Source organism: Nicotiana sylvestris, chromosome 1 (genome assembly GCF_000393655.2).
Source record: "Nicotiana sylvestris chromosome 1, ASM39365v2, whole genome shotgun sequence".
In the NCBI taxonomy this organism is placed as follows: domain Eukaryota; kingdom Viridiplantae; phylum Streptophyta; class Magnoliopsida; order Solanales; family Solanaceae; genus Nicotiana; species Nicotiana sylvestris.
The window spans coordinates 4,507,829-4,563,411 of record NC_091057.1 but is presented as its reverse complement, the minus strand read 5'-3'; the positions used below and the strand labels follow the sequence as shown (position 1 = coordinate 4,563,411).

The window sequence follows — 55,583 nt, the reverse complement described above, 5'->3', positions numbered from 1 at the left end:
TTGGTTCCGTTGGAATATCTCTATGACAGGTTTGGGGACGAGAAAGGGTTCGAAAATTTCTCGAGCATAGAATTCGTCAACCAGTTGAGTTACGACGCTTGGAGGGAGTTGAGAATCTTCGCGTTCATGATATCATTTCTAGGGATCATGGTCTTTCCAGAGCGTGGTAGGCGCATCAGAATTCGATTGGTTGCGGTGGTCTCATATTTGCAAAGTAGCGAGGATCATACCATTCTTCCCATGATTTTGGGAGATATTTTTCGAGCTTTGACCCGCTGCCAAGGGATGAAGATTACTTCGAGGGATGCAACATTCTGCTGCAGATGTGGTTCATAGAGTACCTTTATCATCATCCAATAGTAATAAAATTCAATGAAAACTGGTTGAATTACATTGGATGCCACCCAGACAGGGTCGCAAGTTGTAATCTTCCAGAGGGGGTGAGGGCCTGGCATAAATTACTTGGTTCATTAAATGTTGATAGAATCACTTGGAACTATTATTGGATCCCTTCTTCTAGGGTCATGCATATGTCAACGTATCGCCCGTTCTTCGTACTCATGGGTTTCAGAGGTTTCCAAACCTATGCGCCTCTACGCGTCATGCGCCAGTTAGGGAGAGAGAAAAAGAGGCCCCCGATTGAGGACATGCGCCCGTTCGTGTGGGAATTCAAGGGAGAGGAACCTCCAAGGGAGTCATATGCATAAAAGGTTTGGTTTGGTGGTCGATTTTCTGATCTAAACGAGATGGTAGCTGATCGTGAACTTGGGGAGGTAAGCCTCGCATACCTTGAGTGGTTTCACAACCAGGCTATCCCCGAGCAAAGGACAGAAAGATCCATACGACACGCAGTTGATTGGGATAAGGAGATCGAGGTCAGAGTTAGAGAAACCAGAAGGGAAGCGACACAAGAGTTCCAATCTCGTATTGACACTTTACAAGAAGATAAGGGCATTCTGGAGACAGCCATGGACGTACAACAGGTTTATTTTGAGCGGGAAAAGGCTCAATGGGCACGAGAGAAACGAGCACTCAAAGCCCAAATTCGAAAAAAGAACATAGTCACAACCGCTCAGCAACAAGAAGAGAAAGAAGCCCAGTTCAGGGTAGTCCGTGATCAAGAGCGTAGAGGTTTTGCTCCATTAATCCAAGGTCTGAGGGATCAGATAGGGGAAGTTGAGTCAAGCAAGGAGAGCCAGATCGCGGAGTTTGAAATAGAAAGGCACGACTACCAAAAGGTGATCAGTCAGTTAGAAGTAGAGTTGCTAGAAGTTCGGCGCCAGAAAGATATGGCCTTGGACCGCGAGCAGGATACGTTGGATCTAGCTGAGACCCGTGGTCAGCAAAATCAAGAGTTGCATGTGGCTCAGGAATACATTAAGGGAAAGATCCTCGAGGTAGCCACATATACCTCAAGAGCGTGTAGGAGTTGTCAAGGAATGACACCTGAGCGGTTTGCAAAAGTATCATTGAACGTTGCTCGTCATTTATCTGCAGACCTGGAAAGAATATACCGCAATATTGGGGGTCAGCCGCATGAAAAAGCGCCTTGATTACAGCGATGCTGGTGGATTTCTACTGCAAAGATCAAAGTCCTTTTTTATTAGTTATCAGTCCTTTGTTATTCTTGATCCTGTAAGAGTCTTTTGGTATTTTGAGTCTCGTTGTTTTGCCTTTTATCCTAAAAAGTCTGTTTGAGTCAAGTCTGGTCTTGTTTATCTTTATGCAATTGCTTCTTCTTGAGTCTTGTATAAAAATAATATATATATGAAAAAGATTTTATATATATATATATATATATATGAAAAAGATTTTGTTTAGAAAAATTCAAAAATGAACCCAAAAGATGTTTGTTTTGTAAAAAAAAAGGGTCATGTCCCTGAACTACGTAATGATCTGATTCATGCGGCGACATGATACGTAGGGAACCCACAAAAGGTTCGATCAAAATATTTTTCAATGAATCTAAGCTGGGATCAAAATGGGGGGAGTGTAACTTGATAAAAAAAGGGGGAAGGCGCCAATAGGAAGCAACTTGATAAGCCGGAATGAAACATGAAGCCTTCCAAAATGTATTTTAGAAACGGTGATGATGTTAGGAGCATGACATGTTATGTGTAATTCATATCTATAAAATGTCTAACCCTAACACGTTTGTTGTCCCTTATAGAGAGTAAGTTTAAGGTGGTTGGTGTGGTGAATCTGGAAGCACATCATTACTTCACAAGATCTAAGGGACCAGTAGTAATGGATAACAACGATGAAATCGAGTTGGTCAGTGACAATCCGCAGGGTCAGTCAGTTGAGCAAGAGTCGGAAGAAATAAGAAAATTGAGACAACAACTATCAGATGTATATCAAGCTTGGGTTTCCGGTCGACCTCCACCCCAGGATCTTTCAGAGGGAACATCCACTATACCCTAGGCTACTCAAACACCGCTCCATGCGACGAGCGATCCCATTCTACCACCAGGGTATGTGCCAAACTACAGCCTCCATGCTGCCCCTAGTACTTTTAATATGCGACCTCCAGTCGCACCGTTTAGGAATACCCCTCTAGTTGTGTCTGGCGCACCGGTATATACAATACCACCGCTACCACCTGTGACGAGACTCAACAACGAGCCACTACCTCAGGTTTATGATGGCCAATACTACTCCCCAAATATGGCTTTCAAGGCCTCAACTCCCTACAATTAGACTCCTCAATACGAGTCACCAGCGGAAAATGAAAAGCCTGCAAAGACAAGTGAGCTGGATGAGATGGCCAGGAAAGTGAAAAGTCTTGAACAAAACATAAAGAACATACAGGGAATAGGTGGTCACAAAAGTGTCTCGTTCAATGATCTGTGTATGTTCCCTCACATCCATTTGCCACTAGGTTTCAAGACCCCAAAATTCGAGAAGTATGATGGACACGACGACCCTATCGCCCACTTGAAAAGGTACTGCAACCAGCTGAGGGGTGCAGGCGGAAGAGAAGAATTGTTGATGGCATATTTTGGAGAAAGTCTTACAGGGGTAGCCTCTGAGTGGTTCATTGACCAGGACATCTCTCACTGGCATGTCTAGGATGACATGGCCCAGGCCTTCGTCAAGCAATTCCAATACAACATTGATATTGTGCCGGATCGTAGTTATTTGTCCAATATGAAGAAAAAGCCGACCGAAAGTTTTAGGGAATATGCCATCAAGTGGAGGGAGCAAGCGGCTAGAGTTAAGCCACCCATGGATAACCACGAGTTGATCACTGTTTTTCTGGAAGCGCAAGAGCCTGATTACTTTCAGAACATGATGTCCGCGATGGGTATACCTTTTGCAGAAGCAATCAAAATAGGGGAGATGGTCGAAAATGGCCTCAAGACCGGTAGAATTATAAGTCAAGTTGCTATCAAAGCCACCACCCAAGCTATCCAAACTGGGTCGGGAGGTTTGGCAAATAGAAAGAAGAGAGATGAAGGGTCCATGATGGCTTCGGGATCTAGGGAGTTTAAAAGAGGGGCATCGCACCATTATGTGCAAATTCAGCAGGGGCAATCCAGCTACCCTCAACATTATTATCCCCCGCCGATTCCTCAATACTCTGTGGGCCCACCTCAATATACAGTGTTCAATGCTCAATCATATGCTCGGCCTCCCAATCAACAGGTACAGGCACCAGCTCCAAGGGCCCCCCAACCTCAGAACAAAATTTTCGGGCACCCTACAATGCTCGTCCCAGGAAGGATTACGGTCGAGAGCAGAGGCCTGTGGAAAAATTCACCCCATTGGCTGAACCATACTCTAGTCTTTTCCGGACGCTGAAACAGATGGGCGTGATTGGACCCATCGCTCCCCACCATATGCATCCCGATTCACATGGATTTCAAGCAAATGCTAGATGTGAATATCATTCAGGTGCCCCGGGGCATAACACGGATGATTGTTGGACTCTAAAAAGAGCTATAGAAAGACTCATCACTGAAAAGTTGATTGTGGTAACAAATGGCGAAGAACCTCCCAATGTTACAAACAACCCATTTCCAGCACACAACGATGTTCAATTTGTAGGAATGATTGGACGAGATCTGGAATGCAAGCCATTTAATCGGGCAGAGATGACCATGGGAACAATTCAAGAGGGAACCAAATTGGATGTAAGTCCGATCCAAGATGTGCCATTGTTTGTGCAAGGCGCCCCGAGTTCAGAAAATGTAACTTTATTTGTTCCCAAGGTCACGAGATTGGAAGTTCGCTCTAATGTTCCAAGCCCAAGGTTGTATGTACTTGGAGGCCACCCCATCACAAGGCAGAAATAGGGCAGTACAAACGGTATAACAGAGTCGATCATAATCAGACTTGCCATGCAACCCCCTGTGACAAATACAAAAACTATTCCTTGGAACTACAACAAAACTGTGATGACGTACAAAGGCAAGGAAATCATAGAAGAAGTGGGGGAAACTGGAGGTTTGACTCGATCAGGGAGGTGTTACTCTCCAGAGGAGTTGAGGAAGGCCAAGCAAATCAGAGAGGAACAATTGCCAATAAAGAAATCTGTCACGGAAGAAGAGGCAGAAGAGTTTTTGAAAAAGATGAAAGTTCATGACTACTCAATCATTGAACAGCTAAGAAAGACTCCTGCCCAAATCTCTCTACTATCTCTGCTCCTACACTCAAAAGAGCATGCCCGTTTACTAATCAAAACCTTAAATGAGGCACATGTCTCAGAGAAGACCACGGTGAATGAGTTGGAAAAGATGGCCAATAGATTTTTCGAGGTGAACAGAATCTCCTTTACTAATGATGAACTTCCCGAGGAAGGAGCTGGGCACAATAGGGCTTTGCACCTGGTCGTCAAATATGAGGGGCATTATGTAAAGAGAGTCATGGTCGATGGAGGCTCGAGTGTAGATGTATGCTCTCTCTCTCAACTTTGCAAGGCATGAAGATCAACACAGATCGAATCCAACCCAGCAATGTTCGCATACGGGCTTTTGACGATTCAGCGAGAGATACCATTGGGGAGATCAACCTCACTATGACGATTGGGCCGGTTGACTTTGAAATTGTCTTCCAAGTAGTGGACATGGGCACTTCTTATAACTTTCTTCTTGGAAGGCCATGGATCCATATGGCTCGAGCTGTGCCATCCACATTGCATCAGATGGTCAATTTCGAACACAATAGGCAAGAGATTATTGTTCACGGAGAAGACGAGTCATCCATTTATAAAGACCCGTTAATTCCGTGCATTGAGGCCAAGGAAGGGTGTGAGTCCATTGTCTATCAAGCTTTTGAAGTGGTTTATGTGGACCATGTTGAGGAAGGAAAGCCCATTCTGCATCCTCGTCTTTCCACCACATCTATAATGGTGGCTGCGGTTATGATGGGAAAAGGTTTTGAGCCAGGGAAAGGCTTGGGGGAATCATTGCAAGGAATTTCATAGCCTATTTCTCCGTTCGGTAACCGGGGTACTTTTGGTTTAGGATTCAGGCCAACACAAGAAGACAAAAACAAATCCAAGCACCACAAAAAACATGGATAGGTCTTGCAACAACCTATCCCTCACATTTTCTACATTTTTGTCAAGCCACGTCTCCAAGAGGTTCAAAATTCCTCGGCGCATGCAAACATTGATGAAATTTGCCATGACCTCAGCCAGATGTTTTCTGAAGTGAATATGATCCAGGCCAGTGAAGGCACTAGTCGTGTCGATATGCAACTAATTGACCCAGATACCATGCTCACCAACTGGGAAGCAACGCCTCTCCCCACAAGGAATGAGTCTTGGTAGTTTGTTTTTGCAGCTTCTTTTTTGTATTTTTGGGTTATTTTCAAGGTTGTAATCCAAACATCTCAGTGTGATTGTTTTATTTTAATGGTAACCCTTCTATCCTTTCGAATTCAATGAAATGCAGTTCAGTTTCGTATTAAGTTTTGTATCTTTCCCTTTTCCTAATTCCTGTAATTTTATTTCCATTTCAGTTTTGTTAATGCCGGCTTTAATAACATGACATGCATGATAAATTCACGCCCAGATCTTAAAAAGCTGTCTAATATCGAAATAATGCATCAAGAGGTAGAATATGATGAAGATGAGGTTGTTGAGGAAATAAAAAGAGAGTTGGAACAATTTGAAAACAAGCCTGAGCCCAACCTCAATGAGACTGAGCCAATTAATATCGGAAGCCTTGAAGAAATTAGAGAAATGAAGATAAGCATTCACACCGAATAGAAAACCAGAGATGCCTTGATTCAAATTTTATTTGAATACAGAGATGTGTTTGCTTGGTCTTACGATGATATGCCGGGTTTAAGTGTCGATCTAGTGGTTCATGAGCTTCCTACGTATCCTGATTTTCCACCAGTCCAACAAAAGCAACGAAAATTTAAAACAGATGTGAGTGACAAAATCAAAGAGGCAATAATGAAGCAACTGAACGCCAATGTGATCAGAGATGTCCGATACACCACCTGTGTGGCGAATGTTGTGCCTGTGCCGAAGAAGGATGGAAAGACCAGAGTCTGTGTTGACTACAGGGACCTGAACAAAGCAAGTCCAAAGGATAATTTTCCTTTGCCAAATATGCACATTCTTGTAGATAATTGCGCAAAGCATGAGATACAATCATTCGTGGATTGCTATGCTGGGTACCACCAAATTCTAATGGATGAAGATGATGCAGAAAAAACCTCTTTTACCACTCCATGGGGTACTTATTGTTACAGGGTCATGCCATTCAGTTTAAAGAATGCAGGAACAACTTACATGAGGGCCATGACCACCATTTTTCACGATATGATGCATAAAGAGATTGAAGTATATGTCGATGATGTCATCATAAAATCAAAGACACAGGCTGATCACGTGTGCGATTTGAAAAAGTTCTTCGAACGGCTTCGAAGGTATGACCTTAAGCTTAATCCAGCCAAGTGTGCATTTGGGGTTCCATCTGGGAAACTCCTCGATTTTATAGTCAGCCGAAGAGGCATTGAACTGGATCCATCTAAGATAAAATCCATTCGAGATTTGCCACCTCCGAAGAACAAAAAGGAAGTCATGCGTTTACTCCGGAGGTTGAACTACATCAGTAGGTTCATTTCTCAGCTCACAACCACATGCTAGCCCATCTTTAAGTTGCTAAAAAAGGATGCCGCTATCAAGTGGATGGACGATTGCCAAAAAGCCTTTGACAGGATCAAAGATTATCTGTCAAAACCCCCTGTACTGGTCCCACCTAAACTTGGTAGGCCTTTGTTTTTATATCTATCAGTGATGGATAATTCCTTTGGATGTGTTCTCGGGCAACATGATGCAACAGGCAAAAAGGAACAGACAATCTACTATTTGAGCAAGAAGTTCACCAATTATGAGGTTAAGTACACTCTTTTAGAAAGGACATGTTGTGCCTTGACTTGGGTCACTCAGAAGATGAGACATTATCTTTTGGCCTACACTACTTACCTCATTCCAGAATGGATCCTTTGAAGTACATCTTCCAAAAGCCAATGCCCACTGGCAGGCTCGCAAAATGGCAAATCCTGCTCACAGAGTTCGATATCGTCTATGTCACTCGCACCGCGATGAAAGCACAGGCTTTGGAAGATCATTTGGCAGAGAATCCAGTTGATGATGCGTACAAGCCACTTAGCACATACTTCCCAGACGAAGAGGTCAACTCAATAGAGGAAGTGGTTTCAGACGATCACCCTGTATGGAAAATGTATTTTGATGGGGCTGTCAATATCAAAGGAGTTGGGATCGGGGCAATCCTCATCTCACCTATTGGACATCATTACCCTGCAACAGCCCGACTTCGGTTCTTCTGTACCAATAATATGGCAGAATACGAAGCTTGTATCATGGGTTTGAAAATGGCCATCGATCTGGATGTGCATGGACAATTGGTTATGGGAGATTCTGACTTGATTATCCGGCAAGCCCAAGGTGAATGAGAGACTCGAGACATCAAGATTATTCCGTACAGACAATGTGTGCAAGACCTGAGCAAAAGATTCAGATCCATCGAGTTCAGGTACATTCCCAGGTTTCACAACGAGCTAGCCGATGCCTTGGCCACTTTAGCCTCGATGCTCCCTTATCCAGGCAACACTCATGTTGACCCACTAGAAATTCAAGTTCGGAATCAACACGGTTACTGCAATACAATCGAGATGGAACCAGATGGTGAACTATGGTATCATGACATCAAACGATTCCTGAAAACAAGAGAATATCCAGAGCATGCCAAAGGAGATAAAAAAAGAACTATAAGGCGGCTCGCCAATGGTTTCTTCCTGAATGGGGAAATTCTGTACAAGAGGACCCCAGATTTAAACTTGTTGAGATGCATAGGTTCTACAGAAGCAGAGCGGATCATGAGTGAAGTGCATTCAGGGGTATGCAGACCTCACATGAATGGATATGTTTTGGCAAAGAAGATTCTGCGGGCAAGGTATTGTTGGCTTACTATGGAGAGAGATTGCTTCAGATTTGTTCGCAAGTGTCACCAATGCCAGATTCATGGTGATCTGATTCACTCGCCTCCTTTGGAGTTGCATCCCATGTCCTCTCCTTGGTCGTTCGTTGCTTGGGGAATGGATGTCATTGGGCTGATCGAGCCAAAGGCTTCAAATGGGCATAGATTCATTTTGGTTGCACTTGATTACTTCACTAAGTGGGTGGAGGCCGTCACTTTCAAAGCAGTCACCAAGAAAGCAGTGGTAGATTTCGTTCACTCCAACATCATATATCGCTTTGGTATCCCAAAGACCATTATCACTGACAATACAACCAATCTAAATAGTCATTTGATGAAGGAGGTATGCGAACAATTTAAAATCATGCATCGCCATTCTACCCCTTACCGGCCAAAAGCCAATGGAGCCGTTGAAGCGGCAAACAAGAACATCAAGAAGATTTTTCGGAAGATGATCCAAGGTTCCAGGCAATGGCATGAAAAACTTCCTTTTGCTCTTTTGGGATACCGCACGACTGTTCGCACATATGTTGGTGCAACTCCGTATCTGCTTGTATATGGAACTGAAGCTGTAATACCCGCTGAAGGCGAAATTCCCTCTCTCCAAATTATTATGGAATCAGAGATTGAAGACACTGAGTGGGTCAAGACCCGATTAGAACAACTGATGTTGATCGATGAAAAACGACTAGCAACAGTGTGTTTTGGCCAGTTGTACCAGCAAAGAATGGCACGCGCTTACAATAAGAAAGTGCGCCCAAGGCAGTTTGAGGTAGGCCAGCTGGTGTTGAAACGCATCCTTCCACACCAGGTGGAAGCTAAAGGAAAGTTCGCCCCGAACTGGCAAGGACCCCACATCATCAAGAAAGTGTTACCAAAAGGGGCCTTGCACTTGGTAGATGAAGAAGGACGGGTACCAGACATGACTATTAACGCAGATGCAGTCAAAAAATATTATGTCTGATATATACCCACTGTAGAATTTCACGCATTGATTTTCTCAGATTGAAGTGACAAAGGCTATCATTTGCTCGCTACTCCAAATAGGTGTCACCCTTTTGTTAAGCCTTTTGATCCGTATTTGTCTACCTGTGTACTTGAAAAACAAAAAGAAGCAAAAAAGCCAAAAAACAATCCTTGCATTGAACTACGTGAGACCTGATTCCGAAAGGATACGTAGGCAGCCTTACCCTGGGTTCGGTCCCATCAGAACCATATTCCTAGTACTCCAAAACTGGGGCAGAAGTTTGTTTTATTTCACGGTTTTTCTGTAAAAAACTGTTTTCAAAAGTTGTAATTCGTTTCAAGGTTCATTTCGCCTTTTTACCTTTCAAGAGCTTCTGATCGATGTGTTTGAGAATGTCTGAAGTTCACATGCCAAAGGCGTTGGGTAACCTCCCTCATGCAGTATCTTAGTCAAAAAAATAAAATGAGAGAGTCTTATCAGTGAAAACCCGTACGGGCACTATAAGGCAATAGTGAACAAAGAGATGAGAGAGTCTTATTGGTGAAAACCCAAATGGGTACCATAAGGCGATGGTTAGTAGAGAAATGAGAGAGGTTAGTTAGCGAAAACCTGCAAAGGGCGCTACTAGCCGAATAAGGGTCTTCGATTCTCCGGCATGAGCACAACCAAGACAAATTCAAGATGAGCATTTGCAGTAGATTTTGAGAATTAGACAGCTTAGACAGATCAGGCGTCCAGTCCAAAATGCATGTCATCATTCATTGAAGTCGGCACATACCTCCAGATAAGTCTCCATATTCCTTTCCCCGAAAGGGACACCTTTTGTTTAAGCACAATTCCTTTTCGCTTCCAATTATTATTCTATTTTTACCCATAATTTTTCTTTGAGTCCCTTTCGGTCTAATCCTGCATCAAAATTGAAGCAAAGAAAGGGCTGCAAAACTAGATACAGTTTCCCTTTAATGTCAAGCACAATTTGGGGCATATATGGCATTGATGAAGGCACAAATCCATCTGTGATCTCATTCGATAAAGTGAACAAAGTGTCTCAAAGAAACTGAAAAGGTCGCCTAAGTAAAACCTGCTTCATAAGAAAAGTTGATAAGCACTACGGACACAAACTGATACTGGGTGCAAGACAACTGAGCTTGATTTTAAAGAAAAAATAGCCTTGCCTTAGAGACAAGGGTAGTAGTACCATGGACATCTCGGTACCACGCTGACAAAATAGGTTCTTTGACAACAGTGGTCATGAACCAAGCTACTCAGGGCATCAAGGCCACACACCAACCACCATTTTGAAAACTCACTAATTTTTCTTTGTTTGAAGTAGGAACAAAGCATGCAGAATGGTGATTCTAAAAGAACGAATGCCACCAAACGTAAGTTCCTTAAAATCTCCATTTTTCTTTTACTTTTGGCATACGTCACTATTGTTCCCACCTCTTATTTTTACGTAGCTTAACCCAGGTCGAACCTTTTTGCCTAGGGGGATCCAACTCATATTTTCGGGTAGAAGTACTCTTCGCTCAGGTTGTTTTACATTAGCTTAACCCAGGTAGAACCTTTTCGCCTAGGGGGATCCAGCTCATAGTTCCGGGTAGAAGTACTCTTCGCTCAGGTTATTTTTACGTAGCTTAACCCAGGTAGAACCTTTTTGCCTAGGGGGATCCAGCTCATATTTTCGGGTAGAAGTACTCTTCGCTCAAGTTGTTTTACATTAGCTTAACCCAGGTAGAACCTTTTCGCCTAGTGGGGTCCAGCTCATAGTTCCGACTAGAAGTACTCTTCGCTCAGGTTATTTTTATGTAGTTTAACCCAGGTAGAACCTTTTCGTCTAGGGGGATCCAGCTCATATTTTTGGGTCGAAGTACTCTTCGCTCAGGTTGTTTTTACATTAGCTTAACCGAGGTAGAACCTTTTCTCTTAGGGGGATCCAACTTATAGTTCCGGGTAGAAGTACTCTTCGCTCAGGTTGTTTTTACATTAGCTTAACCCAGGTAGAACCTTTTCGCCTAGGGGGATCCAGCTTATAGTTCCGGGTAGAAGTACTCTTCGCTCAGGTTGCTTTACATTAGCTTAACCCAGGTAGAACCTTTTCGCCTAGGGGGATCCAGCTCATAGTTCAGGTTATTTTTATGTAACTTAACTCAGGTAAAACCTTTTTCGCCTAGGGGGATCCAGCTTATAGTTCCGGGTAGAAGTACTCTTCGCTCAGGTTGTTTTTACATTAGCTTAACCCAGGTAGAACCTTTTCACCTAGGGGGATCCAGCTTATAGTTCCGGGTAGAAGTACTCTTCGCTCAGGTTGTTATACATTAGCTTAACCCAGGTAGAACCTTTTCGCCTAGGGGGATCCAGCTCATAGTTCAGGTTATTTTTATGTAGCTTAACCAAGGTAGAACCTTTTTCGCCTAGGGGGATCCAGCTCATAGTTCTGGGTAGAAGTACTCTTCGCTCAGGTTGTTTTACATTAGTTTAACTCATGTAGAACCTTTTTGCCTAGGGAGATCCGGCTCATAGTTTTCGGGTAGAAGTATCGCCCAGATTTGCTTTTGTTAGTTTAACCCAGGTAGAACTTTATCAACCAGGGGGATTCAACATTTGTTTTGGTCAGTAATACAGGGTGCCAACCCCTGGTTACATTTCCTTTTCAATAATACATGGGGTGCCAACCCCTGGTTACATTTCCTTTTCAATAATACATGGAACCAACCCCAAGTTACATTTCCTTTTCAGTAATACAGGGTGCCAACCCCTGGTTACATTTCCTTTTCAGTAATACATGACACCAACCCCGGGTTACATTTCCTTTACCAGTATAGGGTACACTAATCCCTAGCTGAGCTTTCCAACATAGGGTCTCCACTCCCTAGTAGACTTTTAGTATAGATATAGGGTCCACTCCCCAATCCCTTTTTCTCAAGGATACACAATCAAGATTTTATTGCTTTCAATAAAGAAGTAGTTTAGAATTTTGTTACAATAACTCACGAAATTTTCCTAGTGAAAACTGGGGTAGAAAAATTTCGTTCGTTTGTTTGCTTTGATGTCTGAGCAGGTTTTACCTCGAGGCACAGGGTTCGAGATGTCCAAAGAATGAGTCTCAATCCAGAATAAAGAAAAAGGAAAAGAAGTGAATCCAAAGTGCAGAAGCGAAGGAAAGATGTGGATTGCTCAAGACATAGTTGAAGCCACAAGCTCTGCATGTTCCATTTTGATCTGAAAAGCCGAAGAAGAATGAACCAGCGGTTGCAGTTAACGAGCATCAAGATTCAGATCAGAGTCTTCAGGAAGAACCATCCAAGACTCAAGATCAAGTTTTAGAAGACTCATAGATAGGAATCTTGTAACCCATAGCTGATAGACTTGTTCAATTTTTTTTAATGTAATAACAGACTTTCGGACCAGAGCCTCGACGGAAACTCACTCGACTTTTCAACTCATCATTCCACAGTTCTCCTTGAACTACACGCGACCTGATTCCCCTATAACCCGGGATATGTAGGCTGTCCAAAGTCAAGACTCGGTTGCACCTTTTTTCTTTTCTCTTATCCTCATTTCTTCCCTTTTGAATAAAGATATGTTCAAAAATTAGTTACATGGCTCACCTTATCTTTGTTCGAAAACTCTTCATGTTTCCAAGCAAAGAGGGGCAGCTGTGAGCACCTAATTTTTGACAATATTTAATTTTTTGTCACTTCTTCTATGTAAATATTTTAGGGGTTTTAACCTACAATTTTTAGCTTTGTTACACTTTTTATTATAGGGTAAAAATACAAAATTTTAAAAGGTGAATTATTACTATTACTATTATTTTATTTTTTATTTTTATTTTTAAAATAATAAAAAAAAACCGAAAAATATTAAATATTTTTTTTAATTTTCGGGTGAGATATAAAAAATAAGAAAAAGGGAAGTATGGAATAAAAAAAAATAAAAGTAAAAGTAGGTGAAATTCTCTTTTAAAAAGTAAAAGAAAGTGGAAAATTAAAAGTAAAGTTTTGTGAAAATTTTTAAAAATAAAAAGTAAAGAAAGTTGGAATTAAAAAATAAATATAAAGGTAGCCGAAAATTAAAAAAAAATTAAAGTAAAAGAAAGTAGAATTTTTATAAGAAAAGCAAAAGAAAGTGGATTATTTTTTTAAGAAAAGTAAAATAAGTGGAATCCTCTTTTAAAACTAAAAAAAAGAGGTGAGATTTTAAATAAGATAAAAGTAATTAAAGTTGGAGTTTAAAAAATAAAAAGTAAATAAAGGTGGGATTTCTTTTAATTCACAAATAATAAAATATTTTTTAAAAAATAAAAACAAATCTGAAAAATGTCGAAAATTTTGTTATAAATAGAAGAGAAAATCTGAGGAGAAAAGAGAGAAAGGAGAGAAAAGAGAGGGGAGAATTGAGAGAAACAAATTTTTTTCTTCTTCTATGCTTCGACAATTTCTACTCGTGTTATTCTTTATTCCTCTTTCTTTCAAAAATTTCCAGCAATTCAACTCCCCAAAACCCAACAAAAAATACTTTAATACATCCCCTTTTACATGCCAAAGAGTGGTGTTAACAGTCGAGGTCGAGGATTCCGTTGGAGCTATGTTCACCGGCTTTGATGATCATCTTTGCTTATGCTTGTTTGGCGTTCGTTTGAGTTATTGTACATATTCGTGGAGACTCATTTAGTTGGAAATCTTGCATTAAAAGGTTTATTATTCCCTCTCTTTTTTTTTATCTTATTTTATGTGATTTTATTTATTTATCTTTAAACTTTAGAAATAATAATGTAAATCAATCCTTAAATGTTATATGTTTAATCATGTTTCTGAAAATATAGTATTTAAACTTGCTAAAAGTTTGGAAGATTTGGACACTAATAAGTTTAAGCTTCAATTGTTGGGATGTAGGGTATTGGTATATGATAATTTATTTATTAAAATATGTAAAATCATACACTTTTTCCACAAACAATTCCATAACTTTTGGCCTTACAACAACAACAACAACAACGACCCAGTATAATCCCACAAGTGGGGTCTGGGGAGGGTAATATGTACGCAGACCTTACCCCTACCCCGAAGGGTAGAGAGGCTATTTCCAGGAGACCCTCGGCTCAAAAAAAGCAACAGGAGCCAATATATTAGTACCATAAAAATGCATAATAAAATAACAGCAATATAAGAGATATGAAATACAGAATACGAAATACGAAATAGATGGCTGGTATAGTAAAACTAGCAGGTAAAACCCTGCATCAATAGACGACCAATGACATTCTTAGTCTAACTCCTAACTGGCTAGTCTCACTCTATTGTGCTGTAGAAATATTCACAAGTTTCCCCTAACCTACAACCTTAATGCTCGACCTCCATAATTCCCTGTCAAGGGCCATGTCCTCAGTAATCCTAAGTCGCGCCATGTCCTGTCTGATCACCTCTCCCCAATACTTCTTAGGTCGCCCTCTACCTCTCCGCGTGCCCACTACAGCCAGTCGCTCACACCTCCTCACCGGTGCATCAGTGCTCCTCCTCTGAATGTGCCCGAACCATCTGAGTCTTACTTCCCGCATCTTGTCCTCCATGGGGGCCACACCCACCTTCTCTCGAATATCTTCATTCCTAATCTTATCCATCCTTGTATGCCCGCACATCCACCTCAACATCCTCATCTCTGCTACTTTCATCTTCTGGATGTGTGAGTTCTTTACCGGCCAACATTCAGTTCCATATAACATGGCAGGCCTAACCACTGCTCTATAAAACTTACCTTTTAGTAACGGTGGCACTTTCTTGTCACACAAGACTCCCGACGCTAACCTCCACTTCATCCACCCCACCCCTATACGGTGTGTGACATCCTCGTCAATCTCCCCGATCCCCTGAATAACCGATCCAAGGTACTTGAAACTACCCCTCTTGGGAATGACTTGAGAGTCAAGCCTCACTTCAACTCCCGCTTCCGTCGGCTCAACTCCAAATTTGCACTCGAGGTATTCCGTCTTCGTCCTGCTCAACTTGAAACCTTTAGACTCAAGAGCATGTCTCCAAATCTCTAGCCTCTCGTTGACGCCGCCTCGTGTCTCGTCAATTAGAATAATGTCATCAGCAAATAGCATGCACCATGGCACCTCCCCTTGAATATGATGAGTCAGTGCATCCATCACCAGGGCAAATAGGAATGGGCTGAGCGCAGACCCTTGGTGCAACCCCGTAATAACTGGAAAGTGTTCAGAGTCGCCTCCTACTGTCCTAACCCGAGTCTTAGCTCCATCATACATGTCTTTAATCACCCTAATATAGTTACTCGGGACCCCTTTATCCTCTAAGCAGCTCCATAAGACCTTCCTAGGAACCTTATCGTACGCTTTCTCCAGATCAATAAACACCATGTGGAGATCCTTCTTCTTATCCCTGTACTGTTCCACCATCCTCCTAATAAGGTGGATATATTCTGTGGTAGATCGCCCCGGCATGAACCCGAACTGGTTGTCTGAAATAGACACCGTCCTTCGCACTCTCATTTCTACCACTCTCTCCTAAACTTTCATGGTATGACTTAGTAATTTGTTGCCCCTATAGTTGTTACAACTCTGGACATCACCTTTGTTCTTATACAACGAGACCATTGTACTCCACCTCCACTCTTCAGGCATCCTATTAGTCTTGAATATAACACTAAACAATGCAGTAAGCCATTCCAAGCCTGCTCTACCCACACACCTCCACAGTTCAACCGGAATTTCGTCTGGCCCGGTAGCTCTGCCCCTTCTCATCTTACGCATTGCCTCCATGACTTCATCGATCTCAATGTCCCTACAATTACTTACTTCATGGTGACTGTCGGCATTCCTCGATTCCCCAAGTATAATATCCTGATCCCCTTCTTCACTTAGAAGTTTATGAAAGTAGGTCTGCCACCTCCTCTTAATCTGGTCATCTCCCATCAAAACTTTGCCGTCATCATCTTTTATGCACCTCACTTGGTCCAGATCCCGAGTTGTCCTCTCTCTCGCCTTAGCGAGTCGGAATAACTTCTTCTCCCCACCTTTGTTCCTTAGTTCCTCATACAGACGAGCAAAAGCTGTCGTCTTAGCCTCCGTCACTGCCATCTTCGCCTCCTTCCTAGCTACCTTATACCTTTGACTGTTCTCTCTCTTCTCCTCCTCGTCAGTGCTCCCTACTAACCGCAGGTAAGCCGCCTTCTTTGCTTCCACTTTACCTTGGACAACTGCATTCCACCACCAATCTCCTTTGTGGCCACCATTGTGGCCCGTAGATATCCCTAACACCTCTCTCGCCGCCTTTCTTATACAGTCCGCCGTCGTCGACCACATTGTGTTTGCGTCCCCACTACTTCTCCAAGCTCCCATTGCCGATAACCTTCCTTCCAACTCCTTAGCTTTATCCTTAGTTAAGGCGCCCCACCTAATCCTGGGGCGTCCTTGTACTGACCTCTTCTTCCTCCTTATCCTAATACAAATGTCCATCACCAAAAGCCTATGCTGCGTTGAGAGGGTCTCACCTGGGATAACCTTGCAGTCCTCGCACAACCTTCTGTCGCATCTCCTGAGGAGGAGATAGTCAATCTGAGTCTTCGCCACCGAACTTTGGTAAGTAACCAAATGTTCATCCCGCTTCATAAAATTCGAGTTCGTAATGACTAGATCGAAAGCCTTGGCAAAGTCCAACAGCGAAATGCCCCCTCCGTTCCGCTCCCTGAAACCAAAGCCGCCATGCACCTCAGTGTACCCACCTGCAGATGACCCAATATGACCATTGAAATCTCCTCCTATGAATAACCTCTCAGAAGGCGGTATACTACGAACAATCTCATCCAACCCCTCCCAAAAGCGCCTCTTAATATCCTCATCCAAGCCTGCTTGCGGTGCGTACGCGCTAACTTTTGGCCTTATAATAATCTTAAATTAGTTTAGGAAAATACTTCAAGTGCGCTAGTTTATTTAGGTGCGCTTTAAATAATTAAATATCATGGCTATGTGTATGGTCTCCGTGGCATAATTGTGATATGTAACAAAATAAGTATTAGAACGCGTAACTTATTTCAAGATAACTTTTTTTCTTCATAATTTTAATCAAGCAATAAAGCGGACATAGGTAAAAGATGAGAACCAATAAAACACAAGTTATCCAAAAAATAGTATAAGCCAAATATAGTCAATAAAGCGATCGTGCTAGAACCACGGGACTCAGGGAATGCCTTACACCTTCTCCCAGGTTAACAGAATTCCTTACTCGGACTTTATTTTCGCAGATCAATAATAAAAGAGTCAAACTTTCCTTGGAATAGGGATCAAATAAAAGGTGACTTGGAACACCCAAAAATCAATTCCAAGTGGCGACTCTGAATAACAAAATAATCCCTATTTCAAATTTGTCACTTTAATTGGAAAAAACTCTTTAACCCACAATCCATAACACCCATTATCTTTTGGAGGGGTAGAAAAAGGGTGTGACAAGGGCTATGCACGAATCAGATCGGATCGGATTTAGCACATTTCGGATTCGAATTTTGGATTTCGGATTCTAGAAAATGCAATCCGAATCTGATTCGAATTATATCGGATAGGATCGGATTTTAAAGATTGGATCGGATGGGATCGGATTTCGGATAGTATTATTATGCCTCAAAGTTAAACTAATATGTATATTTTCTTTGTAAAAGAGGCAATACATTAAGAAACATTCATGTTTATGCAATTATGAGAGTACTGTGATGTCGATATAGCTAAATCTAGCAATTGTAAAGGTAATAACTTAGAGGTTGATGTAAAAAAAATACAGACTATCCAAAAATAAAGTGTAGTATTTATACATGCCCTAATAATTTCGAATTTCGAATCGGATCGGATTAAAATATACCAATCCGAATCCGATTCAAAATCCGAAATTTTGAAAAACACAATCTGAAATCCGATCCAATCCGAAATCAAAAATCCGAAATTGAATGAATTGGTTCGGATTTCGGATATCCGATCCGAATGAACAACCCTGCTTGACATGTATCTTTGTTTGACATGCTGGTTAGGTTCCTGGTTTTGCTTTAAGAGGTCGAACTAGAACATATTTTTGACAATATTTGAAGAGCCTCTTGTTAAAAAATGTAGTTAAGTAGAACTGAGCTCCTCTTCTAACTTAAAGACTCCACAAAAGTAATGCACTAAGACTATTACTCATTTAGAAATATGATAATTAACGTTATTTATTTTACACTCTTATGTAAATATCTACATTTACGAGGGTACTGATATTGCACAAACAAATCTCCTCTTCTGATCATCATAATTTTCTAATTTTCATTCTCTTTTATTAATGAGATCAATCTATAATAGTGAGGATTACCTGTATAGTCCTGCCTACTTCACGAAAAAGTTTTGAACTCTTACTTTATTTTTTCCTATTCATAATTATAAATAAGAACCATAATTCCGACAATGATTACTAATATTAACAAAATAGAAGTAAGTGGATCGATCAAATATCAAATTCCAAAAAAGGATTATTATCGGTGATCCAATGATATACATATTAATAAAAAAGAAATGCTATTTATTTATCCTTGCTAAATGCAGGTCATTGCTTAATGATTTAGGAGGGCTACATGTGTGCAACACATCTTCAAAAAAGCCAATATTGCGGCTGATAAAAAGACAACTCGGTGCACTAAGCTCCCGTTATGCTCGGGGTCCGAGAAAAGACCGGACCACAAGGGTGTAATGTGATTACGATGCTACTACTTTATTTTCCCACCTTCGTTATGACTATTATGTTAATGACCCTTCAAATCAGGCACTAAGGATGGGATAGCTCGCAAAGGATGGGCTTTGGCTAAGGTTATACCAAATTTCTCCTCCATGTTTAATTCTTGTGCCTCGATGCCAACTTCAAGCTTCCAATTGAAGGAATTCAAGAGTGAACCCAACATTACTTGAACCATTCTTAATGCTAATGGTAAGCCAGGGCATATTCTTCGACCAGCACCAAATGGAATCAATTCAAAATCTTTCCCTCGCATGTCCAAATCCAAGTTCCAAAACCTCTCGGGTCTAAACACTAAAGGGTCCTTCCAAAAAGTAGAATCTCGACCAATGGCCCACGCGTTTACTAGTACCTGTGAGCCCTTCGGGATAATATAGTCACACAGTTCAACGTCTTGCTCCACTTTTCGCGGGACAAGTAACGGAAATGGTGGGTGCATTCTTAAGGTTTCCTTGATAATGCATTGCAAGTAAGGAAGTTGGGAAACATCAGCTTCTTCTACTATTTTTCCTTTTCCAATGACTTCTCCAAGCTCAACTTGTGCTTTTCTCATAATCTCAGGTTGTCTAAGCATTTCTGCCATTGCCCATTCCAATGTGCTTGTTGTTGTATCAGTCCCCGCACCAAATAGGTCCTGTAAATGTACATTTGCATTCCAATATGATTGGTGAATACAAGGCAATGCACACAGAGGAAGTAGCGCAAAACAGAACATATAATAACCAGAGGCGGACCTATGCTATACAGAGAGGGGTCACCATTACCCGTATAATTCAGTAAAATTCTATGTATACATGTATATGTCTTTAGAAATAGTGATATATTAGTAGTGGACACTCTATTTACAAAGCAGATATTGGTTAAATCCAAAAGTGCGCCGACGACCTTCAAATCCTAGTTCGCCTCTGATTTTATAACCTCAGCTACTAAAAGAAACTATCATAAACTATCTTTTACTATATACACATTTATTTTTTATATTAATAGTCCACAGGATAAAAGAGAAGAGCACGTACCAGGAACATGGACTTGATGTGATTCTGACCAATCTCTTCAGGATTTTTTGCACTGATGTCGAGGAGCGCTTCCAAAACATCACTCTTTTCACCGCGATTTCTTCTCTTTTCCTTCAATCGCTCGTTGATCAACTCATCAAAAAGCTTAAACAACTTACCAAAACAAATAGTTGTGCGACGCCTTATCCCTTGAGGATCAATCTTTTCAAATATGGGGAAAAAATCAACTAGGTTAGGCTTCCCAACCTCAGTCGTGATGCTCCAAATCACCTCCTTGAGCTCTACCTTTGTATCCAAAAAAGGGTCATAATTTTTTTTATCAATAGTATAGCAATTAATAGCACATTCAATGAACCGTTTGTTATGCACAAAAAGTCACAAAACAACAATAAACTCGGTGTAATCGCACAAGTAGGATTTGGGGAGGGTAGTGTATACACAACCTTTACCTCTACCATGAGAAGGTACAGATCTCAAGGTAGAGATCGAGGCTGATTCTGATAGACCCTTGTAGCAGCAAGCAAATAACACTAGCAAGATAATAAAAAAATCGAAGCGAAAGAAAAAACAACATGGTAATACAAAAATCGAAGAGAGAGAAACAGCCGAACAAAAAGTTAGGAAGAATTAACCTAAATAGCTACTTACCAACTCGCTTAAACTCAAAAAAGCGGCAAATATACAATATGTATATAGTCGTGTATAATTAGTATAATCTATGTATACTGACTAGGAAAAGTAAACAATTAATACTGATTGAAAAAAGTAAATAGTGAATCATGCCGGCTATTTGTATAAAGATTCCAAAAGTTCAAAATGAAGGATCAGCTCTACCTTTGAATCCGAAAAGGGGTCAGCCAAGTCCTTAGAGAAAAGGGTGTTTGATAACAAATTGAGAGAAGTCTTGAAAGCAACTTGACCTACATCCACAGCTTCACCTTGTTGACAACATTTTGCACAATAAGCAAGCAATTCTTTCACCTTTTGAGATCTTAAATGTTGATTTGCATCAAGCCTATTGTAAGATAGGATATTGGTATTCAAGATTCGCCGAAGCGTTCGCCATTGAGTACAGACAGGAAGCCATGGCACAGAGAATTTGTAATGATTGTGTGCTTGAAGTGCATCAGGAATAAATCTAGTTGAAAAGGCTAAGTCTTGTTTCTGAAGGACTTGTTTTGCCATGGCTGATGAAGAAATGACAATTGTAGTTATTTGGCCAAGTTTTAAACTCATGATTGGACCATAGATTTTTGCAAGATTGGCTAGTGATTTATGAGGTTTTGCACCTAATAAGTGAAGGTTTCCTATGATTGGCCATGGTGTTGGCCCTGGTGGAAGTTTTTTGCTGTGTATTTTTGGTAGAACAAAAAGCAAACTGCAGGTAAAAATTGATCCCAACACATAAAGTATATAGTAATCCATGCTGCGTAAGAATTTTGCAGCTCTACCTGATTAAAAGAAGATGCTACTATTACTAATTGTGCAATATAAAACATACCAGGTGCTCCCAAAAATTCTTTTCTTTTTGGGTCAAAGTTGGCTGTCTGGCTCTCAAGTAACTTAGGTTGGTTAGTCCATTTTCTCTATAGTAAAATAATTGAAACTTTTTTTATAATCGTTGCACGTACTCCAACTAAATCTATGGGATACCTTGGTACCTTCGACCAACACATATATCGAGTAACTCTATCCTTTAAAGCTTGAATAGATGAAAATAAATCATTTAGTGTTTTTGCTTCTGATGAAATTTGGACTTGAGACCTCATGTAAAACAGATAAGTAATGAGGTTTTTTATTTGGTAATAAACTGAAAACGGACAAGCAAATCACCATTTTCGTTGCTTTCTATTATGAAATAATAAAGAAAGCATTTACTCCTTTAAAATATCCCTTTAAACAGCCCAACCATTTGGATGCAGAACTCTTCTCATGCTCCTATTAATCTATTATGACTAGCATAGTGTGAAAGAGACATGAAGAGAGAAAAACTATTTGTCTTTTTGACGAAACTCAATATACAACGAGATACATGTATCATTATAAGTTCTTAGTCAATTTTATAATGTATGCCACACATTTTTTTTACAAGAATACAAAATAATCTTAATAAAACAAAGTACATCAATGAGGCACTAGTTGATAAGCTGGCTAATTCTTTGCTTGGTGTTTTCCATCATTACCTTTTTGCCTAAAAAAACCAATATAAAACAAATTAAACATAAAATACCCGAAAGATGTATAATATATGTATATTCCATGTATAATATGTAAGTATGACCGCATATAATCAGTCTAAAATCTACATATACCGACTAGAAAAAATAAACAGAAATCTGACCAGCTATTTAGGTAAAGATCCCTAAAATTACGACCAGGACCAATTACTAACACTCCCACCATAGTGCGACCAGAATTGCTCGAAAGATTAACATAACTGCTTATCCAACCGCTTCAACTAAAAATAGATGACATAAAACAATGCATAACAACATATAATTGGTACATAATCAGAGGCGAACCCAGGAATTTAATGCGATGGGAGCACAATATTCTGTTCAATTAGTGCACCCTAAAGGCTTTTAACCTTAAGGGTGCCAAATAATTTAAATTAATTATTTTCAAGGTACACACACACACACACACACACACACACACACACACATATATATATATATATATATATATATATATAACCATAGGTCCGCCTCTGTATATAATCTATGTATATCGACTAGGAAAAGTAATCAGCGCGGCTATTTAGGTAAAGACCCTACCAACTTGAGAGGGTGGAGTCAACAACTAAAAGCCCAAACATACAAGGCTCATAGAGACAGAATTGGAGTGAGGCGAGGAATTCAATTTGCAAATGATCATGAGTTTCACAAATTGCAATTATAGGTAACTCAAGGTCACTTTCACAAATTCGCGCTCTATATTCTTGGGGCTTGAAAATTTACAATTGAGTTCAGAATCATTGTTGATTATTTCAATATAAGTCGATGTTTTTTTCCTTCTTTATGAAACCTGCAATTCTCTTAACTGAGCAAGAATTTTCAAGTCAAATCACTATATATATAATGTGATTCTTCCGAAAAAAATTAAAAAGTTCATCCGAACCGACTTCCACCCTTCTAAATCCGCCCGTGGGCGCAAGGCATTATTTAACCAGAAATATTATCTCTGGAAAGATAAAACTATATAATACTATAGTTAGTTGTTTTTAATGATTTTATCCTGTTACCAAAAGGGTGGGGTATTTATTATTGGGCAAAGGGTCAAAATTGCCCCTCTACTATTGTTTATTGGTTACTTGTGCCACCACTTATACTTTTCGTCCATTTTTGTTCCTACCGTTAATGAAGTTTTAAAAATTACCCCTAACCCTAACGTTTTGACACTGTGGCAGCTGACCCCCTCAATTTTTTCTATGTCAGCTGCCATGTCAGCTGCCATGTCAGCTGTCAAGTCATTAATAAACCCCACCAAGTTAAAACCCCACAGACCCCATTTCAGTTGAGCTCAACGAATAACAAGAGCCTTCACCACCGACATCATTGCCGTCATCGCCGCCTCTAACCGAGCAGCCATCACCTCCGATGGAAAAGTCTCAAAATCTTCAGCGGAGAAAGAGTGGTACCAGACTATTCCACCAAATTTCAGGCCATTCCACCATGCCAATCGTCATCCCCAAACCTCTGCAACTCTCCGATGAGCACCAGGTGGCCGGAAATGGAGTTCCGGCCGTCCAAATCGACCAAAACCAATGCGAAATGATTTATGCTGATGAGGAGATTGCTCCTAACACCTCAAACGACAACAACAACGGGCCAATCTTCTCGAATCTGAAGAAAACAAATTCTGCAGAGTCGACCATGCCAAGTGCTCGACAAAATGCCAAAGTCAGGGGAAAACACGCACACATACATAGATCTTACAAACATAAGAAAAAGGGGTAGAAGCAGCTCCACCACCAGTATCTTGTCGGTGATAGAGTAACAACCACAAAAATTATTGTCTATGATTTCAATGTACAGATATGTACTCTGTAAAAATTCTCTTAATACTGCCATGTCCCGCAAGAATTTTCTCTTTGATTCTTTTCTTCAAAATTAAAAATTGCCCTCAAATTTCATACATGTATAATCTATGCGTCTGAAATGGTGTCAATATATAGGATACACATATAACATACTAGCATTTAGTAACCCATTAATTGAAAATATGTGCTGAAATTTTTCACTTTCAGTAGATTCATCTAAATTTCGACCAATGCTAACATATACCAAAGTACGAGATGCACTGTGCATATTTTAAACGGTGAAGATTTTGAGGAGAAACATTTTTGTGTGTGATTTAAACGAATCAAGTTGGGGATTTTTAGGGTGGCTGTGTGGATGAGCAAATGTGGAGATGGTGAAAATGGTAGTGTTACATTGTGACAGTGGTTGAAGAGGGGTAGAAGAAATAGAGGGAAAGGGGTAAATGGGTTGGGTGGTGAGAAGGCGAGGGAGTGTGAGGGAGAAGAAGATGATAATATTTTAATAAGAAAAGGGCTGACATAGAAGCTGACATGGAAAAAATTGAGGAGGTCAGGTGCCACAGTGTCAAAACGTTAGGGTTAGGGGTAATTTTTAAAACTTCATTAACGGTAGGGACAAGAATGGACGAAAAGTGTAACGGGTGACACAAGTAACCAATAAACAATAGTAGAGGGGCAATTTTAACCATTTTCCCTTTATTATTTAATAATACTCCCTCCGTCTCATACTATTTGCTGTGCTTTCTAAAAATAGTTGTCTCAAATTAGTTATTATTTTAGAAGTTCAAGCCAAAATAAATTATATTTTTCCCATTTTACCCTTAATTATAATTGTCCTGAAGATAGAGATAACACTTAAATAGAATAAATATTCAATGAATAGAGATTATATCTTAAGATATTAATAAGAATAAAACAATCAAACCCTCCTCCTAATTAAGTATTTCTTAAGTAGAAATATGACAGATAATTTGAGACGTAGTTATGTATTGTATAAAAGTTGCTAGCAACGGGGGATGGTGACTGACTTGTCCATTTTCAGTTTTCTGATTATTAAATGCACGATCCAAATCAAACACACACTCTACTTTGTGACTGACAGAAGAGGAACTTAAAGCATCTTTCCATTTTTCAAAGTTGAAGAAAGGGTGTGAGAGGGGCATAATGGATTACTATACCCTTGTGTTAGGATCAATTTTTGCCTTGAGTTTTCTTTATATTCTAGCCATAATATGCAGCAAAAAACTTCTACCAGGGCCAACACCATGGCCAATTATTGGAAACCTTCACTTATTAGGTCAAAAACCTCATATATCACTAGCCAATCTTGCAAAAATCTATGGTCCAATTATGAGTTTAAAACTTGGCCAAATTACTACTATTGTCATTTCTTTTCCAACCATGGCAAAACAAGTCCTTAAAAATCAAGATCAAGCATTTTCAACTAGATTTAATCCTACCTACAAGCTCATAACCATTACAAATTTTTTGTGGCATGGCTTCCTGTTTGTCCTCAATGGCGAACGCTTCGACGAATCTTGAACACCAACCTCCTCTCTTCCAATAGGCTTGATGCAAATCAACATTTAAGATCTCAAAAGGTGAAAGAATTTCTTGCTTATTGTGCAAAATGTAGTCAAGAAGGTGAAGTTGTGGATATAGGTCAAGTTGCTTTCAAGACTAGTCTCAATTTGATGTCCAATACCCTTTTCTCCAAGGACTTGGGTGACCCTTTTTCGGATTCAAAGGTAATTCTGATCAATAACTTGTAATAACTCGACCCCTCTTTTTGACTTTATGTGTACTAAACGGCACATTCAGGGGCGAAGCTACAAACTATTAAGGGCGGTCAAAACTGACCACCATTCGTCAAAAAATTACATTATGTATATAAATACAATATTATATTTTAAAGATATATAACATATATTTATTGAATAAAAAATTTCACTTCTTTTAAGTTTGAACATCCTTAGAGAAATTTCTGGCTTGCGACTGGATGCATTAACTATGTTTTTTGGATTTAAAGGTTGAGTTGAAGGATGTGATTTGGAACACTATGGCTGACGTTGGGAAGCCTAACCTAGTAGACATTTTCCCTATACTTGAAAAGATTGATCCCCAAGGGATAAGGCGTCATGTAACATTTCATTTTGGTAAATTAGTTAAACTTTTTGATGGTTTGATCAACGAGCGATTGGAGGAAAAGAGTAGATTTAGCAGTGCAAAGACTGATGTTTTAGAAGAATTTCTCAAAATCAGCGAAGAAAACCCTAAAGAGATCAATCACAATCACATCATGTCCATGTTCCTGGTTCGTTCTCTTCTCATTTATATTTTATTTTCCTTTCATGTGTCTTGTATTCATATTAGGAGTGATTCCTACCAGGATTCTTATATTCTCAAGCTCCAACCAGAGACCTATGGTTAAGTGGAGGGATTATATTTACATCTTTCTTCAATTTCATGCCTTAAATTTGTTGACCAGCCAAGTAATGAGCTGAAATGGGCATAATATAGTTTTACTTGATTGATAATTGAAAAAAATAGAAATTTGAAAAGTTCTAGAAAATATACATGTGACTATCCTAGAAGTTCGAAACATAAAGAATGTAGGTTTATGGTATATAGCGAAGTAAAGTTTAAAATACTAGAACCTGTACCATCTTCGTAGGGATCATTGAATAGCTGGATTAGACTGTCAATATTTTTTTTTAAATTTAAACATACTCCATATATAGTTTTATCTTGTATATTGGTAGAATGGTAGTTGTACCCGATGCATGGTTAAGAAAACATGACCCCTCATACTTGTACTGGCGAAGGTAGCAGATACTCGTGGAATTAGTCGAGTTACCCGCAAACTGATCCGGACACCATAGTTATACAAGAAATAGTTAAGAAAACATTATGTGCTTGTCATTTAAAATGCCTTTTAAGTAATTTTGAGTGAATTACAAATGTTACAGGACCTATTTGGTGGTGGTGGTGGTGGTGGGGGGGGGACTGAGACAACCACAAGCACATTAGGATGGGCAATGCCAGAAATAATTAGACAACCTGAAATAATGAAAAAAACACAAACTGAGCTTGCAGAAGTCATTGGAAAAGGAAAAATAGTAGAAGAAGCTTGTTTACTGTAAAAATGGTAACAACAATTAAATTTATAAATGAGATTCTAAAAAAATATGATCTATTTTTATGCTAATTGTTTAGAGCAGTTGATGCTAAGAATATGAAGTTTATGGCAAAATACGAGCTAGAAATGGAGCGATAACCAAGCCTAAAGGCTTACTGTCCGGGCTTGTTTACCAAGGGGATACATGCTAAAACGGGGAGTTGAACGAACCGAGAAACCTGCTTCCCGAGTGTAGGATTAGTCTATGAGGGGCCTCGGGGTCGATGCCCGGCCCGATCTCAAGTTATCAGGGTCAATATCTGGCTCGAGTTCGAGGTGTCGGGGGTAGTCGGGGATGGAATAACAGTTAAGATATGATCATACAAGGCTATCTATGATCAATATCAGGAAATAAATGAAGAACAAATGAGGAAACGATAAAATGGTCTCGAGCGAATAAGAACAAGCGAGTTAGAGAGAATAGAGAGAGAGAGAGAGAGAGAGAGTATTGCACTTGAGTAGAATGGTTGGAGCTCTGCTTACAGGGGGTTACCGACTCCTCTTTTATAAGAGGGGGGAGCCCAAACTTAATACAAGATACGTTGCATAAAAAATGAAATGGGATGGGACAACCAGCTAGCTTTATGACGTATGCATAGGCCGATGTCGAGCTACTCAAATAGACCTAGTCGACCTCGGATGCATTCCTCGGGAGATTCTTGCATTCGTCGGGACTTCGGTTGGCATTATCCTCGGCAAGGCATCGACAGATCTTGAGGGAAGTGACTGGCTCGAGATCCCGGGCCTCCAGGTCACCCTCCGAAGCATTTTGTCAAGGAGAAATCGGCGTCCCAGATTTCACCGCACACAAGCTGATGTTTCCCAACTTCCTTACTTGAAATGCATTATCAAAGAAACCTTAAGAATGCACCCACCCGCTCCGTTCTTAATCCTACGTAAAGTGGAGCAGGATGTTGAACTGTGTGACTACATCATCCTGAAAGGGTCACAAGTACTAGTAAAGGTGTGGGCGATTGGTCGAGATTCTACTTCTTGGGAGGATCCTTTAGTGTTTAAACCTGAGAGGTTTTGGAGTTCGGATGTGGATATGCGAGGGAAAGATTTTGAATTGATTCCATTTGGTGCTGGTTGAGAATATGCCCGGGCTTTCCAATGGCATTAAGAATGGTTCCAGTAATGTTGGGCTCGCTATTGAATTCCTTCAATTGGGAGCTCGAAATAGGAATTGCACCAAAAGACATAAATATGGAGGAAAAGTTTGGTTTCACCTTAGCCAAAGCCCATCCTTTGTGAGCTATTCTATTCTCGATTTAGAGTATCGTATTATATTATTACTTTAAATGCAATATTTCTTGTGATTCTTATAGTAAAATAAGAAGGTTATGATGATTAAAAGAGGAGATTGTTGTGCAATCTCAATTTCCTCATAAATGTAGCAATGTTCAAATGTCAAAGATCTATGTGTTCAACCAAAAATTTGAGTCTTTGATCAAAGCTAAAAAGAAATTCGGGTTACTGATAATCAGGAGACGGAAATAAAATATTTTTGAGAATGATGGTAAAGAAGTAAATAATTTTGTATTTCAGTAAGATTCCAATAGTCTTCCGTATCCTTACAGATGGTGAGTTCTTCTCCTTTTATAGCTAATCCTAGGAGAAGATGTAATGCCTTTGTCTTAATGAGGCAATTATGAGCAATAAATGACATTAAAAGAAACGTTACACAATCATTTCTTTTTAAATCAAATATTCTAACGTATTTGATATTTAATGTTGTATTTAAACTCTTTTACGTCATCAGATTCGTATCTTCAACTTCTTCCGATCTTCGGTCTTTAGATGACTTGGATAGGTACGAGACTCGTACCTATTTTAGTAACGGCCCGCACCTATGTTGCTTTCTTTTTCCCTTATCTGTTGTCACCCGTGCCTCTTGGCTATTTATTGTGTTTTGACCGTTTGACCAGTCCACGTGTCATGCCACGTTACCTATAATGTAAATTCAGTTTTTTTCCAATACAGATAGTCCCCCCACTTTCCATTTATTTATCTAGTAAATAATTGGGAAGTGGATCTTCATAAAAAGGGATTTTTTGCCGTAATTAATATTATGACAAATACTGACGCTTCAATTGTCCCTTCCATTTAATGCTTTACATACGTGTCACCTTCTGATTGATTCTGCAATTCTACCCCTTTTTTCGAGACTTCTTCATTCACACTATTCACTAAATGATAATTGCCTTTATTATAGGCTTTCCTTCATTGCACTTCTAAGTTTGACAGTTGTCATTATAAGCATTTTAACCCTCTTTCGTTTACCTTCTTCTTCATAGATCTTCAACAATCAATTTCTTACTTACTTGTATTTTCTCTCCCTTTCAGTACATCCTTCTTCAACAATGTCATCTCCAAACCCTAACCCTAGAAAAGTTCCAATTCTCGATCACTTCTCCAATGCCCCCACAAGACATAGGAGAGGCAGAGGAGGTAGGTTTCGGAGCTTGGGCCTAGGGTTAGCTCGTGATGGTTTATCTGGTCCTGCTTCTTCTTCTCCTAGTATCGGGAGTTCTATTCCGAAGACCCCTTCTTCTAAAGGTAAAGAAATCCTTGATTCTTCTCAAGAACCTTTAGTCGATGAAATTGTTCCCAGTGATTTGTCTTTTGGGAGTGATAGAACGTCTCTTCAAAGGCAAATTGTAAATTTCGAAAAAGCTGACACTTATCCTTCATTAGTAATCGAGCTTACAATTCCTACCATCAGAAGGGATTGTAACTGGAGCAATAGTCTTCGAATGTCAATTCCTTCCCTAAATCAAAGAATTTCTTCCTTTAGAAATGGTTACTCTTTTGTTTATACTTACCCATTTACTTTGGGTTTTAATCCTCCGGTTGACCCAGTCATTATTAATTTTTGCCATTTCTTTAAAATCTGTTTGGCCCAAGTCGGTCCCCTAGTGTGGAGAGCAGTGGCTTGTCTGAGGTACTTATCTGCCAAAGCCAATGTCGACTTCACCCTTTCTTACCTTATTCATTTATACCATCCCAATTTAATGCGCCATGGGGTTTTTACCTTAACTGCAAGAAGTAAAAAGGTTTTGGTAAGCCCTGAAGATGACAGGGATCGTGGATGGTACACCCGTTACGTTGCTGTACGTACGGTGGACTTGCTTGGTGAAACAAATATTCCCTTCCCTGAGAAGTGAAATTTTGCACGTAAGTTTCCTTTTATTTACCGCACCTATTTTTGAGAATTCTGATTCTTTTTCTCACTTAGTCTCTTTTTTGGTTTTTTGTAGCAACCACGGGAGATGTGGAACTTATTCCTGACTTCCGTGGTTGGGTAGATTCAATTTTGAAGATTGCTCCTAAGGATCAAAGAACATGGAAATCAATTTCATCTTTACATGGCTGGAAGGTGAAAACACATGGTATGTCCCTTTTTACATGTTTTTTTTCCTTTTACATGTTAAACACCTTTTTCTTAGTGTTGATTATTTATCCTTCTTTTGATCAGGATTTGGTGTTAGAGGAATGACAGCTGAAGTAGCTATGGCCATTCGCATGTCTCCTAATGCTGCACTTGATTTGAACAAGGCTCGAGCTTTGCTTCCCAAAAGGAAAGCTATAGGAGAAAGTTCTGAGAATGAGGAAGAGGAAGATACCTCTTTAATTATCAGGCCAAGAGTTAGGAGACGAGTCATTAATAATGATGAAATTGAGGATACCCCTGCTCAAACTTCATCCACCGAGTCTGTTTTGATTTATTCTGACGAGGACACCGTGCCAAAAGATACTAATGAATTAACTCAGCGTCTTTTTGATAGTATTTTGAGAGTGGCGAGCTCGGCCCTGTTTTTGATGAAGCTCCTCTCTCCTCATTCATTCCTATTTCCTCCATTCCTTTGCCAGTTTCAACTGCACCTACTTCCGTTCCTGTGTTGGTTTCTTCATCTTCTCCTTCCATCCCTTCTTTGACTCCTATGGCTCTTGCTGCTGTGTTTACCTTTTCTACTACTCCACCTTCCATGCTCCTCCTCCCTTCGTTCATCATACAGAGGCGGGTTCTAGCAGTAGAACCATGGCTATGAGAAGTGTTACTCTTGAGATTCCTGCCAACCATAGCCTTTTGAGAAAGACTGGTAGAGCTGATGTTTGGCTCGAGCCTCTAATCGGTGATATTGAGAAGAAGAAGATGGAGAGCCACAGCTGCCTGACTCTGATGAATGACATAGTTCATTCTACTTTGAAGGTATTTTTCCTTTACCAACAAGTTTTTTGTTTTTAATCTACAAATCCTCATTTCTATGAGTTGTCTCTGTAGGCTAACCTCATTGGTACCGAATTGATGGGAAGAATTTCCCTTCTGGAAAGAAAAACCCGTGAGTCTGAAAAATCCATCCATGAAGCCGAGGAAATAGCTAGGGGAGCCCAGCTTGAAGCAGCTAATTGGAAAGAACAGTTTGAGAATGCTCAGGGGACCATAGAGGAGTTGCAAGAAAGTAGAAATCTCCTGGAGCAGCAAAAACGTGGTTTGACTTTTGAACTAGCTACTGCCAAGGCTTCTTCAAGCCAATTTAAAAGAGATAAAGAGCTTTTGGAGTGCTCATTGTCAGAACAATTATCAAAGGCTAGTGAAAAAGTCAGGGAGCTTAAGGCACTTTTAGCCAAGAAAGAAGAGTATGCAGGAGAATTAGTGCAAAGCTTGACTCAAGCTCAAGCTGACTTACAGACCTCCTCTGACGAGATTCGAGCTTTGAAGAGTTCTCATGCCTCCCTTGAAGCTTCCCTTGATTCCCATTTAGCTGAACATCAAATATTGAAGAATGATCTTGCTATGTGGGAAAGGGAGTATGGACTTCTGGAGGAGAACTTCAACATAGAGGTGAGTTGGGCTTTCCTGAAATCTCGCCGTGATGCTTTGATGGAAGCTGCTCAGGAAAGCTTCGATTTGCAATCTGAATTAGCCAAAGTCTTAGACACTATCGAGAAAGTCAACAACCTGTTGATACTCCTTCTCCTGCACTTGAAGCTCCTGGAACGGAAGAACTTTTAAATGAAGAAGTGGCTACTGCAGCAATTGGGGTTGCAATTCCGGCACCCGAGGCTGAAACTTCTATGACACAGTCCATGGAAGCTGAAGCTCCTGTGATTCTTGCTTCCCTCGGTGATTTCAACATTCCAAGCCCAATTAAAATTGCTCCTGAAAATGAAATTGCAACTTCTGATGTTCCAACCCCTTCAGTGACTAGCTGAAAATGAAATTGTTGTTTTGTTTTTATTAATTGGTGGTGTTATCCCTTGGCAACTTTAAGGGATCTTTTGACGAAGTCCCCAGTTATCATAATGGGGCATTTGTAAAAAACAAATATTTTGCTGACTAAGTTTGTACTTAGTCTTTTATATTAAGAAGTTTTTATTGGTACTTCTGTATATTTTCTTGCCCATTTATCTAGGACTTATAGAATAACTTAGCATTTTTATCCTTTTAAAATGCTTTATGATTCTTCTCATGGATTATCAACATGAGGCTTATAAAAGAGGGCCCTTTTATTTTATCGACACTTAATGAAGAAGACGTCTCAACTTCATAATGGTGTTATAATACGATGAAAGAAATAGGAATACACACGTTTTGTATGAAACAACTTTGGCAAGTTTTTATTCATGAACTTTAACAAGTGTTTGACTATTACATGTATTACAATACATCTACAACTTTCTCGTAACTGTTTTTCTTGTAACAGATTTGTACATAACATAGAATAAACAAGGTTTTTCTTCATAACCTATTTCAGTACATAGTCATGACCCTATCTTTATATATTAAGAAGGGTTTGAGAGGTGACTTTGTTTATGAGTTTGAGAGATGACTCTGTTGTTCTCATGAATGCTGAAGACTTCGTAACTTTTTCTCAACACTTGTCTCTTTATGGCCAACTTTTGTTCGATATTCGTATCTGTTTCTCTACACATATCTGTGTACAATATATAGTCCCCCAAGTATTTGAGCGGTGAAGTATGAAGCCTCGAGCACTTGTTTATTTCTTTTACTTTGGCCTTTTTCCTGAAATAGAAAGATATACGGGACTCAGAGGTGCGATTATAGATAAAGACTGCCTAACTCATGTGTATTTCCATCAGATTAATTGTAACCCTGGGCTGGGAATTTAAGAATACTCCATTTTGCCTTACAGGTTGTGACTCATCATTTGGCACGAGTTAGGGTGTTTTGCCTAGCATCTAAAATCGTTAGTAAAACATTAATAATTCAAGAGAGAAATTTTAACATAGTGATACCTGACAGTAGGTACTTTCTCAAAAGTAATATCTTTTTAAATGGACGGCATTCCAATGTGAGGGTAAAACTTTGCCGTCCATTGTCTCCAACTGGTATGCTCCTTTTCCCGCAATGTCAAGGACTTTGTACGGTCCTTCCCATGTTGGACTTAGCTTTCCTGAGTTAGCAGCCTTTGCAGATTGGAACACCTTTTTTAAGCACGAAGTCCCCAATTTTGAAAAATCTGAGGCGTGCTTTCCTATTGCAATATCGTTGAATTACTTGCTTTTGTGCTGCCATTCTTATCAATGCAGCTTCTCTTCTTGCTTCAAGTAAATCAAGGTTGACCCGCATCTCTTCATCATTAGATTCCTCCGTTGCCGGATCGTACCGTGTTCTTGGCTCACCTATTTCAACTGGAATTAAGGCTTCCGCACCATAAACCATTGAAAATGGTGTTTCTCCAGTGCTTGTTTTGGTCGTTGTACGATAAGCCCATAATACTCCAGGTAACACCTCAGGCCAATTACCTTTTGAATCCTGTAACCTCTTCTTCAAGTTGTTGATAATGACTTTGTTAGTAGATTCCGCTTGTCCATTACCCACTGGATGGTATGGCGTAGACGTTATCATTTTAATCTGCCAACTTCGAAGAAATTCTGTGATTTGAGCTCCAGTGAATTGTGGTCCATTGTCACACACGATCTCCTTTGGTGCTCCAAAGCGGCATATTATATTTTGCCATATGAAGTCTTTAACTTCCTTCTCTCGTACCTGTTTAAATGCCCCTGCTTCTACGCATTTAGTGAAATAATCTGTAAGTACAAGTAGAAACTTTACCTGACCTTTTGCTTGTGGAAGTGGACCTACGATATCCATTCCCCATTTCATAAATGTCCACGGGGCTATAACAGGATGTAGTAACTCAGCTGGTCTGTGCATATTATTGCCGTATCTTTGACATTTATCACATTTGGACACGAAACTAGTTGCCTCTTCTTCCATCTTAGGCCAATAATATCCTGTGTGAATTAATGTTCTTACCAGTGACCGTCCTCCTGCGTGATTCCCACAATGTCTTTCGTGCACTTCTCTCATCACATATTCTGTTTGAGAGGGTCCGAGACACCTTGATAGTGGTCCACCGAACATCTTTCGATAAAGATTTCCTTGATATAAGCAATATCGAGCAGCTTTTTTGCGAAGTGCGTGAGCCTTTCCTTTGTCATTAGGCACGGTACCGTGCTGTAAAAGGCAACAATTTCGTTTCTCCAATCCCATGTTAAATGATTAAAATTTACCTCATTTTTATCAGGTTCGAGAACAGAATGAAATAAATGTATGACTGAAGCATTTGTATCGTTTGCTACGTCTGCTGCAGATGCGAGATTAGCTAAAGCATCTGCCTCTACATTCTCATCTCTTGGGATCTGCACTACTTTCCAAGTTTGGAATTGCTTTATTAACTCCCGTACCTTTGCGAGGTATTCTTGCATTCGCATCTCCCTGGCTGTATAAGTCCCCAGCATTTGATTGACCACGAGTTGAGAATCACTCTTGATTATAATATGTGTTATGCCGAGTTCTCGTGCCAATTCTAGACCTGCAATTACAGCCTCATACTCTGCTTCATTGTTAGTTATAGAATGACATTTTATAGCCTGTCTAATAGTCTCACCCGCAGGTGGTACGAGGACTATCCCTAGGACTGCCCCTTTTACATTAGATGAACCATCAGTGAATAAAACCCAAGTCCCCGGGTTTGCACCATTAAAAACTAGTAATTCTTTTTCTGCTTCTAAATGCATCCCCTGGCTAAAATCAGCCACGAAATCAGCTAGTACTTGAGATTTTATAGCGGTCCTGGGTTGATAAACGATTTCGTATTCACTTAGTTCTATAGCCCATTTTGCTAATCTTCCTAAAAGTTTGTGTTTATGCAAAATATTTCGAAGCGGAAAAGCAGTAACTACATTAATGGGATGACATTGAAAATAAGGTCTTAATTTTCTAGATGCCATGATCAAAGCTAATGCTAACTTTTCTAGCTGTGGGTATCGTGTCTCAGCATCCAATAAGGACTTACTTACATAATAAATAGGAGATTGTTTACCTTGGTCCTCACGGACTAAAACAGCACTCATCGTGACTTCAGATACAGCCAGATAGATGAGAAGCTTTTCCCCCACCTTTGGTTTTGCCAATAACGGTGGTTTTGACAAATAAGCTTTCAAATTTCTAAGGGCTTGTTGACAATCTTCATTCCATTCAAAATGATCTTGCTTTTTGAGTGCAGAGAAAAACATAAAACACTTTTCTGAGGATTTAGAAATAAATCTCCCCAGATCTGCAATTCTTCCCGTTAATCTTTGGACTTCCTTTTTATTAGTAAGGATATCAGGGATTTCTTCTATTGCTTTGATCTGAGAAGGATTCACTTCAATACCACGGTTAGAAACAAGAAAACCCAAAAACTTACCTGATGCAACTCCAAATGCACATTTTTCTGGGTTGAGTTTCATATTAAATTTTCGCAAAATTTCAAAAGTAATAGATAGATGAGAAATATGATCATGAGATTGCTGGGTTTTGACGAGCATATCGTCTATATATACCTCCATTGTTTTCCCTAAATGTTCTTGGAACATTTTGGTGACCAACCTTTGATAGGTTGCCCCAGCATTTTTGAGACCAAAGGGCATTACTTTATAACAGTAAGTCCCCCTGTCTGTGATGAAAGAAGTTTTTTCTTCATCACCAGGATCCATTTTAATTTGATTATATCCCGAGTATGCATCTAAAAAACTTAAAAGTTCATGACCTGCGGTTGCATCAATTAGTTGGTCTATATGCGGTAAGGGAAAGGAATCTTTTGGACAGGCTTTATTTAAATCGGTATAATCCACACAAACACGCCACTTACCATTTTTCTTGGGTACGACCACCGTGTTAGCTAACCAATTAGGAACTTTACCTCACAGATCGATCCGATTTTTAATAATTTTTGGACCTCATCCTGAATCACCTGGTTCTTGAAAGCACCTTGCTTTCTTTTCTTTTGCTTTATTGGTGTGAAAGAAGGGTCTTCATTGAGTTTGTCAGTCGTCACATCCGGTGGTATCCCTGTTATATCAGCGTGGGTCCAAGCAAAGCAGTCTATGTTAGCTTTTAAAAATTCGATTATCATACCTCGCATGTCTGAGCTTAAATTGGCTCCGACATAAACCTTCCGTTCAGGCCATTGCTCAAATAATATCACTGCCTCGAGCTCTTCAATTGTTGTTTTGATGCTTTCATTTTCTTCAGGTTCCTGAATTGTATCAGGACTTGAGTCCAAATCTGTCTTTTCTTGTTCAGCTGAAGTTTGATCTTTTGCACCTTCAACTGTTTCCTGTAATTGCTATTTTTCTTTATTTACGGTGCTCGTACTTGTTACAGCGTTGACACTTCTAGCCATCTGCTGATCCCCACGAATTTGGCAAATTCCTCATGTTGATGGGAATTTAATAACTTGATGTAGAGTTGATGGGACAACATCCATATCGTGTATCCATGGTCTCCCCATGATCATATTGTAGGCCATTTCCATATCAACTACCTGAAATTTAGTTTCTTTAACAACACCCGTAGCAAAAGTTGTTAGAATTACCTCTCCTTTTGTTACCATACTTGAATTGTCGAAGCCTGACAAGGTGTGCGCCTTGGGTATCATTTTGTCTTCAGCTTGCATTTCACGTAATACCCTTAGTAGTATAATATTTACGAAACTCCCTGGATAAATCAAAACTCGTTTTACATTAGTATCATGTACAAGTAAATATATTACCAGAGCGTCATTATGTGGAGTTGTCACTCCTTTGGTATCTGCGTCATCGAACGAAATACTTTCATTTTCTAAGACCTGCCGCACCCGTTTCCCGTGTGTAATTGTTACCTTAGAAACCTTGTTGTAGGCTGTGTAGGTTTTGCCGTGAATATCTTCTCCCCCACTTATCACATTCACTGTCCTCTTGGGTGAAGGAGGCTGTGGTGGCTCTTGCCTACTTTTCATATAAGCTTGTTTTCCTTTCTCACTAAATAACTCATTGAGGTACCCTTACTTCAATAGATGATCCACTTCACTCTGCAAGAATCTACATTCTGAAGTTTTGTGCCCGTGATCATTGTGGAATTCGCACCAATGATCTGGATTGCGTCTATTTGGATTTTACCGCATCTCTTTTGGCCACCGTACCTTATCTCCCATGCTTCTTAAAACAGCCACGAGCTCGGAGGTAGAGACATTAAAATTTTATCCTCCGAATCGTGCCTTTAAACTTCTGTCATCATCTCGTGATTCTTGTCTGTTCCGATCATTCCTGAATTTTGAAGAAGAACCAGAGTCCCTGTTCCTCAATTTTTGATCATATTGCTGGCTATCTTGTTTCGACCGCAGGTCTTTTCCTGCAGGTCCCATATATGGATCGTACCTATTTTGACCTGATCTTTTTTCGGTTTCTGATCTTCGGGGACCACCCCTTTCTTCATGATGAAACTTAGGTACTGTATCTTCTTCAATTCGCAGCTTCGTACTATACCTGTTGTAAACATCATTCCACGTGGTTGCAGGAAATTCTCGAAGGCTTTCTTTGAGTCGTCTCGTGGCTTCAGAACTTTTGTCATTTAAATTACTTGCAAAGGCTATTACAGCCCAATTGTCAGGCACACGGGGTAGAGTCATTCTTTCACGCTGGAATCTATCAACAAAATTTCTAAGCAACTCCGAATCCCCTTGTTTGATTTTGAAAATATCTTCCATTCTTTTATCAACCTTTTGTGCTCCCGAATGTGCTTTAATAAAAGAATATACAAGCTCAGCAAAAGAATTTATAGAATTTTCAGATAAAAGAGAATACCAGGTTAATGCACCCTTGGTGAGTGTTTCTCCAAATTTCTTGACCAGTACTGATTCAATTTCTTGTTTGGTCAAGTCGTTGCCTTTCACGCCTGTTGTAAATGCAGTCACGTGGTCACGTGGGTCTGTAGTACCATCATATTTCGGGATGTCAGGCATTTTGAACTTTTTCGGAATTGGAAGGGGAGCAGCACTTGGCTTCCAAGGTTGTTGTGAGTATTTGTCCATGTCTACTCCTTTTATTACAGGCGGAACTCCAGGGATTTGCTCAATACGCTCATTTTGTTCCTTAATCTGTTTCTGCAAGGTTAGTACTAAATTTTGCAAATATGAATTATTTGAATTACCTGGTCCCCCTTCCTGTGGTTCACTGGTGGTTGCTCCATTTCCAGAATTAACAAGACCAGAACGGGGATTCTCCAATGTATTATTATTAGGAGTTGGTGTGGGTGGTGCAGCAGGCAATCGACTAACTAGAGCCTGAAGAGCTTTGCCGACCTGTGCATCAATTAGCTTTTGTAAAGCTTCATTTGTACCTCCTTCAAAGTGTTCAGATTGTTCTTGTTGATCAACACGGGATTCAGTAACAGGAGTGCCTTCACGAGATTGACGTGGTGAATCTGGAGGGGAGGGAACCACGTCACCTTGATTTTGATGGATTTGATTTTCATGGTTTCCCAATGTGTTATTACTGTTATTGTCGGTGTTGTTGTTTGACATGGTGATAACAATGGACAAGATATAGCTTAAAAGAAAAGATTATCAGATTCCCGGTAACGGAACCAATTTATTTAACAAAAAATCTGAGTCTTTGATCAAAGCTAAAAAGAAATTCGGGTTACTGATAATCAGGAGACGAAAATAAAATATTTTTGAGAATGATGGTAAAGTAGTAAATAATTTTGTATTTCAGTAAGATTCCAATAGTCTTCCGTATCCTTACAGATGGTGAGTTCTTCTCCTTTTATAGCTAATCCTAGGAGAAGATGTAATGCCTTTGTCTTAATGAGGCAATTATGAGCAATAAATGACATTAAAAGAAACGTTACACAATCATTTCTTTTTAAATCAAATATTCTAACGTATTTGATATTTAATGCTGTATTTAAACTCTTTTACGTCATCAGATTCGTATCTTCAACTTCTTCCGATCTTCGGTCTTTAGATGACTTGGATAGGTACGAGACTCGTACCTATTTTAGTAACGGTCAGCGCCTATGTTGCTTTCTTTTTCCCTTATCTGTTGTCACTCGTGCCTCTTGGCTATTTATTGTGTTTTGACCATTTGACCAGTCCACGTGTCATGCCACATTACCTACAATGTAAATTCAGTTTTTCCCAATACACTATGTACATTACATTTTTATATATGTTGTCTTGTTTGAATTCTTGCCTAGTTTTCTTTTCTTCCTTTTTTACTTCTAACAAGAAAGACTTGTAGATAGCATTTTAATGAAATCACGTAATAATGAAACACAAGAAGCTTTAGAAATAATATTAATTGAATATCTTTGTAGAACATCAATGACTACACGTTAACCATTTAAAAATAAAAATAAAAATAAAAAGGACAAGCAAAAGTCTTTGGTAGAATATATTATACTCTTTTTACCATATAGATTCGCTTCTCGTGATCTCATTATTATCAAAATTTATATTCCTAACTTGCGTATGAATTAATAATTCACCAATTTCTATATAAAACATGAAAATAGAGGATAATATTACCTAACCACTTGAAGATAGGCGTTAACCATTACGACAAAAAAGTCAATAATACAAACATAGCTAAAATATTTTAGACATATGTGCTACGCATGCGAATTAAATTAACCCCAGAAAAGCTCAACCTGAAAATAAAATATGACAATAAAAAGTTAATAATACAATATCGAATTTGTCAAAGCTTGAATTTGTTGTACTTGCATTTCTCGAAAGAATTACCTATCATGGGTTCTCGATGCTGTGATTCACTTAACCGCTAAAGGTCTTGATGACACCATTACTCAGGGTAATGAGGCATCAAGCCAATACAAAGTGAAGACCATGATTTTCCTTTGTCATCATTTGGATGAAGGTTGAATATTTGACAATGAAAGATCTACTTGAATTGTGGATTTGCATGAAAGAAAGGTATGATCACCTTAAGGCTATGGTATTGTCAAGGGCTCGATATGAGTGGATGCACTTACAGTTACAAGATTTTAAGACCGTGAGTATAACTCTACTGTATTCTGAATAACTTCCCAATTAAAATTATGTGAGGATGTTATGATTGATGAGGATTTGTTGGAAAAAACTCTAACGACTTTCATGCCTCAAATATAGTATTACAACAGTAACACCGTGAAAGAGGTTTTAAAAAGTATTCTGAATGATCTGATGCCTCCTGGTGGATGAACAACATAATCTTTGAACATATGTGCGTTTTAGCTTTTACCACTTTTAATTACCTAATTATTGGATTATGGAATTATTCTTTGAAATAGATCACGTATGTGTGAATCCATTTTGTTCGGGTGTTAAAATCGTGTCACGCGTACATATACACAATACATAACACTTATTTATTTGCTAAGAATTTTGGCTAAAGTCGCACGAACGCGTACCTTGATTTATTTTGGGAATCAGAATTATGTAACGCGAACGTGTACATAATCACGATAATAGATTAAAAGGTGTGACTACAACATTCTACGAATTAAGAACTATTTTTCCTAAACTAGTTTTGAGATTATTGTAATGTCATGAATTATGAAATACATAATTATTTGATTAGCAACGTATTTTCGGAGAGATTAAATTGATTTATGATTTGTAGAAAGTGGCCAAATTATGTTGTTCTTGACTAGTAGGCTATTGTAGTAATTAAAGTAAAAGGCATCTTGTGCATTAACAAAAACTGGGCCAGCCTTACTTAATTGGGTGAAAATATTACGGGCTAGTCAGTTTTCGGACTAGTAATTGAAAAATAGCCAGTATTTACAAGTTATTGAAAAATAATTACTATTTTGCTGTAACACGGAAAGTTCTAACATAATATACTTGAGAATTGTGTGCCTGTGTATGAACTCCCAGTACATTATGCTGAAACTCCAACACACGAAAAGTTCCAACATAATACTGGAGATTGAAGCATTTATGTATGAACTTTTAGTATATTATGCTAGAGCAGTATATTATGCTGGAACTCCAATATATTATGCGGGAACTACAATATATTATGCTGGAATATTTTTCGGATTTTAAACAGTGTTTTCATTCAAATTTATCTTTACATAAAAAGTGACAAAATTTCAATTACGTTTGAAATTGTGATTATTTATTAATTACCACTTATAAATCTGGATACTTTTGAATTTCACCCCTAAATTGGGCTCGGCAGAAATAAACTTAACTGGCCCATTTATTTCTGAAAAGTATGCATCTTAACAAACCTAACTCAACCTCCCAAGCACAATTTATTAAAGAGAAACTTTTAGAAACCACTATATTTTAGTGGTTATTAGCTAGTTGTAGCTATCATTTACTATATTACTTATTATAGTTATGTTTTTAGGATTTTTAGAGTGTATTCGATGTATTTAAGCTACTGTATTCATGAATACAATAGCATTTCTCAGCGTGGAACAAGGGATTACAGCTAGACAAATTATTTTATTCGACTGTATTCGAATGTATTCACGACGTGAAACAAGGGATTACAGCTAGACATATTATTGTAATCGACTGTATTCACGATACACTACAAAAAAATTGGAATTAGCTACGAACATTGTTGCTAATCTGTCGCTAAATTGCCCGTAGCTAGCAGAATTTCTTGATAATCTGTCGCGAATCCATTGCTAAATGAGGTTGGCGACGAATTATTCTATTTAGATATAGAATTTGGCCGTCGCTAAAATCATATTGTTTTAGTAGTGATATGTATTTGTGAATACAGTAACGTAAATAGCGCAATTCATGGTCTATTCAACTGTTTTTAAACGGAAAGTGAATCAATTAACACAATAGACTCCTAATATAACTCAACAAACACAATTATAAATCTGAATACATAAAATACATAAATTATATTAATTAAAAAAATATATGAATACATTGATGGAAATAGCGAGATAGTGAATACAATAAAATATATTGAATACACCGAGATACATTGAAATACAATGAAAAAAGAAGACAATGAATACAATAAAATACATAGAATACAACGAGATACATTGAAATACAACGAAAAAAATGATTAGACTCTTCAAGTTGCTCAGCCCCAAACTCTGTCGTCTTTATTCAAGAATAACCCTAATGTCGTCTCGTCAAGAGGGTCGCGATTCTGATTCAAAACTCTCAACCCTTAAAAACCCTGAATCTCATTGTTCCCACGCATCTTGTACAGTAGATGAGCAAAAATCATGGCAAGACGTTGCATATCGTTTTCGAGGATTGTTCTCTGTACTAGTAGACATCAACAGTCAATTCCTCTCCAAGTGTGCAGTCTATTCTTGGCCAGCGCCTTCAATCTCGCCGCAATGGAGATGGCGTGTGTGAAATTAGCATGGTGACTGAGAATGGGGAAGAGCTAGGCGATGTGGGCGAGAGAGAATTTGAGTTGCAGAATCGTGGTTTCTGGCAATGGGGGAAGAGAATGGCGTGTATCAAATTAGATAGAGATAGAATGTGGAGCGAGAAGTTTACATCAAATACGGTAATTATGTGAGAGAAAAATTTAAAAAAGGAGAGAGAAAAATAATTAAGGGTAGGAGGTAACCATAAATAGAATTTTGCTATAAACATTAAAAGATAGCTATAGAATATATATTTTTTAAATGGTATTTATTTAAAATAAATAAGGTATTAATCTTTGCTATATGAGGTAAAAATTCCTTTATTAAATCATCCAACAAAATGGAACCATACTCAAAGACAAACAGTAAACCAACATGAAAACTCAAAAGTTAAAATCATCCCAATGGTTTAAAAATCACTCAATAACAATATTGCTGGCTCGATAGGTGAGCTTTCATGAAGATTAAGCAGTAAAATAAAAAAATTAAAGCCAAGAAAACATACTCACGAGTATTAAACTCCAATTAAAGCAAAGCACATAACGGCATGTAACCAAGGATATTTGCTACTTATAGATTGAAAACTGAGAATAACTAAGCATTTAGTCAAAGAGAAACAGTAAACATGATGGAAGAATGCAAACAAAAGCTTACACCGAAATTAATAACATGCTCATTAGAGGTTGTGAGTTCGAGTCATCCCAAGAGCAAGGTGGGGGTTCTTGGAGGGAAGGATGTCGATGGTCTATTTGGAAACAACCTCTCTACCCCAGGGTAGGGGTAAGGTCTGCGTACATACTACCCTCCCCAGACCCCACTAATGGGATTATACTGAATTGTTATTATTATTGTTGTTGTTGTTGTTACTCGTCAGAAACATAACACTTCATGCCCAAAGATATTCAACAAAGACACCCAAAACAGTGTATGAATTGAAAGAGTAAAAGAGTGCAAAAAATGGATCTTTTATTGCTGAAATTTTCCAGTTTTTAAAATAAAGAGGAGCTGCAAAAATGCAAACCCAAAATGATCTACAAACGAGAGCTTCGCCGAACCCGAAAACCTCGAGCTGAACCTCATTCTAGTGGTAGTTTCCAGCAATCAAGGGTGACCCGACAAATTTTGTGGCCTAAAGCCAAACTTTATGAGGAGCATTAATTTATTTTAATTTTTTATTTGATGTCTATTTTTCTAGCTTTTTTTAGATGCAAAGTTATTAATAATTTTTTTTTATAATCAATTTCTCCTAATAAGTCTTTCTCAATTGACAATATAGCTAATCCATTTAACTTCTCTTGAGATATTGTTGATATTAGGTAAGAGTTTATTAAACTTAATTCTGAAATTTTTTTTCCGTTGAAGCAACGGTAATATGAGTTATTAACATTATTCCATAAGCAATTTATCCATTTGAAGCGTGCAAGGATTGACTGAGTTGGTTGGGTGAGTGATTTCCCACATGGACGGCCTGGGGTCGATCCCCTCACCAACAACCTCGTCAGTCAGAGCTCGTCGCACCGAACTTGACTATTACGTTTTACATCTCCTGTGTGGTTTGCGAGTGTCACGACCCTAACCCAGACCCGGTCGTGATGGAGTCTCTCATGAAGACAAGGCCAGCCGACACAACACCCAATTCATTTTAAACAATTAAAGTAACACAATTTAAGTCATGAACATGCTAATAATCCCAAAATAAAAGTGAACTAGTACAAGGTACGAAAATCAACACAGCTCGGCATCGGGGTATCACCAGACATGAGCATCTAAATATGTGTCTAAGAGTCTGAAAGAGTTTATACAGTCTATTACAGAACTAGAAACAGAAGGTAATATAGGAGGGAGAAACACAGGGCTGCGAACGCGAGCAGCTACCTAGTGGACTCCGAATGGCCTGCTGGGAGCAATCAACCCTCACTGGCGGGACTTGAAGCTCCTGAATCTGCACATAGGGTGTAGGGAGTAAAGTGAGTACGCCAACTCAGTGAATAATAACAATAAATGAAGACTGAGCGATAAGAAATCACGTAAAACACAACTACATGCTATAAAAAGGCAGTGTAAAACCAATAAAAAGGCAATAAACAGTGAAATCTTATAAAAATACCTTAGTTTAGTATAAGCTTCTTTAAAACACCTTTTTAACAGTTAAACAAGTAAATAAAAAGCATCTAGAAAAGATAAACACATAAAATCCTCCCCTCGGGCACAATGTCTACAGAATCAGCCTCTCGGGCAATAACATGGAACAACACCTGCCCCCTCGGGCTATATCACATATCACACTAGGTACCCACACTCACTTGGGGTGTACAGACTCCGGGAGGGGCTCCTTACGGCCCAAACGCAATATTAGGCTATCTCGTGGCATAATCAATAGGCTCTCGGCCTCATATCAAGCTACCTTGTGGCGTACAACTCAGGCCCTTGGCCTCAAAATCATAATCAGTACAACACTGCTGCGGCGTGCAACCCGATCCTATAATAATCCTTACAACATAGGCCCTCGTCTCTACTCAGTCAGAAATCTCTAAAAGCCACACGGGCACAGTAAAACATGATGCTCAGCCTAAAATATTATTTAAAGTGTTAAAACAGAGTAAATATGGCTGAGTTATGAAAACATTAGAATATAGCATGACTAAGTACATATATAAAATCAAAATAGTAAGGAAATAGCAGTAAAAATATCTTAAGGGTTCAAAACAGTTGGCACGATGTCCAAATATGGCATACAACCCAAAACATGATGATAGCAAACAATTTAAAAAAAATAAATTCGCGGTAAAACAGTCATTCGGGATGGACTAAGCCACAATCCCCAACGGTGTACGACCCCACGCTCGCCATCTAGCATGTATGTCACCTCAATATAGCACAACGATGTGAAATCCGAGGTTTCATACCCTCAGGACAACATTTAAAATCATTACTCATCTCTATCCGGTCCAAACACTAGCCCGCGGTGTCTATGCCTCTCGAATCAGCCTCCAGATGCTCCAAATCTAACCAAAATCAGTGCAAAACCATCAAAATATGCTAAGGGAACAAAACCCACTCGAAAGAAATCAAATTACAACACAAATTCCGAAATTGTCCAAATCCGACCATCGGGCCCATGTCTCGGAATCCGATAAAAATTAGATCAATAGACTCCTTATCACTCCCCAAGTTCATTCATATCAAAAGCACCAAAATCCAACCACAAATGACCCTTAAAATCCCAAATTCTAGATCTCCAATTACAAGCCTTAGTTCTTCAATATTAAGGCTTAAATTCCATAATTTCCATGATTAATTAGGTAGAAAACACATTAGGTTTGAGTATTAAGTCTATAAATCTTACCTCCAAGTGTTCCCCCTTGATCCCCTCTTCAATTCCCTTCAAAAAGAATCAAAATCACTCAAAAATGGAGGAACTTAGGTTCAAAATCGCGGAAATGGATCTTTTAAACATTCTGCCCAGACATTTCAATCATTCTTCGCGAATGCGGTCAAAGCCTCGCCTTCATGAAGCACAACCTGACGTTGACAACATTTTTCTTTCTTCGCGAACGCGTAGCTCAATGACCCTAGCCCTTCGCGAACGCTAAAGCCAAATATTCAGCCTCACATACTAAAACCTTCGTGAACGCGAGGGCCCACTCGCGACCGCGAAGGCCAACTGGTTTGCAACACACACAACAGTTTTCTACAATTTTCTACAACTTGAAATGATCTGTTTAACCACCCGAAACTCACCCGAGGCCCTCGGGACCTCAACCAAACATGTCAACATATCCTATAACATCATTCAAACTTGCTCCAACCTTCGAAACACTCAAAAGAACATCAAAACACCAAATTTGCATGGGATTCAAGCCTAAGAATTCTAAAACTTCCAAATTCCACTTTCGATCAAAAAGTCTATCAAACCACGTCCGAATGACCTGAAATTTTGCACACACATCCCAAATGACACAACAGATCTACTGCAAATTCCGGAATTCCATTCCGGCCCATATATCAAAATCTCACCTATCAACCGGAAAACGCTAAAATTCCAATCCGCCAATTCAAGCCTAAATCTACTCCGGACCTCCAAAACATATTCCGATCACGCTCCTAAGTCTCAAATTACCTCCCGAAGCTATCCAAACCGTCGGAACTCACATCCAATCCCTTTAAAAAATAATTCAACATCCAGTTAACTTTTCCAACTTAAGCTTACTCAAAAGAGACTAAGTGTCCCAAACCTTACCAAAACCTTTCCGAACTCGAGCCAACCAACCCGATCACACATAGTACCGATAAACAAGAAAATAAGAAGCAGAAATGGGGGAAACGGAGCGGTAACTCATAAAATGACTGGTCGGGTCATTACATCCTCCCCCTCTTAAACAAATGTTCGTCCTCGAACGAGTCAAGAAACGTACCTAAAGACTCAAACCGGTGAGGATATCTACTCTGCATCTCCCGCTCGGTCTCCTAGGTAGCCTCCTCCATGAGCCAACCTCGCCACTGCACTTTCACTGAAGCTATATTTTTTGACCTCAACTTTCTAACCTGACGCTCCAAAATAGCTGTTGGCTCCACATCATAAATCAAATCATCATCTAACTAAACCATGCTGAAATCCAGAACATGAGACGGGTCCCCAATATACTTCCAGAGCATAGAAACATGAAATACCGGATGCACACTCGCCAAGCTGGGTGGCAAAGCAAGCTCATAACCCACCTCCCCAATCCTCCGAAGTACTTCAAAAGACCCAATGAACCGAGGACTCCATTTACCCTTCTTCCCAAATCTCATAACACCCTTCATAGGTGAAACCTTCAACAAAACCTTCTCACCAACCATCCAGGACACATCTTGAACCTTCCTGTCAGCATAACTCTTTTGTCTCGACTGCGCTGTACGAAGCCTCTCCTGAATTACCTTCACCCTTTCCAAAGCATCCTGCACCAAGTCTGTCCCCAATAGCCTAGCCTTACCTGGCTCAAACCAACCAACTGGATATCTACACCGCCTCCTATAGAAAGCCTCATATAGAGCCATCTGAATACTCGACTGGTAGCTTTTGTTATAAGCAAACTTCGTGAGCGGTAGAAACTGATCCCATGACCCTCCAAAATCAATGATAAAAGCGCGCAACATGTCCTCTAATATCTAAATAGTGCGCTCGGACTGCCCGTCCGTCTAAGGTGAAAAGTTGTGCTCAACTCAACCTGAGTACCCAACTCTCACTGCACAGACCTCCAAAACTGTGAAGTAAACGGTGTGACCCTATCTGAAATGATGGAAACTGGGACACCATGCAAACAAACAATCTCCCGGATATAGATCTCTGCCAACCGCTCTGAAGAATAATAGTACACACAGGAATGAAGTGCGCGGACTTGGTTAGTCGATCGACAATCACCCAAATAGCATCGAACTTCTTCAAAGTCCGTGGGAGCCCAACTACAAAGTCCATGGTGATCCACTCCCACTTCCACTCTGGAATATCTATCTGCTGAAGCAAGCCACCCAGTCTCTGATGCTCATATTTTACCTGCTGACAATTGAGACATCAGGCTACAAATCCCATAATGTCCTTCTTCATTCTCCTTCACCAATAATGTTGTCTTAGTTCCTGATACATCTTCGCGACACCCGGATGAATGGAATACCGCGAGCTATGGGACTCCTCCAGAATTAACTCCCGAAGCCCATCTACATTGGGCACACATATCCGACCCTGCATCCTCAACACCCCATCATCACCAATAGTCACATCTCTAGCATCATTGTGCTGAACTCTATCCTTAAGGACAAGCAAATGAGGATCATCATACTGGCGCTCTCTGATGCGATCATATAAAGAAGTCCGAGAAATCACACAAGACAATACTCGACTAGGCTCCGAAATATCTAACCTTATGAATTGATTGGCCAAGACCTGAACATCAACTGTAAAAGGTCTCTCCCCAACTAGAATATATGCCAAACTCCCCATACTCACCGCCTTCCTACTCAAGGCATCAGCCACTACATTGGCCATTCCCGGATGGTACAGAATAGTAATATCATAATCCTTTAGCAACTCCAACCATCTCGGCTACCTCAAATTGAGATCCTTCTACTTGAACAAGTGCCGGAGGCTACAATGATAAGTAAACACCTCACAAGACACACCATACAAATAATGCCTCCAAATCCTCAACGCGTGAACAATGGTAGCCAACTCTAAATCATGAACATGGTAGTTCTTCTCATGGGGCTTTAGCAGACGAGAAGCATAAGCAATGACTCTACCCTCCTGTATCAATACACAACCAATACCAACTCTCGAAGCATCACAATACACGATATATGAACTTGAAGCTGATAGAAAAACTAACATTGGAGTTGTGGTCAAGGCAGTCTTGAGTTTCTGAAAGCTCTCCTTATACTCATCGGATCACCTGAATAGAGCACCCTTTTGAGTCAACTTGGTCAAGGGCGATGCGATAAATGAGAATCCCTGAACAAACTGGCGGTAATAACCGGCCAAACCAAGAAAACTGCGAATCTCTTTGGCTGAGGACGGTCTTGGCCAACTCTGAACCGCCTCTATCTTCTTCGGATCAACATGAATATCCTCGCTGGACACCACATGCCCCAAGAAAGCCATTGAACTTAGCCAAAACTCACACTTGGAGAACTTTGCATAAAGCTTCTCCTCCCTCAATCTCTGCAACACAACTCTCAAATGCTCCACGTGCTCCTCCTGACTATGCGAGTATACCAGAATATCATCAATGAAGACTATGACAAACGAGTCGAGATAAGGCCAGAACACGCTGTTCCTCAAATGCATGAATGCTGCTAGTGCATTAGTCAGCCCAAATGATATCACCAAGAACTCATAATGACCATATCAAGTCCTGAAAGCCGTCTAAATCCGCCCCTCTAGCACAATGTCAACAAAATCAGCCCCTCGGGCAATAACATGAAACAATACCAGCCCCTCAGGCTATATCACATATCACACTGCGTATCCACGCTCACTGGGGGTGTACAGACTCCAGGAGGGGCCCCTTACGGCCCAAGTAAAATAGCAGGCCATCTCGTGGCATAATCAATAGGCTCTTGGGCTCATATCAAGCCACCTTGTGGCATACAACTCAGGCCCTCAGCCTCAAAATATAATCAGTACAACAGTACTACAGCGTGTAGCCCGTTCCTATAATAATCCTCACAACACAGGCCCACGGCCCTACTCAGTCAGAAATCTCTAAAAGCCACTTGGGCACAGTAAAACATGACACTCGATCCAAAATATCATTTAAAGTGTTAAAATAGAGTAAACATGGCTGAGTTATGAAAACAGTAGAATATAGCATGATTGAGTACATATATAAAATAAAAACAGTGAGGAAATAACAGTAAAAATCCCCTAAGGGTTCAAAACAGTTGCCACGAGGCCCAAATATGGCATTCAGCCCATAACATGATGATAGCAAACTGTTTTCAATCAAATACACAGTAAAACTGTCATTCAGGATGGACTAAGTCACAATCTCCAATGGTGCACGACCCCACGCTCGTCATCTAGCGTGTGCGTCACCTCAATATAGCACAACAATGTGAAATTCGGGGTTTCATACCCTCAAGAAAACATTTAAAATTATTACTCACCTCTATCCGGTCCAAACTCTAGCCCGCGATGCCTTGTCTCTCGAATCGGCCTCTGGATAGTCCAAATCTAACCAAAATCGGTGCAAAACCATCAAAATATGCTAAAGGAACAAAGCCCACTCGAAAGAAATCAAATTACAACACAAATCTTGAAATTGGCCAAATCCGACCCCCGGGCCCACTTCTCGGAATCCAATAAAAATTACATCAATAGACTCCTTATCACTCCCCGAGTTCATTTATATCAAAAGCACCAAAATTCAACCATAAATGACCCCTCAAATCCCAAATTCTAGGTCTCCATTACAAGCCCTAGTTCTTCAATATTAAGGCTTAAATTCCATAATTTTCATGATTAATTAGGTATAAAATACATTAGGTTTGAGTATTAAGTCCATAAATCCTACCTCCAAGTGTTCCCCCTTGATCCCCTCTTCAATTCCCTTCAAAAAGCTTCAAAATCGCCCAAAAATGGAGGAACTTAGGTTCAAAATCGCAGAAATGGGTCTTTTAAACATTCTGCCCAGACATTTCAATCCTTCTTCGCGAACGCGGTCAAAGCCTCACATTCGCGAAGCACAACCTGACGTAAACCACATTTTTCTTCTTCGTGAACACGTCTCCCCTTTCGCGAACGTGAAGGCTCAGCTCCACATCCCATCGCGAACGCGGCTCCCCTCTCGCGAATGCGTAGCTCAATGACCCCATCCCTTCACGAATGCGAAGCCAAATATTCAGCCTCACATGCTAATCCTTCGCGAACGCGAGGGCCCACTCGCGACCGCGAAGGCCAACTGGTCTGCAACACACACAACATTTTTCTGCAATTTCTACAACTTGAAATGATCCGTTTAACCACCCGAAACTCATCTGAGGCCCTTGGAACCTCAAGCAAACATGCCAACATATCCCATAACATCATTCAAACTTTCTCCAACCTTCGGAACGCTCAAAAAAACATCAAAACACTAAATTTTCATCTGATTCAAGCCTAAGAATTCTAAAAACTTCCAAATTCCTCTTTCGATTAAAAATTCTATCAAACCATGTCCGAATGACCTAAAATTTTTCACACACATCCCAAATGACACAACAGACCTACTGCAACTTCCAGAATTCCATTCCAACCCCTATATAAAAATCTTACCTATCAATCGGAAAGCGCTAAAATTCCAATTCCGCCAATTCAAGCCTAAATCTACTCCGTACCTCTAAAACACATTCCGATCATGCTCCTAAGTCCCAAATTACCTCTCGAAGCTATCCAAACCATCAGAACTCACATCTAAGCCCTTTAAAAAATAAGGCAACATCCGGTTGACTTTTCCAACTTAAGCTTACTCAAAAGAGACTAAGTGTCCTAAACTTTACCATAACCTTTTCGAACCCGAACCAACCAACCCGATCACACATAGTACCGATAAACAAGGCAATAAGAAGTAGGAATGGGGGAAACGGAGCAGTAACTCATAAAACGACCAGCCAGGTCATTACATCGAGCTATTACACAGTGAGCAGGTGTGATGACCCAAAAGGTCATCTCGTGTTTTAGAACCTAATTTGGGGTTCCAAGGTCTTCAAAACCTCATTTTCTTCCTCCTCAATCTGCGTGCACAGTTCGGACGCATTTTCAGAAGGCCTTCATGTGAAATTTGAGAAAAATATTAAGTTTTGCCTTTAAAATTAATTGAAGTTTTGAGTAAACGGGACCCGGACCCATGATTTGACGGTCCCGAGGGCCCGTAGTAAAATATGGGACTTGGGAGTATGCCCAGAATTGAATTTCGAGGTCCCTTACTCGAGAAATAATTTTTTGAAGAAAATTGTTAAACTGAAAATATAATAGTCTTTGAAAATTGAATAATGTTTGAACTTGTTGGTATCGGGGCGGTATTTTGGTTTCGGAGCTCGGTACGGGTTCGTTATAATATTTAAACCTTATCTGTGAAATTTGGTAAAAAACAGAAGTGATTTGACGTGATTCGGACCTTTGGTTGAGAAAATAGGAAGTTTGAAACTATCTTGAAAATTTCATGTGTTTTGGTGTGAAATTTATAGTTCTAGGTGTTATTTTGGCAATTTGATCGCATAAGCAAGTCCATATTATGTTTTAAGACTTCTGTGCTTGTTTGATTTGGAGCCTCGAGGGCTCGAGTGAGTTTTGGATATGCTACGGAGTGTTTTGAAACTTAAGAAGATTTCTGGTATGCTTCAGGTCTGCAGGCTTCGCATTTGCGGAGAAAGTTTGCATTTGCGATCAGTGGGACTGGGAGGGGACCTTCGCAATTGCAAAGCTCAGGATCGCATTTGCAATGGGAATAGGTCGCATTTGCGAACAAGTGTTTGCATTTGCAATGACAGCAGGTCTTGGACATTCTTCTCATTTGCGATGAAATGTTCGCAAATGGGATATCTGCAACTGTTCAAAATGAGTTTTGGACGAGATTTTTGGTTCATTTCTCAAATTTTCATACCCTAAACTTGAGAAGGCGATTTTCCAAAGACCACTTCTTCCCCAAATCATAGGCAAATGATTCTTAACTTATTTCTTTCAATCTATTTCATCTTTTTACAAGATTTTATCCTAGAATCTAGGGTTTTTCATGGGGGAATTGGGTGTTCTTGGGTAGAGCTTAGGAATTTCAAAATTTGGGGATTTGGACATCAAATTGAGGTTGTATTTCAAAACCAATTGTATATCCAGGCTTGGAGGTGAATGGGTAATCAAGTTTTGGTCCGAATTTTGAGTTTGGACCAAGCGGGCCCAGGGTCAGGTCTTGACTTTTTGGGGAAAATGTTGAAAAAACTATAATTATGCATTAGAACCGGTTTCTTTAGCATTTATTGATGTTACTAAGTTAATTATGGCTAGATACGAGTGGATTGAAGGTGGAACCGAGAGGTAAAGCGGTAATTGAAGCTTGATTTTGGCCGCAGAATCGAGGTAAGTATTGTGGCTAACCTTAGCTTGAGGGATTAGGTGTTGTTGCTTTATTTGCTACTTGTTTAGTTGTTGAGTACGACGTATAGGTGAGGTGACGAGCATCTATATGTTGGTGTCGGGTCATAGCATGCGAGTGAACCTTATACTTGTGACTATTGTGTTTCTTTATCCGTACTGTTCATGCTTAATATGGGTACTCATCATGTTAAACAAGTCTCATTGTGGTTTCCTGGTGTTGGATATTTGTTGAGTATTAACTCAAGTTGAGAGTCATATTGTGAAGTTAAATGTTGAAACGAGGTTATTTATTGATAATTCCTTGTTGGATTGATATTGTTTCTGCTGTTTGGGTGAGGAAGAGTGTAAAGCACAAAGAGTGATGTCGTGCAATATTTTGTGAGTGAGTGATAAATCACGAAGGGTGATGTCATGCTATATTCTGTGAGAGTTAATGCACGAAGGGTGATGCCATGCCGTTTCTGTTGTATCTTATGGTAAGGACGAGAGTAAAAGCACGAAGGGTAATGACGTGCACGTGATTTCTGTGTTATTACTTTTGTTGGTTGAAAGCATGATATTTACTGAGTTCCTATTCTGTACCCGTTTCAGAATACTCGTAGTCCCCTCAGCATGTTTTCCCCCTTCCCGTTATTATCTGTTAATATTACCGTTATTGTTATTTTCTCGTATATGATTTAACTGCACAGGTTTATGTTATTTGTCGTGTCATAGCCTTGTCACTACTTCGCCGAGGTTAGGCTCGTCACTTACTAATACATGGGGTCGTTTGTACTGATACTGTACTCTGCACCTCCTGTGCAGATTTCGGTGTCGGACCTCGTGAGTAAAGTTTGGGTTGCTGCCTTCAGTCCATAGGAAACCCAAGGTAGATCTGTCGGCATTCGCATACTCTGGAGTCCCCTTCCCTCTATCTTAGATTTCCTATCTCTTTTCATTTCGAGAACAAATGTATTTCTTTTAAACCAGTGGTTATAGAAAATTCTTAGAAGTTCGTGGATTGTGACACCAGATCTTTTGGTAGTTATCTATTAGTGTTTTTAACTGTTATAAAATTTTCGCACTTCATAATTGTTTAGTTTAAATTAATGTTAGTTACTGTTTTGGTTAATGATTAATGGGTTAGAACTGTATTTGTTGGCTTACCTAACATTTAAAGAGTTAGGCGCTATCACGATCCCGACGGTGAGAAATCTGGATCGTGACAACAGGTTATCCAGTGGGCACCCGAAGGGTAACGACTATGGTTTCCCAGGAAAATTTCCAAAAAAATAATATAGACATTTGGAAAAGAATCAAATTGTTTTGTTAGATTGAGTATATAAATTAAACAGTTATATTCTAATTGCTATTTTTCTTAACACTTTTAATTCAGAAAAAAATCTAAACCATCAATATCATATTGATTATTATGCTCTAAAGTACATTCTAGATTATGACAATATTTTCCAAATTTCCATCATCTAGTGATGTCGATTTTTTATCGCTAAATGAAAAAGCAAAAATATTTTCATATGCTTCGAATTGTTCAAATATATTTTGAAATGAAAAAATAGTCTTTTTTACTATGTATAAAAAGAATACACGATGTCTCGAAGTTTAACCCTTGAGGACTGAAGTTTGAGTTTCCGGTTCAATAGTGAGATTTTGATTCGAGGGTCGGAATAGAATTCTGAGAGTTGCAGTAGTTCCGTCATGTCATTTGGGATGTGTGTGCAAGGTCATTCGGACGAGGTTTGATAGATCAGGTCTTTTTCGCGTTAACTCTAAAAGACTCTTCGAGAGATTTTTAGATTTCATCGCAACATTCTCATCAAATTTTTTCTTTCTATATGTCACACATTT

At 39.5% G+C, this 55,583-nt stretch overlaps 1 protein-coding gene and 1 pseudogene across 1 annotated transcript; one reads left to right on the top strand and one right to left on the bottom strand.

The window, feature by feature from the left end:
• Nucleotides 1-18,923: 18,923 nt before the first annotated feature.
• On the bottom strand, nt 18,924-21,710 carry LOC104241204 (geraniol 8-hydroxylase-like). The gene is made up of 3 exons (XM_009796123.2): nt 21,047-21,710; nt 20,213-20,497; nt 18,924-19,830 (listed from the first exon to the last, which is right to left on the bottom strand). Exons 1-3 carry the CDS (start codon nt 21,635-21,637, stop codon nt 19,207-19,209), a joined length of 1,500 nt encoding a protein of 499 aa, XP_009794425.1. The 5' UTR covers nt 21,638-21,710; the 3' UTR covers nt 18,924-19,206.
• Nucleotides 21,711-25,418: 3,708 nt separating this feature from the next.
• Nucleotides 25,419-28,707, top strand: LOC104241210 (geraniol 8-hydroxylase-like; annotated as a pseudogene).
• Nucleotides 28,708-55,583: the final 26,876 nt, after the last annotated feature.

Bases quoted from the DNA above. Each gene is read 5' to 3' on its own strand.
- LOC104241204 (XM_009796123.2), bottom strand. From the start codon at position 21,637: ATGGATTACTATATACTTTATGTGTTGGGATCAATTTTTACCTGCAGT. The intron at 20,498-21,046 runs GTAGAGCTGATC...TTGGATACAAAG, and splicing joins ACCCCTTTTCGGATTCAAAG to GTAGAGCTCAAGGAGGTGAT. The intron at 19,831-20,212 runs GTACGTGCTCTT...GTACATTTACAG, and splicing joins ACATCAAGTCCATGTTCCTG to GACCTATTTGGTGCGGGGAC.